Source organism: Archocentrus centrarchus, chromosome 10, assembly GCF_007364275.1.
Source record: "Archocentrus centrarchus isolate MPI-CPG fArcCen1 chromosome 10, fArcCen1, whole genome shotgun sequence".
Taxonomy (NCBI): domain Eukaryota; kingdom Metazoa; phylum Chordata; class Actinopteri; order Cichliformes; family Cichlidae; genus Archocentrus; species Archocentrus centrarchus.
This window is the reverse complement of record NC_044355.1, coordinates 3,649,679-3,710,626: the sequence shown is the minus strand read 5'-3', so window position 1 is coordinate 3,710,626 and position 60,948 is coordinate 3,649,679. Positions and strand designations below refer to the sequence as shown.

At 39.9% G+C, this 60,948-nt stretch overlaps 6 protein-coding genes across 7 annotated transcripts in view; 2 read left to right on the top strand and 4 right to left on the bottom strand.

Moving 5' to 3' along the window:
• The first annotated feature begins 2,127 nt into the window (after positions 1-2,127).
• On the top strand, positions 2,128-3,491 carry fgfbp2a (fibroblast growth factor binding protein 2a). Its single transcript, XM_030739849.1, has 2 exons — positions 2,128-2,978; positions 3,157-3,491. Exon 1 carries the CDS (start codon positions 2,329-2,331, stop codon positions 2,974-2,976), a length of 648 nt encoding a protein of 215 aa, XP_030595709.1. The 5' UTR covers positions 2,128-2,328; the 3' UTR covers positions 2,977-2,978; positions 3,157-3,491.
• An 870-nt stretch (positions 3,492-4,361) lies between these two features.
• On the top strand, positions 4,362-6,130 carry fgfbp1a (fibroblast growth factor binding protein 1a). Its single transcript, XM_030740081.1, has 2 exons — positions 4,362-4,407; positions 4,958-6,130. Exon 2 carries the CDS (start codon positions 4,977-4,979, stop codon positions 5,610-5,612), a length of 636 nt encoding a protein of 211 aa, XP_030595941.1. The 5' UTR covers positions 4,362-4,407; positions 4,958-4,976; the 3' UTR covers positions 5,613-6,130.
• A 9,579-nt stretch (positions 6,131-15,709) lies between these two features.
• On the bottom strand, positions 15,710-34,295 carry anxa5a (annexin A5a). Its single transcript, XM_030739674.1, has 12 exons — positions 34,272-34,295; positions 34,081-34,165; positions 31,407-31,501; positions 28,359-28,472; positions 25,332-25,422; positions 23,497-23,576; positions 23,104-23,154; positions 21,396-21,489; positions 18,305-18,400; positions 18,040-18,098; positions 17,101-17,223; positions 15,710-15,822 (listed from the first exon to the last, which is right to left on the bottom strand). Exons 1-12 carry the CDS (start codon positions 34,293-34,295, stop codon positions 15,763-15,765), a joined length of 972 nt encoding a protein of 323 aa, XP_030595534.1. The 3' UTR covers positions 15,710-15,762.
• Positions 34,296-45,119: 10,824 nt separating this feature from the next.
• Positions 45,120-48,547, bottom strand: ccna2 (cyclin A2). Of its 2 annotated transcripts, XM_030739702.1 has the most exons (9): positions 48,410-48,547; positions 47,880-48,296; positions 47,178-47,436; positions 46,979-47,085; positions 46,586-46,809; positions 46,302-46,506; positions 46,073-46,186; positions 45,771-45,904; positions 45,120-45,668 (listed from the first exon to the last, which is right to left on the bottom strand). In XM_030739702.1, exons 2-9 carry the CDS (start codon positions 48,090-48,092, stop codon positions 45,617-45,619), a joined length of 1,308 nt encoding a protein of 435 aa, XP_030595562.1. In that variant the 5' UTR covers positions 48,093-48,296; positions 48,410-48,547; the 3' UTR covers positions 45,120-45,616. The 2 variants fall into 2 exon arrangements, with proteins under 2 accessions (XP_030595562.1, XP_030595563.1); XM_030739703.1 differs by having other exon boundaries at positions 47,880-48,449.
• An 863-nt stretch (positions 48,548-49,410) lies between these two features.
• bbs7 (Bardet-Biedl syndrome 7) lies at positions 49,411-56,283 on the bottom strand. Its single transcript, XM_030739701.1, has 19 exons — positions 55,839-56,283; positions 55,680-55,745; positions 54,880-54,942; positions 54,624-54,799; positions 54,348-54,534; positions 54,178-54,247; positions 53,972-54,079; positions 53,452-53,582; positions 53,181-53,265; positions 52,910-53,012; positions 52,616-52,808; positions 52,414-52,488; positions 52,238-52,306; positions 51,977-52,116; positions 51,032-51,196; positions 50,759-50,868; positions 50,577-50,680; positions 49,988-50,111; positions 49,411-49,866 (listed from the first exon to the last, which is right to left on the bottom strand). The coding sequence occupies exons 1-19, from the start codon at positions 55,872-55,874 to the stop codon at positions 49,733-49,735; spliced, it is 2,139 nt and encodes a 712-aa protein (XP_030595561.1). The 5' UTR covers positions 55,875-56,283; the 3' UTR covers positions 49,411-49,732.
• A 1,160-nt stretch (positions 56,284-57,443) lies between these two features.
• Positions 57,444-60,948, bottom strand: part of tmem33 (transmembrane protein 33) — a 5,557-nt gene continuing 2,052 nt past the window's right edge. The window contains exons 3-8 of the mRNA XM_030739180.1: positions 60,566-60,660; positions 60,265-60,452; positions 59,831-59,898; positions 59,274-59,407; positions 58,631-58,714; positions 57,444-58,443 (exon numbers count right to left, since the gene is read on the bottom strand). Coding sequence (XP_030595040.1) covers positions 58,314-58,443; positions 58,631-58,714; positions 59,274-59,407; positions 59,831-59,898; positions 60,265-60,452; positions 60,566-60,660 — 699 coding nt within the window. The 3' untranslated portion in view covers positions 57,444-58,313. The remainder of the gene's footprint in view (positions 58,444-58,630; positions 58,715-59,273; positions 59,408-59,830; positions 59,899-60,264; positions 60,453-60,565; positions 60,661-60,948) is intronic.

Genomic DNA, 60,948 nt, shown 5'->3' with positions numbered 1-60,948 from the left:
CTCAGCAGTTATCTTGAAACCCGTCTGGTTATTTTTTTAGGCAGTTATATTTAAACCCTGGAAGTTTGGCTGCCTGTAGAGACTTCAATTCAGGAATCTTTGAGTGCCATGTCTCTCTCTTATAATGTCACTGACTCACAATATAGATGGACCCTGAAAATAAAGCCTCTTAAAGTCAACACGCTTTCTGAGCAGTCGAACTTTTTCCTTAGTCTTCTATTAGCCCTTCAACTTCTTTTTTTAATTGGCACAGCAAATACTCCTGTCTGAGCTGACCGTAGTCTGCCGTGTGTGAGTGACTTCTCATGCTTCTCTGTATACTGTGGGCTATGATTATGTTTATTTTGTAGGGAAAAAATAAGCAGCGCCACGACTGTCATCTAAAGCAAGCAAGACTGTGCCATTTTAAGACTGCATGCTATGGTAAGAACCAGGGGCGGAGCTTCTGGAGGGGCTGGGAGGGCGGCACGACCCCGGCCCGGGGCTAGAGGGGGCCCGGATGGGAGAGAGGAGGGGAGAATAAGATTTCAGGTAGCCAGGCCTCTGTCACGTCCGAGGCGAGGTGGAGAAGGAGGGCCCTGTCTTGATTATATCGCAATATGCATGGCACAATGTGCACAGTATACAACCCACTATACATCACCCATCATTCATGTTTTACACGGGGGTTTTAAAGGTTGCCACAGTCAGGACTGAGTCATGGTTGCTCAAAACTTTACAAGACCGACTGACTTTAGTGATGTAGTAGGTGTAAAATATTGAATAAGATGTTGGACTGCATGACTGGCTTTATTTTCACTCTAAAGGCCGTTTCACACCGGACGCGCTGCATTTTTGCGAATAAATCGCCCTCATAAAACGCACTGTGAAAGAAAGGAAGTCGACATCAAACGATGATGTAATGAGGTTGTGAAGTTTTTAAACAAGAGAAGGAAGAAACAGATTCTGGGTTCATCCAGCTCATAAGAAAGCAGCAGCAGGGACAGTTTCATGGTTTGATCCAGGAGTTGAAGCTGCATCGCGGCCGCTTTGGCGCATACTTCAGGATGTCAGTGGGCAGTTGTTATTGGCAGAGTTGGGATCACATGTGAGGAGGCAGAGAATAATTTCAGAAAGCCGACTGACTCAGAACAGCGTGTAGCTGTGTGTCTGAGGTAAAATTGTATGAGTTTACTGTTCCCAGCTGTATATTCAGTACATTGGTGCGCGTTTTGAGCTATGAACTCGCATGTTGCTAAATGCAGCGCTCTGATTGGTCAGATCTGTTTGTGCGTCTGGTGTGTAAAGGACCGGACGCGTAAATTCCGTGCGAATGTTTCGTGCGTTAAAAACATTCTTCGGACTCGCCTGTTCTTAATGCAGCCGTTCACACCAACCTCGTCATTTCACAGGACGAATTTGCAGCATTTATTTTTCGGTTCAAGGTCGATTTTTCTGAACAAACAGGTCTGACCAATCAGAGCGCTGCATTTAGCAGCATGTGAGGTCATAGCTCAAAACGCGCACCAATGTACTGAATATACAGTGATATGGGACAATAAAATCATAATAGTTTCCCTCAGACACACAGCTACATGCTGCTCCGGGTCAGTCGGCTTTCTGATATTATCCTCTGCCTCCTCACATGTGATCCCAACTCTGCCAACAAGAGCTCAAACTGTCCCACTGACATCCTGAAATATGCGCGAAAGCATCCGTGATGCAGCTTCAGCTCCGGGATCAAACCATGGAACTCTCCCTGCTGTTGCTTTCTTATGAGCTGGATGAACCCATAAACTCTCTTTCTTCCTTCTCTTGTTTAGAAACATCAGGGCCTCATTACATCATTGCTTGATGTCGACTTCCTTTCTTTCCCAGTGCGTTTTATGAGGGCGATTTATTCGCAAAAACAGCGCGTCCGGTGTGTATGTAGGTTACACGACAAGTTCACATCCGAAAGATTCGGAATTTCATGTCGTTTTTACGCAACGCATCCGGTGTGAAACGGCCTTAAAGGCCTTAAGTGGAGCATTTTTTCGGACTAAGCTAAGATGAGTGGCATTTCATAACATACACATTCCCGCTGTTCTGGGCATGTGTATGTTGTAAAATGATGTTTATTATTTGGGTATAAAGGGCCCGGTCATTTGCCCCGCCCCCGGCCCGGCTCTGATTTGTTCCGCTAGTGGTAAGAACTGTTATGCATTAAGCTCAACATCTCGGCTGATTTTGCATGCAGCCCTTCCCTTTTCCTGACAGCTGTAAATCCTTCTTTGCTTGGCCAATAAAAAGCAGGAGGGACTCTCAGCAGTCCCACTTTCGTCTCACATTCAGCATCCTTCTGAAGACATGTGGGTACAGGCCACCGCTCTGCTGTTCTGCTGCTGCCTCTGGCCAGCTCAGGCTCAGAGAGACAGGGGTCAAAGCAACTGGGACCCACCCATCACATTCAGCACCAAGGCAAAGGACTCGTGTACCATGCTTGTCACCGGTCAAGGGGAATACACAAGGCTGAGGCTGTCATGCCGGGGCAACAAGCAAGCTTACTGGTGCGAGTACAGGGGCAAACCTCAGACCTGCACCGCTTACAACAAACATCCTCGACACTATTTTGTTCAGATGATGTGGAACCTGAGAAAGCTGGACAATGCCTGCCAGGCACCAAGAGAGATTAAACCTCACATGTGCAGGAAGGCAACTGATGAATCTCAGATGGTCTTCTCATCCTCCTCTTTCTCCCAGTCACGAGCAGAGGGTTCTTCCAGGAGACCAGCAAATATGCAGCCTCAACCTAGACCGCCAAGGCCAGCTCCTACAAGACAAGCTGTCGCAAAATCCATTCGAGAGCCACAAAGAGTAAAGACCACTCAGGAAACCAGTACTCAAGCACCAACAACACCTCCCGTTGAGAGCAATGCTAAGAGGATGGCTCGGCAGCACTGCTGGAGATCGCTGCAAGGCATCTGCTCGTTCTTTATTGGTTTGTTTCGTAATTAAAGGTGAGCAGCAGTGCTGAGCCTGGTAACATGCAACACTTGTTATATTGTTTTATGACTAATCCAAGAGAACTGTGGTAGAGTGAAGCTGTTTAACCATTTTTTTGTTGTTGTTGTTCTTTAAGATATTTCTGATGCACCTAATTTTCAATTTGCATATTCTCATGTGTTATATTCACAGCTTTACAACTCTAATGAAGACGACTTGATGTCTGGCTCAATCAGGTTGGACATTCTAAACAAGGAGTTTTTTGGTGTGTTGTGAAAGAACTGTAGCACCCTCTGCAGGGTAAGCTGTGCTATTACAGTGACTTTCAAGTACTTCTCACTGAAACCATTAAGAACCAAGCTGGAAGAGCTTAAAGGTCTGACTTTATTACATAATAACAAATGCTTTGCATGAACAGCCTGTACTGAGTGGTTCTGCTTTAACATGTAATGTATTTATGTTTGTAACTTCAATATAATCTGCTTGCATCAGTAAATATTACCTTGAAAAATGTTGGGGTAGAGTTTTATTTTGCTCTGGCCTCCATGCTGGTGTATTTGTCAGAAATGTATAATGAATGTGAAAATGTTTTGTTAAATAAATAAACATTTTCAATCTTTGTGTTGGTTAGTTTCGTTTTACTGACACCTTCTGGATTCAAAATATTATTTAAATAAAATGCAAACAGCAGCATTATTGCAAATGGTTTCTCTACATACATATACAGTATCATATTTTTAAGCTATAAGAATAATCTGCTGTATATATATATGTATGTGACCATTAGGTGTCGGGCACTTTGAGACCAAGTTCAATCAGTCAGTGATCATCTGGCTCCTTTCAAGATATTTCAGGTCATTTTATCTTTGGCGTTGTGAACTCACAGATGGTCTTCTGAAGGTCTTAAAAGACTCGAGGTCATTTGCATATGCTTAAAATATGAATTTTAATCATTCTAAAGTAGGTGGGACTTGATGAAGCAGGCAATCTGGTGCAACAGATAACCTTTAGTCCTGATATCTCAACATAAGTCTTGTGAGTGCTTACAGTTATTCAGATTCATAGACGCTGCCAGCAAGCTTAACACTTATGTCAGCTGTGGTTTAACAAAGTCTTGGCAAAGTGTTTATAAAAGCCTTTTCTTGTATATATTTTAAGGTGATTTCATTTTCTATCAGGCATGTCATTTTAAACCCCCATCTTTTTCTTTTTTTTGGTAGTTTGATGATACAAGTGCCAGGTTCAAAGTATTCCTAATCTATTCTACAACTCAAGAAATGTTATAAGCTCTTCAGTCATGCTGTGTGTGTGTGTGTGTGTTTGAGTGTGTGAGTGTGAAGGGGAGGGCTGATTATGCGGCTGCATATTGGAATCTGCACATAAAGGCAGCACCCGGTTCTCATGTGTAACGACTGCAAACCAAAGTTTCTGTAAAGGCTTCAGGTAAGGGAAGGCACCACAACTTCAGCTGCACTTTGCTGATAACTAATCTGCCAATATTGTATTACTATATTTGGGATATGCTACTACCTTTATGTTTTTATGACGTGCATCCTGTGGAATCCTTGCATATAATTATTGTATTTCTGCTATAGGCTATGTATTTTACTAGATTTATATCATCATTATTGTAATTTTTCCATCTTTGGATTTTAATTTTTTAAATCAATGTTTAAAACAGTTTACCTCTGCCTTTTAAATTTTAAAGTTTATATGCTCCACACTTCTTCAATATTATATTTAAGCAACCATTTTTATATTGTTTGATGCATTTTTCATAATTTTCCTAATGCCTCACTTGAAACTGTCTTGAATATACTGTACAAAAACCCCTGCATGTCATTTCGTGGTGTCTGCATCCAAAAATATTCCCACAACAGTCAGCTTTCATTTGAAATGTTGGTTTAATGAAGGATTAAAATGTGTCTTTGTGCAAAGGGAAATGAAAGGGTTTTAAGGTCAAATATCTAAATCTGACTTAATCCTTTGGCAGGTCGTGTTCTACTGGTTTCATGGCTCTCCTCACCAACGTCACCATTCTCCTGGTCCTGGCTTGTATTTCCCATCAGGTGATGCTGGGTAGCTGCCAGAAAAGCCATGGACGGAAGGGACGAGGCATGGACAAAGGACAACGCAAGGAAAGGTCAGAACCAAAGGTGGGTCGCCAAACTAAGTCTGTCTCTGCACAGCTCATTAAGGGCAAACTGGTCACCAGAGACAAGTCAAAGTGCAACTGGGCTGCAACAGGTGAGGACCTCTTCATCCTCAGCATCACCTGCAAGAAGGAGGACAGGAGCTTCAGCTGCGAGTATATAGCGAGACCAGCTGCTTGTCCCCAGTACGTCTCCAATGTTAGACTTTACTGGAAGCAGATTGGCAGGGCGCTGAAGAAGCAAAACGATCTCTGCCAGGACAGCAGCGCTTTGGTCAGGGCGGGCATGTGCAGAAGAGCTGCCAGAAATGCTCATTTTAGACTGCATGCTACACAGAGGATGAAGACTTCCCCACTGTACATTCCACCTTCTCCAATCAAAGCTGTCAAATCCTGTCAGCCTGGTAACAGGAAGCGAGCAGAGGAGTTCTGCAGCGACTCCTGGTCAAGTTTTTGCACTTTCCTTTTTACCATGGTGCAGGATTATGATTGCTGAGACAAGAACTGAAATAGTTCACACGTGTCCGTTATAGATGCTTCCTGCTTAACAAAAACATTCTCAGTGGATAGTTTTGATTTATCTGTTGGTGAGAAATTTGTTCAAACCAATTTAGACATTAATGTAAAGATAATATGCAGAATATTAGTTTCCCCCTTTCCATTTCCAATTCTGTAACTTGTAATTGCACTTGGGTATGTTTTTCTATTGTAGCCATATTAAAATGACCTCTCCTCCTCAATATAAAATGCCTGTCTTTGTAAAATAATGCCACACATTTTCTGTCTTTTCCAAATGTGCACAGTCCTGATGAAGGCTTTTCATGGGAGGTTAAATGTTTGAGAATATCTGGTAACAGACAGTAATTTGAGCCAGAGGGAGTGTGATTTCTACAAACCTCAGCCTGCATACTTAGACTCTGAGAGGCCTCTGAATCCGCACTCACTGTGTGAAGCCATAAAAACCTCACACGCTGAGCTTGCATTATCGAAGGTTTCCCGTGTCTAAATAGACAAGATCAAACTAACAACAAAAATATTTAACAGGTTGAGCTGAAGAGTTCGGGATTATTTTTGGCACTTATGATCAGTGGATGTTCCCACACTTCAGATTCAGTCCATTCATGCTGTACAATAACAGCAGCTTGAACTAAGTTTACATATTTGTACGTATTGTAAGATTGTCACTGTTTGCTTTGGCAACGCTGTACTGGAATATGACATTGCAATTAAATTTATGAGATAATGAGCAGCATAAACTAACTAATGAACATTCCTGAGCAATTTGTTTCCTTTTCTTTTTTTTTACTATCAGATTGACTTGGAAACAAAAGGGTTACCAATTAAAATCAGTATAATAAAACCTTCCGCAGAACAATTTAAGTTGTACTGCAAAAAAAGTCAATTCTGTTACACTGACACCTAAAACAGAATGCATGATTCCAAGTTTATCCTGTTTGGTATTCCTGAGGTTAACAAGCCAGGCTCTTAGTAATTTATTCCACTTGATTTAATTTAAATGATGCCAAGCTGTTTTAGATAGCAAGACAAAGACACATGGTATTAGAACAGCAAGAATCTGATGTTTCCATATGAGCAAGCACTTGGTGACAGTGGGAAGGAAGAACCTCCAGCAGCACCAGGCTCAGGGTTGGGCAGCCATGTGCAACAACTGGTTGGGAGGTGACAGAAAAGAGCAGTAGAGAGAAAAAAGTTTGTAGTGCAGTAAAAACACATTTTGGACTCAACTTGAAAGAAGTGATGTAAGCTATAATGTTAATGATATTTAGAATCCCCATATACCAGCATCATTTCCTAAATGTTGCCAATACAAACAAAGGCAGGAGAATTTTAAGCAGTTTTAAAGACTAAAGACATTTCATGAAAGTTTGAACTACCTAAAGTTTGACCTTATTTGACCTTGAAGACAAGGTCAGAAGTCCAAAGAAATATGATATTCAGAGTTCCCATATATCATTCCCTATATGCCTATAAGTTATCAATACAAGCAATGGCAGTAATAGTTCTATATAGCATTATTATAACGTTGACCTTCAGCCCAATCTATGACCTTGAAACTGATTGACCAGAGGTCAGTCGTGACATGATAGTTTAAATCTTTATACAGTTCATTCTATGTGTTGACAATACACACCACACTAGTACAAATCATAGTTTCTAAGTTATAAGGCTTTTTAAAATTTTGGACCAGTAAATCATGAAGTTGACCTTGAAGACCTCGGTAGATGTAAGCCAAATTTTAAACGATTATTAACACGATCCCGCTCTACACCTCTGCAAAGCTTTATCAGCTGTAAACGTTTGGAGCTGTTTACAGACAGAATGACACTAACAAAAACAACCTCCTTGGTGGAGGTAACAAACTATGGGAGAGAGCAGACAAAACATAACGGCAATGCAACTATGGCATATATATATATATATATATATATATATATATACACACATGGTTAATATTTTAGGCATACCTAAAAGTTCCAGCCAAAGGTTCCAGTATCAATATTTTCCAGTCATACACAGCTCTGTGAACAACAGAAGATTCTTCAGCCACAGCTGCTCCAAAACACCAGAACACAGCAGCTGGAAGACGTGCTGTAATTTTAGGCAGTGGAACGACGTTCCGTGATGACTTAGTCTGCGTCTCCTGCTGAAACATAATGGTTTGCCCACAGCTCAAACCCATCAAGTTCAGAGTCTCAGCAAGTTGCATTCTGGGCTTTGTAGGAAATCTTTTGCTAGTAGATCAGACACACCAAAATAGTTTGGCTGGATGTAAGCCTATCTAAATTAAAAAGCAGCCACAACATCACTGCTGGAATGTAGTGAATACAGAAGTATAAGGATTAGCTTTCCTTGAAGCAGGACTTTAAAAACATTCTTGAAAACTGGACTGAAATTCTGATGAGCAGCTTTGAAATGTATTAAAATGCCAGAAAAATGGCTCTTTAAGTTATAAGCCATTCTTCTGGCAGCTTTGTACAGTAAATTAAATCATTTGATTAAAAAAATTCCAAATGCAGTATTTGAAGCTGATGAAATGGGTCTTACATAGGTACCAACTGTCATTTTAAATGCAATCAAGCTGTGAAAAATAATACTGGGAACACAGTAATGCTGCACAATTGCGTATAATTTCATTATACGCCAATAAGCAATCATTTTCCTGACCGACGATGTGTCTGCTTTAACCCAGACCCTTTTCAGAAAGCACACACAGCCTGTTCTAGTTCTGCACTTTCACTATTGTGACAGCATCCAAAGAAAAGACACAAAATGAAATCTTTTCCAGCAGTGCTGATTTATTTTTTTTATCTCTGTGAGTGAACAAACAGGGGTTACACATTTGCATAAAAGCTTCCAATAGCAGTGTTTTTTATATGTTTGCTGCACTGTGATTTCTCTTGCCTGTGGTATTTCAGAAGCACGGCATGCAGCTCAGTTGTGTATCTTGATCCTGTGGCGTAGGTGCAGTAATTACAGGAAATGAAGATGCACGTTTTCAGAGGAAAATTAGAGCTAAAGACATTGTGTTTTTCAGGTACCATTTTATACCTTGTAAATATAATTTTATTATTCCTCATTCATTCAATTAACTTCGTGTTATAGCAAAATAATAAGATCATAAAGTAATGATAAAATTAAATAATAGTAATAATAAAATTATATTTACAAGGTATAATGTGATACCTGGAAAAAAAAAAATCAGAAAGACATATTTGAGAAGTCCTGTTGAGTGATTCCAATTATCAGAAGTGAGGCCTTGCAAAAGTTATCAGCACCCACCTTTAATTTAAAACAGCTGCATCATAAAATAATGTGCACAGCACTGTGCAGAAGGGAAGAACTTATGGGTGATGCTGTATGTAACGTGTTTATACTCACAGACCTCTATTTATTCCTTTAAAATTATTTGACCAGTGTTTATGTTCCATCCATCCATCCATTTTCTTCCGCTTATCCGGGGCCGGGTCGCGGGGACAGAAGCCTAAGCAGAGAAGCCCAAGCTTCCCTCTCCCCAGCCACCTCCTCCAGCCCATCCGGAGGGACCCCAAGGCGTTCCCAGGCCAGCCGAGATACACAATCTCTCCAGCGTGTCCTGGGTCTACCACGGGGCCTCCTCCCGGTGGGACATGCCCGGAACACCTCACCCAGGAGGTGGCCAGGAGGCATCCTAATCAGATGCCCGAGCCACCTCAACTGGCTCCTTTCGATGTGGAGGAGCAGCGGCTCTACTCCGAGCCCCTCCCGGATGGCCGCACTCCTCACCTTATCTCTAAGGGAGAGGCCAGCCACCCTTCGAAGGAAACTCATTTCTGCCGCTTGTATTCGCGATCTTATTCTTTCGGTCACTACCCAAAGCTCGTGACCATAGGTGAGGGTAGGAACGTAGATCGACCGGTAAATCAGGAGCCTCGCTTTTACGTTAAGCTCCCTCTTCACCACGACGGACCGTTGCAGCGTCCGCATCACTGCAGAAGCAGCCCCGATCCGCCTGTCGATCTCCCGTTCCCTTCTCCCATCACTCGTGAACAAGACCCCGAGATACTTAAACTCCTCCACTTGAGGCAAGAACTCGTTCCTGAGCCGGAGATGGCACTCCACCCTTTTCCGGCTGAGGACCATGGCCTCAGACTTAGAGGTGCTGATTCTCATGCCAGCCGCTTCACACTCGGCTGCGAACCGTTCCACTGCGAGCTGGAGGCCCCCCCGTGATGAAGCCAACAGAACCGCATCATCTGCAAAAAGCAGAGATGTGACTCTGAGGCCACCAAGGAAGAAGCCTTCCGCCACCTGGCTACGCCTAGAAATTCTGTCCATAAAAATTATGAACAGAATCGGTGACAAAGGGCAGCCCTGACGGAGTCCAACACCCACAGGAAACAAATCCGACTTATTACCGGCTATACGGACCAAGCTCTCACTGTGGTTGTACAAGGACTGAATGGCCCGCAACAATGGGCCAGACACCCCATACTCCCGCAGAACCTCCCAAAGAACACCCCGAGGAACACGGTCGAATGCCTTCTCCAAGTCCACAAAGCACATGTAGACTGGTTGGGCAAACTCCCACGCACACTCGAATATCCTTGAGAGGATAAAGAGCTGGTCCAGCGTTCCACGACCAGGACGAAAACCGCATTGTTCCTCCTGAATCCGAGGTTCGACTAACGGACGCACCCTCCTTTCCAGCACCCTGGCATAGACCTTACCGGGGAGGCTGAGGAGTGTGATCCCCCGAAAGTTGGAGCACACCCTCCGGTCTCCCTTCTTAAAGATGGGGACCACCACCCTGGTCTGCCAATCCAATGGCACTGCCCCAGATCTCCACGCGATGTTGCAGAGGCGTGTCAACCAAGACAGCCCTACAACATCCAGAGCCTTCAGGAACTCAGGGCGAATCTCGTCCACCCCAGGGGCTCTGCCACCAAGGAGTTGTTTAACTACCTCAGTGACCTCACCCCCAGTGATGGTCAAGTCATCCCCCTCATCCCCAGACTCTGCTTCCACTACAGAAGGCGTGTCAGTGGGATTCAGAAGGTCCTCGAAGTATTCCTTTTTGTGTTTATGTTCACAATTAATTATTCCTACTGTTTTTTTTTAAACCTTTGAGGTTCTAAATGTCTTTTCTGTATTAGTGTAAGAGCGTCAACAGTGAACAGTTAGTTATTAAAGTTTATGAAGACCAAAACAGCTGGTAAGATAAATCAGGTGCCTTGTAACACAACTCCTAACAAATGTTTGGAGTGTCTGCTATTAATTTGATATGTGAATGGTTATGCAGCCAAAAGCATTCCCTACTAAGTGAACCCTGTGTAGTGTGGGCTTACAGGTGGTCTGACTGCCTGTACCTGCTCCTGATTGGCTGAGGGACGTAAGCCTTGGTCAAACTGAAAGTATTCAAAACACACTTCAGTACTACTGCCACAAAGGGGATTTGGCACTGTGTGTGTGTGTGAGTCCAGCTTACAGGCTCATATGAATGCCTTTGTATATGTGTGTGTGCGCATTTGGGTTATAAAGAGCTTTAGGGTCAATGGAGCCAAGATTGCAAAGAATTGAAGGGAATTCAAATAAATACCAAAAAATGGCACTGAAATGAGACTGATGAGTGAGGGGAGAAATTTTTTACATGTAGCTGGAATTACATAAACTAATCTCAGGAGCATAAGCTACATAAAATATGTAATTATTATCAGCCCAGATTGGAAAGCCGTGTCATTGATTTACAGTAAATTATCAAAAAATGACTGATTATTTCTTTAAAATGTAAGAATTAAAAAAAAAAAGTAATAACCAATGTGATTTAGTAAATACAGGCAGGACATATGCACACGAGTACTGTTTTTGTAAGGGTAATTTGATTTTGCATAAAGACTCTATGCAAAATATTTTTGCATCAAAACAGGAGAGAAAACGTTAAATTAGTGAAATATTCAAAATACTGTGATTGTGTTAATAAAAATTAAAAGCCTTGAATGTTTGAGTTGATTATTAACTATTCAGAATAGTTTTTTGATGCAATTCCAAATAAACTCCATGTAATTTTATTCAGGATCTCCCTGCATTTTAAAGTGATCTGACTCAGAGCAGAGTAGAGATTTGCCAGAAATAATAAAACTTACAGCCACACCACACAGTGACTAGAGCAGTGTCACTTCACTATTTTTTGAGCTTGAGAATGAAATGCAGCACCAGAGGCTTGCTTACAGCATCTTCCTGCAGTGGAAATGACCATCGAGCATAACTGATTTGTGACAGTCAGGCACTGGCAAAGCAAGAACTTTGTTGACTGTATCAAACACCAAGCTGTGGAGCGTTACAGTGATTAAAACAAAGGCCTTAAATTGCACAGTTCAAAGATGTGACATACAAAAAATTGGTGTAGGGTTTACATTGCACATGGGTACCTATTTTCTTCCTTTTAGTATACTAAAGAATTTATACAATACCCATCAAAATTTTGGACGTGTGTCCTAACCTTTGACTGGTACTGTACACTGCTTCAAAAACCTTAAATAAAGGAACACTTTTTAATCAGAGTACAGCATCAAGTCCTCCATCTCCCCCAGGATGGCACATCAATACGTGCCATTATCAGAAGGCTTGCTGTGTCTCCCAGCACAGCCTCAAGCGCATGGAGAAGATTCCAGGAGACAAGCATTACTCTAGGAGAGCTGGGCAGGGGTGTAGAAGGTCCTTGACCAATCAGAACGACCGGTGTCTGCTCCTTTGTGCAAGGAGGACTGAGAGCACTGAGCACCGCCAGAGCTACAAAATGATCTCCAGTCGGCCAGCTGACCAAACAATGAGGGAAAAAAAAGACTTCATGAAGGTGCCCTGAGGGCCCGATGGCCTCGAGTAAATGGTAAATGGACTGGTTCTTATATAACGCTTTTCTACTCTGCCTGCGCACTCAAACTTATACAACACGTTTACATTTACCCCATTCACACAAGCACTTCCATGATTGATTAAGATAAGTGCTTTTTATTATCTAACATTCACACTCCAGTGCTTGTGTCAGAGAGCAACTTGGGGTTAAGTATCTTGCCCAAGGATACAGTGGCATGCAGCCTGGGGTAGCCAGGAATCGAACCTCCGACCTTCCGATCAGACCTGCTCTACCTCCTGAGGTAAGAGCAGGTTCACCCTGAGCACATGTGACAAACATTAAAGGCTATGGAGACTGCCATCAACAGCCAGCAGTGCTAAATACTTATTATATAACTGAATGATTTTTGCAGTGAACAGAGTCTGCAGCGAGAACAGGAGCCTCTCATAACTGGACTAGTTCTTATATATTTTCTACTCTAGCTGAGCACTCAACACATTTGCATTCACCCATTCACAGGGGCGGACTGGGGAGAAAAAGTGGCCCGGGAGTTCCTGACAGACTGGCCCACTATATATATATATATCTGTATGTGTGTGTGTGTATACTGTATATGAATCTATACATGGCATGTAGTGTATATGACTTTTATTGTCATATGGACAATATTACTTCCAGCAATAATATGATTACAATAATACAATAATATGGCATAACAAAATAACTAACAAACTTAACAACTTGACCCTGACAAAATACAGGGGAAAAACAACTGGAAAGCTACTGAAACCTACATTGTTCACTCAGTGAGTAACCTCTGCAGCAACCGACTCTTTTCTGCTACACCATCTATAATTTTATCACTCTCCAGCATCTTTAGGACATCTGTCTGAGTAGCCATGAGCATGAAAGCCTCAAGGTGCTGTTGTGAAAGAGAAAAAGGTCTAATGTCTCTGGTTTGGGTCTGGTGAAATACTCAATCTCTGATTGATGGGCATCTAGGTCTTCCTCTTGAGTCACATCTCTCTCTGTAGAATCATCAGATTCACTTTCAGCCTATAAATAATTAGTAATTGTTAATTGAATTAATAGGCCTAAAGAACAACTACACAATCAGTAATAATACTAATACAAAAGCAATAATTAATGATATTAGTAGCTGGTATTAGTGCATCTTTATGGCAATGCGGACTTATTTTTTCACGTTTCAGTAGTGTCAACAGTGTCGCGGAGGGATCACATGATGAGTTAGACCCCCTCAGCAGTGTCAGTGTGCAACTGTCGTCTCTCTCTTGACTTGTCACTCATGGGATACAAACAGGGAGATGTAATTAATGTGGCATTAGTATGGACAAGGCTTTTCCAGTTCGTGACTACTTGTATTAATAAGTGAAACAGCTGCTGTATGTTTTCGTAGTCCGGCCCGGATTTTCTGGGACAAGATTTTTTTTTTCTGATCTCCGCTGCATGCCGTCAGCCCGCATCAGCTGGCCGGCATGCTCGTTCATGTGTTTACAGGCTCATTCCGCGACCGCGCGCTAAGCAGGTTTGCCTGACTGGAGCGGGGGAGAGGTAATAGGCACCGTTAAACAGCAGCGTGACTATGGGCCGGGGCCGCAGTGCGCGGCAATGGCTCCTCCACGGACTGAGTTAAACAGCCGGCGGCCCGGCGGCCCACTAACCCATCAGCCCACCGGGGAAATCCCCGGTAGTAATGTATGCCAGTCCGCCCCTGCCCATTCATATAAGCACTTCCTAGCTAGTATTCACACTCTGACAGTTGCATCAGAAAGCAACTTGTGGTTCAGTATCTTGCCCAAGGATACTTGGGCATGCAGACTGGAGAAGCCAAGAATTGAACCACCAACCTTCCAATCAGTAGATGACCTGCTCTACCTCCTGAGCCACAGCCACCCTGAAAGCATGCTTACACACGAAAGCAGCTTTAACCCTGAGCTGATTTCAGTGTATCTAACATGGTGCATATGTTTAAAAAAAAGTATAGAAGGTTTCTGAGCCATATTTAGAAATGACAAGCACATTTGTGCAGGGATATTTTAATGACTTTATACTTTTATAGAGTCATGTAAATGTTTATAGGAAAACATTAGGTAAGCAAGTTTGCTGCATATACTTGTGTGCTTGCTGCCTAAATTTAGTCAATAACAACCATAAATACTGATAAAGTTTATGCATTTCACTAGAATGAAAAGAAAATGATCCAAGCAATCACTGATCAACTCACAAATCAAGAACTTTATTTTAAACCTCTTCATATTTTAATGTTCCAGAAGATCTGAAGTTATTAAATATGTGAAGCTGAATTATAGGAATTCCATTCAGTTTTATTTATATAATGCCAAATCACAGACTCTTCAATAATACATAAGATTATATATATATGTTCCTTAAGATATGCAGTGATAAAATTGGAGGATTCATTCATATGAATGGGTGAGTGTGTCCAAACTGGTACTGTAGCTTACATAAGAATTTGTTAATTTGTGAAAAGAAATTTAATTTTAAAGTAAAATATGTTGATGCTGTCTCATCAGTCACTGTAATGAGAAACATTATGAAGACATTGTGCTCATTTCAAACTCTGCTGCCACCCTGTGGTTCAGTTCCAACAAAACAAAGTCTTCTCTCACCTGCTGACCCCGGGACCCCATCTGGCCTCGTCATGCAGAAAGACATGGAGGCAACAGATGTTATTATATGCATCAACAAACGTGTAATAGCATCCCATTACTTATTGATTACTGACAGCCGCATTGCACATCGAGTCTGGATCAGAGTCTCATTTGTTATTAATGGGAGCAGCAGGGTTGTTGACATGTAGGGTTTAATAATTGAGCAGCAGTGTTGTATTTTCAAACTTGCATTTAACACATGCTGTGAGAAGTAACCTCAAATAAGGTAAACAGCTGCTAACATTGTGTGTCTGTTTGACAAGAGAAAGAGGTGCATAAAGATCCATATCAAATTAATTAAACATTTTATTTATATATTTTTGCAAGCATTATTCTCTATATTAAAATCAAAACTGCTTGCATACCACCAAAAAGACAAACAAAACAAAACAAAAAATAAACAGTGCTGTGTAAATGATATTCATACTATAGTATTTCCATAAGTCAAAATGACACTCAGGTAATTCACACTACTTCAATAAATGCACACTAATGTCAGAAAGAAGACCTACAGATCAATATCCTCATCTTATGTGAAGCTTTGTCTTGCAGCAAAACGGTGGCTCATCATTCATCGCTGCTAAATGTGTCATAAAGTTGCATTAGTCATTCCCACCACACAGGTAGAGTAAAGCCTTCTGGTAGTCTCCAGCTGTGTCCTCCTGTTTAAAAAAATAATAAAAATATCAAGAAGAGTCTCATTTAATTTTGGGTGTGAGGTCAAACCTCGGTGGCGCAGTGGTTAGCACTGCTGCCTCACAGTTAGAATACCATCTGGGTTAGGGTTATTTTATCCATTTATTCTGAATAGATCCATTTTTTTAACTGCTTTTCCAACTTTTGAATGTTTTTGAAAGTTTACTCTTGATGACTCTCTCTTTGCAGTCTTTGCCCTTTTCCCATTTTGCTGGGGAAAGTTTCCACAGATACTCGAGTTTTCCTACCATCAGTCATTTTCTATACTGAGGGGAAGGCTAGAGACAGTAACCATAAGTGCTTCCTGCACAACTGAGAGCTCATTTTCATGAGATTTAATACTCCAGCCTAATTACTCACGGTTCATTATTCAGTATCTATTAGACGATACCATGTTTACATCATATTGATAAGCTAAAGCAAAGAATTTGTTTAATATCACTTTAAAATCATTCATCGTTGAATCTTTAACTTCACCCTTTTGTCCTTCAAAAGGAAAATAAGTAAAATAAGAACAATGACTTAGATGTTGACATTAACATTATTTATAAGTTAGATATAATTTAATTATGGCAGCTACTGTAGGACATAAACATCTTATTATAATAGCAAGAAAAACACAGGTGTAATTAATGCAATTAGCTAAATTTATATGTACCTCTGGTCTGTTTGGAAGGCAAAGCGAATACTGCAAAGTATGAGGACTGAGCACGCAGGATGAAATATAAATTATTTAAAAAGTGGGGACATTTGTAGAATAACTGCTTTAATTAAGGAAAGATTAACTCTACTAAAAGTGTAAAAAGAAGTTATTATATATTTATTCAAAGATTATTTCATAATGTGTTATCTATTCAGTATCGTCCATTTAGTTTTACAGGAGGATCGTAATAACTCTTCAATGCAGGAACATCTGGCATTAGGAGAATAGATTATTCACTTCATCTTGTGTGAAAAGAAGGGAAGCACACTGAAAAAGACATTTAAAGTAAATCACTAATCCCCACTCCATCACTGCACTGACGTGAGTAGTGCATAAGCAGCATATCCATAGTAAACCCAGCTGGTGCTCTAAAGTCATGCGGAGGGACAGATGAGTATATTTAGCAGAACATGAAGAAAAGTTTAGAAAATGACATTTTACAGCAATGTTTTATTCTTCTGAAGGAAAAGACTGTTCAGCGTGTATCACAAAGAACAGCACAGGGGAATGAGCAGAAACCTCGAGGAGGCTGAAGCCGTACCTGGATGGTGGTGTAGAGAGATTGTCCATACATCTTCTTGAAGCTGGCTCTGATGTCCAACATGTCCACCTCACTCCTCGACACCATTATCCTCATCAGGGTGCCATCATCGGTTCCAGCTCGCTAACCACACGCATGCACGCACGTTCAGTGGTTAATGCATAGAATTCAGTCCAGTTGTAGTCACACAAACACACAAAGCATCATCATTCAAATTTTCTGTCACAGTCAGATCAAACCACATCACTTTGGGCACTAGAGTAAAATACAGTGCACTTATTAAAAAGATTAATCCAAGTGTGGTGATCTGCCATAAATAATGACACTTTAATAAGCAGGAAAAAAAATTGTAGGCTGTGTAGTTTGTGGATTCATGAACATCTATTTCACACCATTCCAGTAATCTCTGCAAAATGAAAAAGCCTTTGACAGAGTTACTGTTTGAGTCCACTGGAGGCTGAGCTCCTGGGTTTTTGTAATTTCTCTGAGCAGCGAATGGTCTGACCTTGGGATGAATTTGCTGGGATGCCCACGCTTGGGAAGATTGGCTAACACATGTGTTGTGCCAAGGTCCTTAAAACATTTGAACGGAAGGTCTACATTTTTTTATTCCATAACTGTAAATTTAGTACAGAGTGAACCTTGAATTTGCACTTCAGATAGCAAGTCAACATTTTGAAAGAATGTTTATTCACTTTGCAAACAGTTTAAAAGATTTGGCAGGAGGATCCAGGCTAGTTAAGCTTATCAAACTGCATCCTCAGACACGACTGTGTTTACCGAACAATAACCACACAGTCACTGTCCCTTCATTTGACTTCACTTTTGATGTAATTCATTCTAATGCAGCTTGTATTCATATTGCTCTACTGGATTGAGTCAGAGTGAAGTTCAAAAATTACTTTTAGCATCAAGGGATGTGATGATAATAATACATACCCTCATAGATTTATACAGGCTCTCAGCAAAAAAGTTTGGGATGCTCCTGGCACATTTCACTGTGGAGTATAAAGACAAAAACTGATGAGGCTATGTGCAAGACTACATTTTATTGTCACGTTAAGCTGACACTTTATGACATTTATTTTTACTATCAAGTGTCAAGTATGAAGTTTCTTGACAGAAGAAACCCCGAGAGAGATCCTGATTCCTTGTGACAGTATGTGACGCCTAAATTATCACCCAGATAAATTGTGGCTCTTACCAACAGCCAGCAGCAAATTCTCCAAATTCCCAGTGGTCTCGCCTTTAATGCTGTCCTCTATGTCAGAGCCAGAGAGCTTCTTGTAGGCATCAAATACTGCAAAAAACAAAACAGTGATAGATACTCATACATCTTCTTATAAGAGTGAAATAAATCCTCTTCAGCATGAAAAGCATCGAGCCATTTTCAACATGAGTTGTTTTTAACTTCAGGGCAAAAATATGTCAGTTTCCTTCCTTAGATGATCTCTTTGTAGACAAGATGAATGTGTTTGGTGAGTTCAATGCATTATAGTTCGTATGATCTATAGTGTACCAAAAGGCAGTCTTGGCAACCAGGGATTGGACTGCTGGGGCCTCCATCCCAACTGATGTCCAGTCCACATTGCATCAAACTGCCTCCTGTGGGTGGTGGTCCCCAAGAGAGCACCATGGGTCTGGCCACCAGGTGCTTTCCCTCAAGTCAGAACTCTTCCTGGTGGATGTTGGTGGCTTCAGAATCCAGTCTCTGCCTTTTGTGGATGATGCAGTCCTGTTGGCTTCAGGTGGTGGCCTCCAGCTCGCAGTGGAACAGTTCGCAGCAGAGTGTGAAACACTAGGCATGAGAATGAGGTCTTCTGGGCATGTCCTACCAGGAGGAGGCCCCGGGGCAGACCCAGGACATGCTGGAGAGATTTTATCTCTCAGCTAGCCTGGTAATACCCTGGGGCCTCCTCCCTGATGAGCTGGAGGAGGTGGCTGGGGAGAGGGAAGTCTGGGCTGCTCTGCTTAGGCTGCTGCCCCTGCAACCTGGCCAGGGAAGTGGAAGTGGATGGATGGATGGATGGATGGATGGATGGTAGTGTTAAACCCAACAGACTTGCCATACTGTGTCTCATGCTAAAAGCCACACAAGAATTAATCAATCATTTTTCCTTAAACAGGAATAAGCCTGTCCTGGTATATTTTAAACAAACAGAATAGATTGGCACAGATACAGAGGCATTAGTGTAAACTGAGGCAACCGACATGTTCCTGGCATTGCTCACAACCACATCACTCAACGGCTGAATGTTGGAGCAAATGCAAAAAGACGGTCCACAAAAAGATGGTCTGCTGTTTACTTGAACTGACACGGCTTGGACTCTTTCCTGACAAATGAAATGTTACAGTTGTGGAGAAGATCAGCTGAGGGCCTTCATCTTAGGAGACAAGGAGGAGCTGCAGAGAGTACAGAGAATCTGGAGCGGTGCCTAGAGAGGAACAACGTCCGAAAATGTAAATGGTAAAATGGTAAATGGACTAGCTCTTATATAGCGCTTTTCTACTCAGTATGAGCACTCAAAGCGCTATTACAACATGTTTACATTCACCCATACACTCCCATTCATACAAGCACTTCCATGTTTTGCTAAGCTAAGTGCTTTTTTTTAATTAACTATCATTCACACACATTCATACTCCAACGGGACGGTCGGAGAGCAACTTGGGGTTAAGTATCTTGCCCAAGGATACATTGACATGTAGCCTGGAGTAGCCAGGAATCGAACCGCTGACCTTCTGATCAGTAGGTGACCTGCTCTACCTACTGAGCTACAGCCACCCCATGATGTGCGGAGAGGTCTGAACCGTATCTCAAGCCGTGGCAAAAGTGGTGATGTCCTCTCCAGGCCAGTTGTCTCCTCTCAACTGCAGCCCTTCACACCTCAGCTCGCCACAGATTACTCTGCCCCAACTCCTACTGTCATCAAGGGTAAATGGACTAGTGCTTTTCTACTCTGAGCACTCAAAGCAACACTCAAATACAACACATTTACATTTATCCCATTCACACCCATTCATACAAGCACTTCCATTATTAACTAAGCTAAGTGCTTTTATTATCTAACATTCACACACATATTCACACGCCAATGCTTGCGTCGGAGAGCGACTTGGGGTTAAGTATCTTGCCCAAGGATACAGTGGCATGCAGCCTGGAGTAGCCAGGAATCAAACCGCCGACCTTCCGATCAATAGGTGACCTGCTCTACCTCCTGAGCTACACCCACCACCATCACCTGCAGCTCTAGATTACCCCCTTCCTCAAGTCACCACCCTCCCACCCTCCAGCAGGTGAGGAGGGGGAGGGAGGACGAAGGAGGAGGTGGTGAACAGAAGGATGCTAGCCAAGGCGGCATCCATCATGGTCAATCCCCCCCCACCCCCTGCACCACACTGAAGTCCCTGAGCAGCTCCTTCAGCACAAGGCTAAGAGGAAGGAGCACTACTGCAGATCATTCCTGCCCACAGCCATCAGATTATATAATCTAACACAGTAATGTTCACAGAAATGCAAGAAACCACATCATATGTCACTGTACAGTATTTTTGTTCTATTTTTGCTTGTTGCCCTTGTTTTTTTCTTGCACCTTCTCTTACTGCTTCAGTAACAGATGAATTTTCCCACTGTGGGACTAATAAAGTTTTATCATATCTTAGCTAATGATTTTTACAGTTCAGAGAATTGGTCAGGATAGCTCTTTGGGCAGGTTTATTATTATGTTTCGTTTATTTGTTTTACTGGTGTTATGTTATTTTACCAAATATTTGTCTCCAAATTTAAGTTACCAGATCAGAACATACATGTTAGTTTTAGAGCACTGATATGAATAATTTGGTAGAAACTGGCTAACAAGTGATATTTTTTTGGTGTGGTTTGAATAACTGCTCATACCAAAGTACTGTACCACATGCAGCCATGCAGTTCTCATTGCTTTTTATGATCACTCTCCCACCTGAGATTTATTTCACTGGTGGTTCACGTGATTGATTCCTGCTCTTCAAGTGCATCCATTTTTGGTATCTATTTCACTACCTCATCCTCTCTGACCCGTCTTTCACGAGTGCTGTTTGTTCACATCTGACTAAAACTCTTGCACTTTCCACGCTCCCACTTTATGTCTCCAAGTTCTGTGCTGTTTAAACATGCTTCAGTGGCATTTCCTGCACAGTGCATTTCTTGGAGTTTGACTTTTTTGTTTGAATTTTATGTTATTTCAGTGTTTGTCACACACACCATGTGCATATCACAACCCCCAAATGCACTGGCACAAACAAACTGGCAAGCTCACCTTTTCTGAGATGCTCTGTGCTCCTGTTGCCCAGAATTGTGATAAATTTTTCCTCATCTGTGCCAAACTTTCCCTCACCAGCCGTGTACAACTCCTGTAATGGAAGACCACACAAACACATCAACCTTGGGTTGACGTGATTTATTGAAACACATGTTCAGAAATGACAGCCTTGTACTCTGCCAAATAAACAATGTTTTTTTCTTTTTTTTTCAATTATAAAGAAAAATCTGGATTTTTTGTCCTTTTCTCTGTATGTCAAGAGTAGTTTATTAATCCCTGTTCAGAAATATTTTCATCATATGATCAGATTCCATAATAATAATAATAATATGATTCATTTACCTTTTTTTTTTATGAATTATGTATTGTTTATTTCTCTCAATTTGATCGCAGAGAGCAGCTCAGCACTGCCGTGGTGGCGTCATGAGTCAAGAAGGGCTGCTGTTCATGATAATGTGGTGTGCATTTAGATAATGTTACTGAATATTCATATCTGCTGGATCCAATTCTCAGCTCAGTATCGGTTCAGTATGACGAATGTTGTTTTAAACAAGATGTCGTATTACTGACGGTTAATTTCCTGCAATGATTTTATTCTTTTACTGTTCTCGGGGGAAAAAAACAACCCAAAAACAAAAAGGGCTCTGCCAGCATGTTACATATTTACATATATTCCCTTATAAAGCTGGTGGATGTTGCATTTTCACAAATTCAATAAATTAATACATTACGGTAGTTATTAAAAAATAACCAAACTGTCTTTTTTTTTTTTTTTAATTAAGCCACCAAAAAATTAGCTTTGACCACATTATGCTGTTAAAGTTTATAATTTCTAGCATATAGGTCTTTATTAAAGTTTAAGTAGCTTTTATTGTTAGCACAAATATGTACAATGACCAGCTTGGTGTTGATCTGGATTATATTTCTGTTGGTTTATTACACACCTCTGTATGTCTAATGTCAACTTTTGGTACCAATAAAGAAAGCAGTACAAATTATATCAAGGTGTAAAACACCCCTTGAGGCACAGACCTGCCATAGATGTCCCTGTCTTTAAACTTATTTCATATTTGGAGAAATATGCCCATTTATCATTGGTGTGTAGACTAAGATAAGAATATTTGGATCCTAATGTCTACCTATTAAACACCACGCAGTGAGGTTGGCACATGTGCAGGAAATGTGGGAAGAGTTGGACTGCGTCTCTCCAATGGTAACAAAATCTCCCTCCTGACACCTCAGCGGCTCACACATGATTTATTCAGTACAAAGATTGAAGTGCATACATGACAGTTCACTTTACTGCAGAGGACATGTGCAGGACGGGTTTTTGGCAGAGAACTGTAACTTCTTGGAGTTCTCTTTATTATTATTGATTTTTTTTTTCCCCTCACATAGTCACAGTCCTCCTCTAAACCATCCTACACTATAAATGTCATGTTCAAAAAGCACAAATTTTTAAAGGGGACCAATTTTTGTAGTTTCCAACTCTTTATTTTTATAATTTATAATATAATTAATTATTCTACTATAGTAGCTTTGTGTGACTCACGGTTCAAAATAATCCCTATTTAGGAGTTGATAAAGGGATTCTTTGCTAATGTAGTGTTGAAGTTGCTTGAACTCATTGGTCAAACCCACAAAGCTGCAAGCAGAAAGCCAGCTCTTGACATGTGTATTTTTGTCTCATGTTCTTCCGTCTTACCTCAGCGTCTTTTTCGATCTTTTCCTCGTCTACTCCCTCCTCCCTGCTCCCCTTTGCAGCCAGACAAAAACAGAAAGATAGGATACCAGACAGGTACAAAGACAGGTGGATAAACAGAAAGCAAAAGTAGGTCAGAGTGGATGGAAAGACTGAGCTTAGACCTCTCAGCCCAGGTAACATCTGATCACCTAATTAAATTATCCCTCCCGAGTTTACCAGAACCATGAAGATTACTTTTCTGCCTGTAAACTAAAACAGATTACAGAAACCAAATGTACTGCCATCACCCTCCCCCTTTCCAGCCTATACCTCTCATGACTTTCTAATGGCACCAACAGTGGATCTCATTATCAGGAAAGAAACATAAGTCTTTTCAGCAGTGCCCCTGTCTACCTGCAGCAGGATCACCAGCAGTCTCTGATAGTGCCCTGAGGTGTCACCGCAGATATCCTTCTCCAGCTTTCCGCCGAACTCTGGAGGAAAGAAGAGAAGAGGTGCAGACGACTGCTTACAGTTCCTGCTCGTGACAGATGCTAATGATTTCAGTCGACCTTAGTGGGCCGTCCTCTGTTTTGCAGGATGAGCCATGAAAGGAGAGATTTGATATATGCCTATGCTGTTGTCCAGATCAGATAAACTGCATTCTCTGCCTTTGGCCCTTTGAGCCTTTGTTGCCACATATTTTTCATTGTGGTTCGTCACAGCTACGATGTTAGACTTTTCATTAAAGTGTGACAGGTGTTACAGAGGTGCAGTGTGTTTATTACTCTGATGACAGAAGATATTACACTTGAAGCAAAAGGGATCAGCACCACACTGTGTGCTTAAATAAGCATGGTGCTCTAGAGAAAAGAGCAGATATGAGAAATCCATGAATTAAACTATATATACTGAATACTCCGACTGTCATTTCTGTGGTACACTTTAAACTGACAATCACAACTTATGGTGATAAATTTATGAAAAAGAATATAATGAGACAAAAGATCCTCTTATTTGACACTTTTTTGTGTGGTTTAACGTAATAAAAAACAAAAACATTTGAACTTTTATTTGATAGCCAATAGTGGCGAGGTGACAGGAAATGAGGGGGCAGAGATGGTTGTGCAACACGTCCAGTCCTTGCAGATGGCTAAGCAGTAGCCAACTGGAAGAACCAAAAACTGCATTTCCTGACACAACCACTGGAGGCTGCCTCCAGAAGCGAGTCAATCTCCATAGACGCCCATGATAAAATCCCTACTTAGCAGTATTATTGCTGTATGATTACAGCATGGTAATCTTTAGATAGTTCCCCCCTTTTTTTTTTAACTGTGTGGAGCGTGAATTTATTAATAACTCATGCATTTAGGTACTGGTAAGACTTACAGTTATGGATTTGGCCTCTCTGAGTGACACTGGTGGGTTTTTCAGATATTTTAATGGAACTATCTGACAAATAATTTGTCTTGCTGCGACAAGACTCATTCATGCAGTCACACATATTTGCTTAATTTTATGCCTAAGTGTCTTGTCTTACATTCACACATACACTAACACTCCAACAGATGCTTTGGGAACAATTTAGGGTTCCACCAACTGTCCAATTAGTAGACAGCAGGTAGGCTCTACCTCTTCAGCCCCACCGCTCCAATTCTGGTGAGTGAAATTCTCCACTTATAACATGCTGGTATATTCCTGGTGCTGGCTGCAAGATTGGATAAATTGGGGATCCATGTGCTGTGGTGACCCCTTGGGATTAAGGGAAGTCCTTTATTCTACTAGTTTCATTATTCTGTAACTTCATTCAGCAGATGTGTCTCAGTACTGTTATAACCTGGTGAGTCATCTTCAGCCACCAAAGAACGCCTTGCATGTAACTTAGGATTTTTCAGTTCTCATTTGCTACCAATAATCAATACTGGATTCCTGTAACTATGACTGATTGTTTCCTGGTGGTTATAATTTTAACTATGGCAACAATAACCTTGCCCATGCAATGCAGCTTTAATCATCTTTAATGATCTTCAACATAATCAATGCGGTTTTGTGCCAAAAACGTAATGAGAGCACTGTAAAACCAAAACATTTTACTTTGCAAACGTAAACTGTAAAGCTCTAATTTTTAGATATCTCCTGCCAATGAGGCATCAGGTAAAACATCTTCATGTGGTTTTCTAGATGTGTCGTTATTTGTAGTAGTCACAGTAACCGTATTTGTCTGTGTCTTCATCAGTGGAGTGCGTCACCTTTTTTGTACACTTTGGTGATTTCTTTAATCTGCTCGCCAGTCCTGGAGGCCAGGATCTCAATTAGCACTTCATCTTCAGTCCCGGCACCCTGGGAACCAAACACAGTATTATACTATATCATGGATTAGTAATTTAAAAACAAAATCTAAACACGAATAAAGAAAATTATAGAAATAGCTGAAGATAATAAGAGAACACCAACTTGAGAGCACAGCACACTTAAAAGGTTTGCAATTAGAGAACGAATAGGTTCAGCACTAAAGAGAATTATCTTTGACGTTCACTTCCCTGTGCTGCAATTAACCTTACAGCAAAGAATGTCTGACAAACCAAACTAATGGAGGAGTAGGTGTGATAGGAATGTTGAGGCCAAGTCCTAAATGCTTTGCTTTCACTTTGACTAAACACTTCATTTGCACTTGGGTAATGCGAATGTAAATGTGTCTGAAGAATAATGAGAAAAAAAAATTCTCATGTGTACCTCGTATGAGGATCCAAGCATTTGCTGAATGCGTTTCCTTCAGGCAACTCCCTTCAAACTTTATGAGCCTTGTGTGACGTGAAAAGGAGCAGACATAAAATGCCTGAAACATCTAAGCTACCAAAATACATCCAGTTTGAGCTGACATGTTTTTCATTTGGGCTGCTCTGAAGGTGCAAAAGATAGATCTAATGACTACAATGCTGAGATACTCCAAGACAAAATATGAGGAAAAGCAGTGCCATTAACTGAGCATGGACTTTGCTGTGGCTGCAACTAAATAGACAGTTTGGAGAAAGAGAGGAATACATTGTCCAAAGTGCAAACAATGAGCTATGGTCTGATAACAATTTAGCTATTAATCAGCTTTTTAAAAAAAAAAAAAAAAAGATGATCTATCTTCATAATAAAGGCTAAATACATCCGTGCAGTACCTTTTGTGCATCAAACTGCTTTTTTTTTTTTTCCTTGGTTCTCAGTTTTAAACATGTTTTAGCCATGAGCACATTGTCTGAAGTCTAAAGGAAACGAAATAATCAGAAAGAGGAGAGCTCTGCAACAAGAATACGACCTGACAGCCATCACAGCCGTTACTGCTGTCAGACAACGTGGAAGCTCGCCCCCCCCGAACAAAAAAAAACTCCTCTTTTTGCCATCCATAAGTCATAGCTTCAGGTTATCATCTACCAAATAAGATATCTCAAAATGTTAACTTACTAATGCAGACGTCTGAGGAAAAAACTCGAGATTGACAAAATAACTTGAAATTTCCAGTTATTAAGTTCTAAATTTTGAGTTAGCTCTGCCAGTCAGGGGCTGTTTTCTTTTAGTGGAGGAAATAAGCTTCCATACAAACAGAGCTAAATTACACATCCTGCAGACTTCTGACAAACAGGTTGTCCACTAAATCCAGATAATGGATAATGTTATAATTTAACAATAATCTAATTTAATCTAGCTGTTAGATAAAGAAATGATCATTTATCCACCAGCTTTTTGCTGCAGGACATCAGAGGAATGTGGATGTGCCAGGCCTGCAAAAGCTGCTCCTCTCATGTCCTGCAGCAAGTAGCTGGTGGATAAATGATCATTTCTTTATCTATCAGCTGCAATATCCAATGCAATGAGCCTGCAGTACTTCAGCTGTAGTTACCTTTATGCAAAATCATGTTAATTACAATGTAGTTTCTTAATAAAGGAAGCCTAAAGAGGGGAATTAGAGATAACAAATTTGATCAAAAAAAAAAATAAAAAATTACTACAAAGTTTGCATGCATGATATGGTATGTCTCTTTGGTTGCTAGAAATGTTAAAGTCTTCCAAAGACTTATCTTTGTGATACTTTGTTACACACATAAAAATGTCTATTTGCGTGCAATGGCTGTTTGATCCGGTTAAAAGAATCCATAGATCTACCAAAACTGAGTGAGTAATCAGATAATAAGAAGTCTGAGTAATCCCTTTTTAATGGATGACGATCACTTTTAGCTGTCAGCACAAGTGCACTCCCACTAATTTCAGATGCACCCTGAGCAATTATGTTCTGGAACCGAGCCCTGGCTTTTGGCTGAAAACAGCTGCTGGAAATGAGCTTGATCACAGCACTGTAACATATCAGTAAATGTTCTGTAAGGACATAAAAGTAACTAAAAAGAAGCATGAATGTGCAGCAGAGTTCTGGATAAATGTGGGTTTGTGAAGCAGCCTTGGTCACATTTTTTGTTGATTTACTATAAAATGAAATGTTTGAATGCCATTTTATAAAATAGAAAGTCTGTTAGCCTAAAGATCTATAATAAATCTGAGCTGAGTTAAAAGACTAGAAGTAACAGTGGCAGGAATTCTTTTTCTACTACATAGAAAAAGAATTCATGTTAGTTAAAAAGGCAAAATAGGAAAAGGTCTTTCTGGTGGTCACATTTTACCTTTCCAACCAGCCTTTTCAGTACCTTACTGTCTGAGTTCCATTTATGTGGGCTAAAGAGAGGGAGGGAGCTGGTAGTGTGCATGATGTATTAGTAGCAATGATTAAATGTGCTCTATGCATTAGATGCTTTTTTGGAATTCATTGTAATGTAGATAAAATAAATTAAACCTTCTCCACTCTCATGCTGCCTGTGGACTGGCTTCTTTGTGAAGATGGGTACGTAGACAGTATAAAAGGTAGATCTAATTATGGTGATGTCACCTATTGGCTTGTGAAGTCATTGTATACCTGAACATCATTATCAGCTTTGTTGCCTGATATCAACAGGAAAATTACTGAATATTAAAAAATAGTGTGTTTTATTTTGTTTCTATGTACAAAGTAGAGAATACAAAACAAAACACACACAAAATCAGCCCAACATCAGTACTGGCATCAGCCCAACATTTCTAAAGTTGGTGGTCCCTGTTTGACCATCTGCTGTGAGAAAGGTTGTTGCTCAGTTGAGTGTTTCCCAATCAAACATTATTCAAACAACATCAAACAAGTGAATGAGCTGTATTATCTATAGGCTTCACTTACATTTACATGAGAAATTAAGTAGAGCATTTGTTACCTTGAGAGCCTTATGCAGTTGAGAAGCATCATATAAGACAGATGGAGTCATCAAGGCCACAATCAGACTCTCAAACAGCCCACCGAGCTCAGATTTCAGTGCACTGACCAAGTCCTGCAGTCAAATAATGATTGATTGGTTTCATGATGAGAGGGGCAAAACAGTAATAACTGTATTATTAACAGTAAAGGTTATATAACCCACATTAGATCCCAACACTGAACCAGTTATAGCAGAATAAATAAGTTCAAAAACACAAAGTGGGCATTAAGATTCTTGATGTGAAAAAGATGAGGGCAAGAATTACATGTCACTGCATCAACGTGACCTGCAGGAAAGGAAAATATATTTACTTTGCAAATTACTCACAGCTAGCTTTGTCTAAATTCTTTTCTCTATTTGTGCATCACAGGACCAAAATGGCAACAGCATATACCATTGTTATTTGAATATGAGGCTGTATTTGTGTTTACAAAAACACCCACAGCGCTGTGCTCAGCCAAGTGCTCTTCGGAGAAGTCCAGCAATCACAGTTCTAGATGATTACATTAGACATTAACCAGAAAAGCCCCATATTTCTGGATAACACAGTCCATCTTTTTTCTTATAAGAAATCAGTTTCATTTTTCAGGGCTCAGTCAAATCAAATACAGAGAGAGAATGTGTAAAAAGGAAAATGATAGAGCAAAAAGGATGTCCTCCAAGTTATAGAGATTAAAAAAAAATAGACTCAAGGACCATTGTGCTGCCTTCAGTTGTTTTTGCACCTGAGCACAGTTGTTTAAGGCAGTCATTACATTTTAAAGTATCTAATAAAGGTTTTCTGGAATGGTAAGCAAAGCAAATGGTTTCATGTTCTGGATCATTTTGATAAAACACTGTAATATTCAGAGATCTCCCAGGAGCTACTTTGTGATATGCCTGTGCTCTCTCGAACTCCTCCATCTATTTATACTTGGGGCAGAAAGCAAATTAGCTTGCTGCTTTCAATCCACAGGAGGGGAAAAAAAAAATGTTCACAGTGTGATAGAACAGTGAGTGAATGAAAGCTTAAAATGGCCATATTCTGTCTAACTAGCTGCAGTGCAGGGCATCCACAGGGACTGCAGAGGACTTCCTGCCACTTATTTGAGGACTTGTTCCCTGGAGAAATTTGAACATTGGTCCAAAATCTTTCCTTTTGAATCACAAAACTTTTCTGACCACCTTTTTGCCATTAAAACATTGAATTGGAATCAGCCAGTGGTGAGAAACCAGCAAGATTTCTGACTTAATATAACAATGTGAATACATTACAAGCAAAGGTCCTGCATGCAAATTCCGGCTGTTTAGATACAGTTGGGAAGTAATATTTCCACCTGAAATGTTGTTGGTTATAAGGATGTATCCATCCATCAGGTGCACCTGGTATATAATTGATGAAGTCACCCTGGAGAGCTCGTTCAAGGAAAATATGAAGCTCAAAATTGTATTCAAGTGCAATATTGAGTTTTTAACTTAAGCACATTAAGTAAAAATGTCTATTTTTTATCATAGTGGATTCATCCTGTAATAATTTTACATTGTGAGTGTGGCATGGTGGTGCAGTGCTTAGGACTGTTACCTCACAACAAAAAGGTCCTGGGCTCAAATCCAGGCTGTGGCCTCTCAGTGTGAAGTTTACACGTTTTCTGTCACAGTCCAAAGACCCGCTTGTTAGTTTAAAAAAAGTATTCTAAATTGGCCATGAGTGTGATAGATTAGCACCTGTCCCGAGTGTAACCTGCCCCTTGCCCCATGATAGCTGGAAGCTCGAGAGGCTCCAGTCCTATTTGCAATTTTTTTGAATTGTTTTTTCCCTCTTATCTCATAATATTCTTTATGTTTGCAAGCTGAAGATGGATGAATGGATGGAACTATTAAACTTGGGCCTGTTATGGTAAATGGACTAGTTCTTATATAGCGCTTTTCTACTCAGAGTCAGAGCACTCAAAGCGCTTATACAACATGTTTTACATTCACCCATGCACTCCCATTCATACAAGCACTTCCATGTTTACTAAGCTAAGTGCTTTTTATTAGCTAACATTCACACACATTCACACTCCGACAGGACGGTCAGAGAGCAACTTGGGGTTAAGTATCTTGCCCAAGGATACATTGGCATGTAGCCTGGAGTAGCCAGGAATTGAACCGCTGACCTTCCAATCAGTAGGTGACCTGCTCTTCCTACTGAGCTACAGCCAGTAGGTAGATTTTTTTTTTTTTTTTTTTTTTTTTTCTTACTTTCTGTCCACTGCAAGTCTCTCCTCTAAGCCAAAAGTTCGGGGTTCAAAGTGCTCACTGCCACCATTTTTGTTGTAATCTTAGCTCTGTATGATGTCAGTGCTGACAGAAGCCCCAGCCACCTGCTGTTCAAACCTTCAGTTTGCATAGGCCAACCAATCAGAAGAAAGCTACCTTAAAGAGAGAGCAGCTAAATCATCTTCTTTGAGACAGAGGAAGAAGTGAGGGGTTGCACCAAGGCCCAGCATGACATAGGACAAAGGATTATTTTGAGATGTGAAACATGCAAAGGTACTCTACTAGAGTTGAAGACTGAAAATATGGAGCTGGAATACATTGGCTTTTAATACACATCAATAAATCACACTGTTACACAAACAGGCTCCTATTACTGTAGATAGGTATTCATTATTGGCCTTATTACGAGTGAGCCCCATAAAAGCTTTTACAACAGATGTGATGGTGCAGGAAGGTGGGGAAGCACATAACGGCTGACAGTGGGCAAGAGCTAATACGTCCCACGGCGAGCGCACAAAGGTAGACAACTGTTCACTCTCATGGAAACATCTATGGCATATTTAGAATCACCAGTTAACCCAAAATTTGGAATACCTGGAACCCCCCCCCGCAAGATTTGAACTGAGAATCATGCTATGAGGTGACAGCGCCTGGGGTGAAGTTGACCATCAACCAGGTTGATTTTGTTAAGTGAAGAATACACAGTAGCTGACACCATCTGTAATTGTCTATTAGTTCTGTTTCATTCCCAGTGGCTCTTCTCACCTTTCCGTAGGCCTTTTTGTATGCTGCCTTAATTTGCTGGCGTTGATCGTTGCTGCGGGCTGTCAGGAGCATGAGGATGGCATCTTCATCCGTACCTGCACCAGAAATCAAATAAACTTTAAATAATGTGTGGAAAATTACATAAACAAGCCTGCAGAAATCATCTGGAATGTGAATAAAGACAAACCAGCTTTTCATTTCTTTTCCAACAGAAAAATCCATTATTATGTTTGCCAACATCTAGCCCTCCTTAGCAAAACCTGGTTGAGAATAAATTAGAGTTCACAGTATATTCCTAACCTAAATGGGTCCCATTAAAGCGTGAGATCAGCATTCAAAAAGGACTTGCACAGTTGATGATCTAACAATCAGTGTGAAAGTCACCAAAACCTTAGAGAAAAAGGCTCAGAGAGGCAAACAGGTTGAAGCAGCATGTGGCGTTTTCACTCAGGGATCAAATGTTAAATTAGTGAAGGGTAATTATGGCACAAAGCCCAGCTGATCTGCAGTGACAGCACTGACTGAAGAACTGCACTGAAGCAGTGTGCAAGTCTCCTATCTCATGTTTGAGTCTACAGTGGTTTGCAGACAGGGAAACCATTAATTAGATATAATAGTTCTGCGCACACTGGCCATAAAGTGTCGGGGAAAATAATTTAGTGCTATCACACAACACATACACACAGTCCAGTGCTTATCCAACACTGCACAGCACTTTAAACCTATGACGCAGGATTTTTGCTCTCTGAAATGTCTCATTTTTTTCCTCTCTTGACAGTCTCTGTCGGTTCAGTTACACAAATAACAAAGTGTTTAGCGTTGTTGTTGTTGTTGTTGTTGTTAATTGTGTGCTAAAACACCAGCTCAACCAAAAAAAAGAAAATGTCCAAATCGCTTAGGAGGTGCAAGGGATGTATTCTGGTGATGTACAGGTATGAGTGATAGATCTAAAAGCTGCTTGGCACCAGTAACTATCCAATTCACTCACCTTACCTTTACAAATGTGGTGTTGAACCAGATACTTACTCTGGATGGCATTACTTTGGCCTCCAGTTACACAGTGAGGAATCTTGGAGTCATTTTTGACCAGGATATGTCCTTCAATGCACATATTAAACAAACATGTAGGACCGCTTTTTTGCATTTGCGCAATATTTCTAAAATTAGAAACATCCTTTCTCAGAGTGATGCTGAAAAACGAATTCACGCATTTATTACTTCTAGTCTGGACTATTGTAATTCATTATTATCAGGCTGTCCTAAAAGCTCCCTGAAAAGCCTTCAGCTGATCCAAAATGCTGCAGCTAGAGTACTGACAGGGACTAGAAAGAGAGAGCAGATTTCTCCCATATTGGCTTCTCTTCATTGGCTCCCTGTTAAATCTAGAATAGAATTTAAAATCCTTCTCCTCACATACAAGGTCTTGAATAATCAGGCACCATCTTATCATGCAAGTCACTTTGGACTTATTTATGAAACCAAACTAATAACTTTAAACCTGAGGTATAGTACATAAAATGCTTTAGTTGCTGCAAGATGATAGTGTCCAACATCATCATTTTGGCATTAAAAAAGAAATTCAGTGAACATTTTACTGATACGTGAGGTCATAGACACACTTTGACATTAAAAAGGACCAAAATATAATTTCTTGAAGACTTCTTAAAAATCAGCATTATTAAAATCACAGTAAAAATTATATTATGGGAACTGAAAAATTGTTGGATTAGTAACCTTTTGTGTAACCCTGACATATACAATAATTGTTGAAAAAACATTTAAGATGATATTCATAAAGCTTGGATTTTTTTTCAAACTTTTTTTTTGCTCCATACCATTAATAAGCTTATTTAAAATTATCCATTTAATGTTTATTATTCCACTCTGAACATCATATTATAGAACTACCTGTCAGTACATTTAATGGTGGTGAAGCAGGTTCTCATTACTGCGGTGTTTGTATGTTGCACTTTGTGCAAATGAGCGTGACGTCTCATTGGAGATTTGTGGTAAAGTTTCAGCTTTAAAGTTGGCGATTCTGTAACTGCTACAAATCTACTGGAAAAATAAAATGATTTTCCATCTTCCAGATGATTGCACCACTTACGATCCTCTGACAGCTGTTTCAGTGAGTTTAGAGAGATGCAGGATAAACTCATTATCTGCTTTAACAACTTCTCCTGTATTTACAAACACTACTGGCACATAAACAAAATAAATAGATAACTTTCACTTGAAATTAATATGGGATAAAATGACTGATCGTGCTACAACTACAGCTAGGTGCATAATCTGTTAGACATCAACACATTTTTGGAGCTTTGCTTCTGTGCACCACCACAGTGGACTTTCAATCAAGCAATCAGCATGTGATTAAGTGCAGCTTTTCAGCTTTTATTCAAGGGGTTTTACAAAAATTGTGCACTGGCTGTTAAGGAATCACAGCCATTTTATTCTTAGCCCCTCATTTTCAGAGGTACAGATTTTTAATTGAATGACCCAGACAGCTGCCAGACAAATAAACACACCCAAGCACCTAAAAAGACTTTCCACTGTGCATGAGATTAATGTTTTGGAGATCTGTTCATCTTTCCTGTGTGAAATATTGTATACCAGAGTCAGTTAATGTGATATGACATGCTAGTGTCAGTGGGAAAATGTGAGGAAAACTGACCAATTCCTTTCATGGCCTTATGGAGAATTTCAGCATCGTGTTTGGCGTTGAAGTTGACGTAAGGTCTGACGCTGCCTCGGTACGCCTGTAGGAAGAAACCGTATGTGAGTAATAAAAATATCTGTAACAAACACCTTCACCTTTCTTTTATATTGACAACAGTTAGTTTGTGAGCAAACTGTTTTATATACCCAGTGCCCATGGTACTTTGACATGTAGGTTGTTACCAGTGCTGACCAGAATTACACATGACAAGAAATAATAACGCAATTTATTATTTCCCTGATGCACTTAAAATTAAATCCTTCACAGTTCAGCAGTGGAAGTGCAGTAGTAGTAAATCAGTAGCAAGACTCAAGAGTTCAGGACCATTTCAGCTTGTAGGACATGGTGCTTCTTGCAGTGCCCTTCTCTGCCAGCAGAAATATTTCATTCCACAGGCATAAAAATTTAAAGATACTGAAAATTGTGTGTTGGCAGCAACAAACCCCCACATGGCTATAACTGTTGCTTATCCCAATAGTGAGGCAATATTTTAAGTAGAACCTAAGTCAGGTCTGACTGCTTTTTGTCAGCAGGTAATTTAAAAAAAAAAAAAAATGTTTTCATCTCACTTGGATGTGCTCACATTCTCAGAGGAAAAGACCATTTGTAGAAGAAGCAATAAGACATTTGCCTCAGCTGCAGTAAACTGTGCAGGTGGGAAAAGTGAACAAATATCTTCTCCTACACCTCTTAGTCAATGTTTCTATTATTTCTCTTGTTCTTCATTTCTGTGTGCTATTCTCTATTTTCAAATCCAGAACAAATGGCTAAAACAAATGGCTTATGAATGCTGCTTTGTGCTCAACCTCCTCCTGCAACCTGGCAGTGCTTACCTTGAAGTGTCAGTGCCATTGCCACAGTGTTTATTCTGTGTGCATCGTCAACCAGTTCAATTTGGCACCACGAGCTCTTAAAAACAACGCATATTTTTGATGGTAAGATCACACATCACGAAGTTTTTAGCATTATTGTTCATTCTGCATTTTACAACAAATTTTAGCATTCAGGTTTTCTACTAAGACACACAATAGCTTTTTTTTTTTTTACCCCTGTCACAGGGGGTCACCACAGCGGGTGGCTCTGCATGTTTGGATCTACCAGATGCCCTTCCTATTGCAACCCCAAAGGGAATTTGTGTCTCTGGCTGGAATTGAACCAGCATGTGTAAATCACTACACCAGTGGTTCCCAAAGTTAAGAGTGCTGCGGCCCCCTTAAAAACCAGAAAAATCCCATGTTACATATTTATATAAACACATTTATATAAATATGTAACTATTTATACTTGTGAGTAATTTCAAACTGAATTTCTGGTATTACTGCAGCCTCCTCTGCACTACACTATGAAGTCACCTTTCTACTGAGACACACTGTATATAAAAGATGGCAATTCACTTTGACATCACCATCTGGGTGGGCGTTTTTACTGTGCCAATCTTGGTGTTTTAAAACAACAGACTTGAGTTTAGAGCAGAAACTCATGTTTACTGAGGTCATAGATAACTTCTATAACACCTGTTATTATAAACCAGAAGAGTTTCCCCCAGCTATTAAAAAATACAAATATTAAGTGGTTTTTTTAATCCCCGTCATATGGCACCTATAAGATGGACTGTCCTGAAATGCAAACAGTCACCATTTACAGATCAGCCGTATGAAAGAGATGTGATGAGAAACCATGTACAAAAACGTCCTGTATAAACTTTTACTGTGACATGAGAATGATCTTTTCTCCAGATGACACTGGACATTGGGGTCAAGAGCAGATCTAAGGGGTAATTAATTTGACATGAAATGACATGCAAAAACCAAAAAGTGTGTTGTGGCAACAGTCAAAATGACTGAATGATTGTTCCATGTCAGTTTAGCAACTGCCTCCCAGCTGACCAACCTGGATTTGCCTGAAAAAAATTCCAGGAGGAAGATAGCACTTGAGTGCACGCATCCTCTCTTTTTGGGCAGGAAAAAAAAAAAAAAAAAACTTCTTACTGGTCAGTGAGCGTGCATAAATTGACTTAAAATATTTTGTTCTGCTTCTGAAACAGTCTTTGGCTGCTGTAAACAAATTACTATTTAAAAAATTCACATGGCAGAGAACCATCAGAAATTTTGGATGTAATATTAACAGAAATTTGCTTTTTCCAAAGAAGTTCATTTGTATTTACTACGTACGCCTTGACACGACCGTTTGTTGTGATTTGGAGCTATATAAGTAAAATTGAATTGAATAGTGTCATCCCTTAGAAACATCAAACTGAAGTTGGATGAAATTGTGCTTTTATTTTATAATAATTATTATTTTATAATAATTATTTTATATAATTAATATCCTGTGAAGCCTTTCACATGATTTGGACTGTTTGAAAGATTATTATGTTTTTTGCACATGAAAAGCTGTAAATAAAATACATCAGGATGTTTGATAATGAGTGTGTCAATTTGGAAAGAAGTTTCGTATTCTGTACATTAATGGGAGATGTTCCATCCATTCATCCATCCATTCATTCGCTTCCGCTCATCCTGTTCAGGGTCGCGGGGGGGCTGGAGCCTATCCCAGCTGTCATAGGGCAAGAGGCAGGGCACACCCTGAACAGGTCGCCAGCCTGCTGCAGGGCCATCACAGAGAGACAAACAACCTTTCACACTCACATTCACATCCACACCTATGGGCAATTTAGAGCAGCCAATTAACCTAATCCCAGTAAGTGCATGTTTTTGGGATGTGGGAGGAAACCGGAGTACCCAGAGGGAACCCACGCAAGCACGGAGAGAACATGCAAACTTCACACAGAGAGAGGGAGAGGCCTGGGCCAATGTGGAATCGAACCCAAACCTTTCAGATGTTGTTCTAACTGTGTGGCAGCAGTGCTAACCACTGTGCCACCGCGCTGCCCTAACAGTGTTGCCCAACTTGAGTCTCCACCATCATCACCAAGATCTCATATTCCAAAATATTTTTCTTTTCTCTTTTGGTTAAGGGCTGAAGAATCATTTTTTCCCTACATTGTGCATCATTATTTCTGTGTTTCTGTAGTGACAGCGGTTTTTTAATACACCTCAATCACAACTAGACTATATAGTAGAACAGAAAAATGATTTTGATTAAAGTTCAATAAGAAGTAACACTAAACCTCTAAATGTGGTTGTTTTATTCACTTATTTTACTTTTTAAATAAAGGAGGAGTAGCCGCCTTTTCCAGCCATCTCCCAACTGTCCTTTGATGAAATTGTAAGCCAGCGGGGATACAATAGACACAGTTGTCTGCAGTTTCCATGTACATGGTAATACAATATGGCACAAGCTAGACCACCGTCATCAGCTGAAACTGAGTTCTTTCTTTACGTATCCTCATTAGACAGTCTGAGGTGTCTCAGCACAGTGTTGGGGATAAAATCAAATCAAGGATATCAAATGAAGCTGCTGCTTCTCTTTTTGTGCCCATGTAAGTATACGGCGCAAGGCATGCTAATGTTTTTCTAATGAGCGCATCTTCACGGAAAGCCCTTTCAGTGAAATGAAGCTCATCAAAAAGTCAGTGTATCTGCACACACACTGAGTCTTCATGGAAAGAGGAAATTGGAAAAATGAGGATTCAGTTAAATATATGGAAGGAAAAAATAATTTAGGGCTGCATGCAAGCCAGTTGATTGAGTGATTTGTGATGGGCATCGTTTCAGAGCAAGTATCACAGTGGCTTGAAAAGGCAATGATCTTTCAAGAGTCAAGACACTTCATTGCACAAACAAAGCCCTGGAGCTGCAGCTTAAACTCACTGCTCTTACCAGGAAGGATTCTTGGCACTTTATATAACCTCATTTCACAGAACACAAAATAATGGCAGGACACACTTACCATGCTTTTTTTTTTTTATTGCTGATGGAAGATAATTGCTGTCAACTGAAAGGAAAAGATTAAAAAAATGATTAAAATAGGCTTCATCAGCATGAAACTGTCAAAAGCAGCATTAATCCAGTGGAATCACTCCACAATAACAAGTTTTTGTTCTTACCAACAGGTGTGTCTTCTGCTCCACACAGATGATCTGCAGTCAGGTAAGCTCTTTATTTTCTGCCCCCTAAAACTCCTCCTCACAAAGGAAAGCTGACAAGATGCACTGCCTCATCTGCAGGCAGTGTTGGCTTTCACTCGCTGTCAAACACAAGATAGTTAGCTCATGCTTCAAGTCACATGTGTGACTTTCATAAAGCGATTAAAGGTTCCTCCAAATTTCACAGCCAGTGGATTTTATTTCTGAGAATGTCTTATCCTGTTCAGCTGCCTTGGTCACATTTTTAATTGAAGTGAACATTAAAAAAAAGTATTCCCAGTATGTTCTGCTTTACTGTACCTTACTGAAGGTCCAAATCAAGTTTTTCTTACAGGGTTTTATTTGTAGTTCTTCATACAAATGCTTGCCATTAAAATCTGAGTAATGGCCCCGGATCCACTGCAAAAACTGAATCCTGCAAATATGTTCCTCGTGCATCCGAGCAGGCTTACTCACATAGAATAATGTAAAAATACTAGCAGTAAAAGTGTTGTTTAAACACTTATTACTTGTAAATGTATTTGAGACATCAGTGTACTTGTAAAGTTAGGTGCATGAAACTGACTCCTTTGAATCTCACAGTTAAATTAATTGTATTATATTTGCAGAACCAATAATCTTGGTTGAGGTGGGGATAATTTTGTAAATTTTAGACACAGCTGGGTAGCTTATAAACATGCATACATAAGCTTATATATATATATTCTGTGTGAAATCCTAATTAGCAATTAGTTGGAGTGTAAAGTTAGTCAAATGGAAATGCCTCAAGCTTTAAGATGTGTATTGATTATTTTGTTTGTTATTTTCACCTTGCCTCCAGACTGCACTTCCCTCTGGTTTGGGTCCAGGAACTGTAAAACCCCAGTCTGTGCCCTGTTTGACTCCTTTTATGGTCAGCTTCCTGGTAGGAATGTGCCAAGTGTGGTATGAAGGAGGGGGAATTTTGGGTGGTGTTGGGTGATGTAGGATGTGCTGAGTTTAGGAAGTCAGATTCCCAGTTAATTTTCCCTTTTTGTTCTAATTTGATTTGCTTGACCTTTTCTTCAGTTTTTGGCCAAACTGCCCTGCACTGTAATTGTAATATTGCATCGATCCACTGCAGAGAGGGAAAAAAAGTTTGAATTGATGAACAGTTTAAAGGCACCTCATTTCTACCGCACCACTCAGCCATGCCTCACATATATTACTTGTAAAAGTACTTTGTTGCCTTCCACCCAGAAACCAGAATGGCATATAAGAAAATGTCTTCAGGTGATTAATAGCACGGGCCCATAATTACTCCAATGTCTCGAATCAATGCCTGAGAGACGCAGTGTTCTGTTAAATAATAAATCTGTATATTAATGTGCAGTCTTAATTCAGTGCAGTTTCTCATATGCTGCCTCTGTCTCTGTTTAGTTTTTTGTTTGTTTGTTTGTTTGTTTCATGCTCTACATTAACATGTTTTCAAGCATGGCTACTCAGAGGTTAATGTGCAAACAGGACACAAACAGGAGATGTTTGATGGCTGATAGGAGGGAAGGGATCAGCAGAGCGAAGCAGCACTGTGCAACTCACATATCATTATTGTTGTCTCCCTCGCAGCAAACCTTAATTAAAGTGAGCACCTGTGAGAAGATGAGAGTGTGAACACCATCTCGGAGGTGATCCAGTTACGGAAGCTCACAGTTTCATTTCACAGTCTCCCAGGCTGACATGGAGCCAATTTCCTTGATTCCCAAATAAACAAGTGTATAGCAGCTAATAACAAACATATCAGATTGAATGGAGATATTTCTCACATAATTGAGATATTGTCTAGTCACCAGAGTCAGACCTGCACAAACTGAATGGATTATGTGCTTCCTTTTACTTTTTTTTAGTGTTTAATATCTCAGAATCTGATCATTTTTGCGGTTCATATGAAGTGTTTGGATAATGTGTGCAATTCTTTCATTCAAGAAAGTTCTGACTCCTTCTGTCATGTGGTATTTACATGTAGATAATGACTGTTAAAAAGCCATACACTTCTGATAGAATTTCAGAACAGTGAGAAAATGTAATTATTGATTCATGTTTTTAATAAAATTTTTATACATCGCACCAATCCTAATTACTGAACTAGCCTAAAATAGATTTTCGCTGAACATCTTTCTCACAAAAATAAACAGTTTTTCTTAAGTAACAGTTTCATATATATACTGATTGGTAATTGTTTAGATCATTAACTATATATAAAAGATACATGTAACTTCCAGGTCTGAAAAGTAAAGGAAGTGTGGAAATGTATTACACCTGCATACCATCTAATCGCCAGCAGGAGGCGACATTTCGCCTTTAAAAAAAATTAAATTAAATTAATCTAATCGTATAAATTCTTTGGACGATGGCCCTAGATGTTCTTGTATTTTGTGTACCAGTGCACACAATTTTATTCAATAAAAAAAATATGGAAGAGGGAACGTTAAGCTCTCTGTGGACATCATTAATGGTCAGTCACCACACTCATTAGCTCAGACGCCAACACAGTCACAATTCATTCAAAAATCATTTTGCTCCTGTCTCATAAGGAACAAGCTACTGCTCCTTTCACTGGGCAGTAAACAGTGCAACACAGCAGCCAACTGCCGGATGTCCGTACCCTCGAAGATCAACAGTGCAAAGACAGCTTCCTCTTGATCAATAGCATAACTTTATTCACCAACTGATCAATTTTGCCCCATGGAATGAATCTTCTGATTGATTTTATTAGGATGAAAATAAAAAAAAAAACACATTAAATCCTAGTCTCCAGGCCATTTTCCTCTAATTTCCTATGAATGACAATTTGATGGATGAGTTTGGCTGTCTTAAAAAAATTCATTGACGTCATTAGCTTTGTGGAGCCACTATAATTAATCTACTGCCCAAATGAGACGGGCCACAACTTTTTCCTTTGCAAAGTGTTCAAATTTGCAGTGACACAAAACCTGTTCAGATGTCATATGATGGAGGTGTTTTTGCTGCCTGTAAATGAACTGATTTCCTGTATTTAAAAGATTAATATAAAAACAATCAAAATTAGTCAAGTCATACTTTGTCATATTGTCTATAAATAAAAGACCATAGCAATAAAACCTCACATCTACCATTTGTGTGACAGGAAAATCATGTGAGAGATTCAAAACCTTCCAATCAATTACCAAATTGACCTTGAGTTGAGATCATTTTGTCAACTGTGCTTTCAAAGATCATAAATTAAATATGGATTTCAAAATCAATTTAGTTATATATGAGGAAACATCTATTGAGTTATTTATCATCCAAGTCAGTGATCCTGCAAACTGCTGACTTCTGGTTTCACTTCCCACTACCCTCTCCGAGGTGTCAGCTTTAAAACCAAATCACTGTGAGGTTTTCATTCATGAGCGGCGCGCCCTGCGACAGCTGCGTTACAGAGCTGTGCGTCTACAGCTCAATATGTCGAGCGCTGAATGACAGACAATAAGGTCTATCATCAATCAAAGGTCCGGCACTGATTCACTTCTGTTTACTACTTTCCACTTTGCTGAGGCCAGGCTCAAAGAATACATCATCTTGTGTCTTACACCATTTTAGGCATGTACATCATAAAATGTTAGAAAAGCAGATAAACTGTCTTTCTTAATAGGGTAACCATCTATAGCTCTAGTTTAAGGCACAATGGAGGGAAGGAGTTAGAGCCTGCATTTTCAATTAGGAACAAAAACACTGCCGTTATGTTTGAGAGCAGACTTGTCTTACACAAATCTATTTCCTTTTTTAGTGAGTCAATGGTGTGTGTGTGTGTGTGTGTGTGTGTGTGTGTGTGTCCTGAAATTAAGCTACCCTATCAAAATTAAACACCAGCATAAAACTATGTAGGCACGCCACATTGAAAACACTTTAGAATATACTATACAAAATACTAATGTAGCCACTTCACAGGTAATCAATTTTCATGAATTATTTATATTTTCTTTTCCAAATGTTGAAAACAGCAACAAAAAGAACAAGATCTGTGCTATAAAATGGTATTTTCTTCTTTTGATCTTCTTTTAATTTATATTTTATTATCTTCGAGCAGGTGTTTTGAACACCTCTCCCTAAAAAGTGTATCTACAGTCTCAGAAGATGAGTCAGATTCAACATTTTTGTTGCTCTTTTTAGCAGAATTCTTTCTCATCAGATCAGGTTTGATTATTTCTTGACCAAAGTCTACCTCTCTGTTGTCTGCAGGGTGGACCCAGCAGGAACCTACAGCACAGAAGATGCTCCTTTAGACTTTTTCCCTATCTAGATTGATTTATGCTAGGAGTTTTTAGCACAATGTTGCATTTAAATACATTATATTATTGCTGCGAAAGGAGAATTTTAAGCTCAAAAACACATGTGCAAAATAACTCTGAGCTGCCAGAGCTCTGACTTACAGCTGAAGGGAGCAGATAAACAAACTGTCATTAGTTTGAAACAGCCTGTATCTGAATCTGTCAAAGAGGAATCCCTTAAGATTCACTGGTGTGAAATTAGCTGAGAGATGCTGAAGTGTTTTCAAACATGTCTCAGAGAAAGTATTTACAGAAATAGCTTGACACCTTGGAACAATATGCCCCCCCCCCCCCTTTTTTTTTTTTTTTTTTTTTTTGCAGAGAGCTACATTAGAAAATTTTTACGTCCAGTATGTCTGCATAGGCGACCTTTAGAGGTTTTGGTAGCTGGATTAGCTGGATAACAAAGCCATACTACCACCTTCTATTTATTTCTACTCAAAAAGGTACGAACAAGAAAACCTCCAAATTAATTGACTTGCATTTTAAAATTTAAAGGTGATGTAGACGTATGCTGTGTTTACACATCTTTTGAAATCTTAACAATGTTAAGGCATCAAACAGAGACACCATGGGAGTGTGCTGCTGTATGAGGAGATCAGCTGTCACTGTGTTATGAACATGCTCTCCTCTGGGTTAACAGGATATTGATCCTTTTGAGACTGTTCAATCATTCAAAGGCTGCGTGACCTCCCCTGACTAATGACCGAAGAGCAATAAAAATAAAGCACATTAAAAGCTGTATTTTCTTGGCACTTATTCTTTATGTCCCTGGAACTCTGCTGAAGTGATGAACATCATTCCTCCAAAATATATTCATGCATTTGCTGATTTCATGTTAGTACTGGATCTATCAAGTGTTCTGCTGGTGTGAGACACCCAGACCCCCTCACATGTCGGGTATATTAGTCACTTTTAAATCCCTGAGAAATGTTAAAAGGCATTGCGTCTAGCTTTTTGCCTCAAGTCTCATGCTACTTTGCCCCTTGATATGTACACTATTTAAAAACACAGTAACACAGCACCTTTTTTTAATATTTCATTAGCAGAAATTCTTAATATCCCTCCTGCCAATCCACCAAAATGAGATGACAGGAGTGCAAATTGGCCTAGTGAATGCACCGATTTAATCAGCATGAATCAGGATGCAGATTTAATCTTGGCTTCTGCTTTTACTCAGCAGTTTAGATGTTTGAGCTATGCCTGTGTAAATACACTTAATAGCTGTTGCATAAAATTAGCTGTATTTTTAATTACTTAGAGAGAACACAGATAAGCCCCCCTGCTTCACGCTTCTCTGAGAATAAGCAACAAAAAGCTGATAAAGGAACAAACAGTGGTTTCTATAAATAAGATCATGAGCTTTTATTTTGTGAGGCAGATTCAGCATTTGAGTCCAAAACAGATCATTTTTAAAGTCATTTTCTTACATGATTCTACAAAGGCACATTCAAGCACGCCAACAAGCCTCAGTCCTGGCAGTCTTAGCAGATTTATCCCATTTTTCACAACACACGCTCCAACCTCTGCTCAAAGCAAGGCTGCCTAAAAGAGCGAACAGGCTGCAGTATCGATTTTGCCACTGAGTTCCTGAGCTGTTTGAGAAGCATCCAGAGGAGAAGCATCATGAGCATCATGAGACCGAGAAGCATCCCCACGTACAAGCCCAAGTTCCAGCCCCAGCCCAGCGCCAGGGGCAGCGACGTGGACGCCACCAGAAATCTTCTGGGGGCAGGCATGGGGTTAGCAAGCCACCCTTCACACTTCCGCTCTTTAACAAAGTTAGATCTTCTCGGGAGTTAAAAAAGATGCTGTGCTGTAGAGGCAGAAGTAATTATTCAGCCAGGTATCCAACTGTTCAGGCTATGTTATAGAATTCCCATCTGTTTCCATGGCTAAATCCTCCTGTTAGTCACAAGTGTGTGCTGTCAGTGATAAAGGAAACCTGCTGAGTGCACACATGCTCTTTGAGCTGCCCATGCTTCTGAGATGAAGTGATGAAAATCCTTTCTGCAGCTGTGCTCTGCTTCCCCTCTCCTGTCATACTCCTCGCACAAAGCCAGCCTCCCAATTTATCATAAGAGGGAGAACGCAATGCCTTCAATGCTATTGGCTGACTTTGGCTCATGTTCAGATAATCATCAAGTATGATGAATGACAACTGGAAAACAATTTTTAGCCTGTGTAACCAAAAAAGGAAAACTCATGGTCACCATCCACCTGTACAATTAGTGGATTGTAGCATTACTGAAAGAGCCACTGCCGAACAAATTTTCTTGCCCCTTTAATTCCTTGAGGTACTTCTGGCCTCTGATATTTCCATTTCTTTTAACTTCATGCATTTCCAAACCAAATACTTCTTGTTCCTCTATAATTACTAATTCAAATACATAGAATTTAATGCATTAGTGGTAGAAGTATAGATACTTGAATAAAACTGATTAAAGCCCTTATCTTGGGGCAAAAGCTGAACCTAACCTTGCTCAATCTTCTATAGTTTAATTCATACTTAATACAAACACTCCAACCCTGTTTCATTTAGAACAATGTAACCAGGGTCCACGTTCCTAGTTTGATGCAAGACCATAACTTGTCCTCTGGTGCCCCCTTGAGTACAGTGTGTTGATAAAGAGTCAGAGAAATCTTATTTAAAAGAATTTTATTTACAAGAGCCACACTTTACTAGTGCAGAAGATGTCCCAAAGTGTGTTCAACTTCAAAGACACCAGCGTAATCACGACTCCATGACAGACAAACTTTAATCTGCATCCATGAGGCCAAACGGTTCAAGGTTACACCTCAAAAAAAAACAGGGTAAACCTGCAACTGCTTAGGAATCTAAGCCAGAAAAATTTGAAAAAAGGCCACAGTTAGTTCTGAGTTTAAGTTTACAGATCAACTAGAGACACTGAAGATCCAAGTAGCACACTGAGTGCTATAAGACCTTTAGTTTGTCTGATTAAAACTGCTTGATTTGCCAATAATTGTAGTGTGGCATGAATCTTGGGCTTAATATAAAAATATATAAAAAAAACAAACATCTAAAATACCTAGCACTACTCCAAAAAGAGCAGGGCATATCTGACACACATCTTTAAGTGACAGGGGTATGACAACATGGATACAGGGGGATGAGGAATCAGTTCAGCTGCAATTTAGTTGGTGCGTTGATGGTTGAGGCCTCAGAGTACCTGAAAATTGGAAAAAAAGAAAAAAAAAAAAAGAAAAGAAAAGGCATGAGTGCTCACTTCTTTGTGTAAAAGTATCTTAGAGCAAGTCTGCTGCCAACTTACTTTGAGCCCTTGTACTTTTCCCGGACAGACTGCTGCGCATGCTGGGGGGCACTGAGGTATGTTTGGTGAAGATCCTCAACACATGGCATCAGATCTTCCAGTGAGTAGCCAGTCATCTCCTTCAAGGACTTGGGCTAAGGAGCACAAACGCAAGTCAATTTGTGTGTTCAAACACACACATCGGTTTCCCACAACTGGGAAACCGAAGCTTAATGGTCAAAATATTTTAAACCCAAATTACAGGAGTAGATTGAAGTTATGCAGTTTTTAACAAAACTGCACACTGGCTACAGGGAGCTTACCCATGAGCCACCAGTCACTGTGTTGTTGGCCAGGACGTAGGCTGCAGCTGCTGTCTGTGACGGCAGGTATTTCAGGAAAGGATCTGAATCAACCAGACTGAGCTCCCCAAGGTACTTGGGGGAGAGAGGACAAGGGAACAAAAGACAACAAAAAAAAAAAAAAAAAAAAAACAGTTTAGACAGTGCATTGAATAGACCATTTAAGATTTTATAGAAACTACATGCTCACCATTGCCAAGCTCTCTACTTGTTTGGTAATGGAGTGCTGGAGGAAATACTGAGTGAGAAACTGGTTTATTGTTGGTGCTGCCATGTCAAATGAGAGCACTTTAAGCACCAGATGCTCCATTCTTAACACTTGCTTCTTTGTGTAGGTGTCATCTGTGATGTAAACAAACTCTGCCACCTCTGGGGGGTAGATCTCTTCAAATTTCCTGCATGTTAATGGAACAGGCTCAATATTTACAAAGTGCTAGGCTTGAAACATTTTGTAGAAGTGCAAATGGTACATACGAAGCTAGCAGCATAGCAGCGGTCCCAACCAGCTGAAGTTTGCCCCTTAGCACAGACATTGATGAAAGGAAGCGATCAATGTAGTTAACGGCCAAATAAAGAGTCTCATTCTGGAGCTTGTACTCTTCTCCAACCTCTACCAGCCAGTCCACCAGAATGGCCCTCATGCTGTTTGTGATGTCAGGCTGCTTCTTCATGTAGCCAGCTTTAGGCCTGGTTTTCACCTGTGGGGTGACAATACCTTTATAAAGAACCCATTTGCAAACAGAATCAGATAACCATCTTTAAAGGTCAAGTTAGGAACCTGTTGCCAGGGGATACATTACGACAGCACTGCCAGCAAATTCTGTTACTGCTAAAGCAGTAAACAGTATTAATATGCAAATTTCTCACCTCCATTTCCCTCAGGTAGGTGTGGATTTCAGCTGCATATTCTGGGGCCTCATTTACATTGGCTGTTTTTTCCTCCCCCTCAATCACAGACATGTCCATCGGAGAATCTGATCAGAGTTTCACATTAGTACAGTGAAAAGCCACAGCCTTTTTTTGTGTAACTGAAAGTTAATTATTTCCTTTAAAAAATTAAACCCACCAAAGCTGACATCCATCGCTGATGGCAAGTCAATGGTGGCAAGGGGCTGCCGAAGCCGTGCCACAGTACTGATTGCCAGTGGGGATTCATCAACTGTGGGCTTTACTTTGATACTCTCAGCTGCCTGCTGGGATTTCTTGACACAGGCTCCATCAGGCTCGTCGACATGGATCTGGAAAGCGGGTTGCTTGGCCGGTGGCTTATCAAGGCAGCTTTTGCCAAAGTCTTCAGTTTTACAAGACAAAGACTTTGTCGACTCCTAGAAGCAAAGAAAACTTTAGACACATGGTTCGTGGTGGTGGGGACTGCTGCATAAGGACAGAATACAAAAATACTACAAGTCTGTATTCTATAGAGTATAAGTAGTATGAAATTAGTGGTTAGATGTAGTTACTGGATGGCCAGAGGGAAACGTTCATAAAGTACCCTCAAGAACACAAATCTGTTGTCTGAAGCAGCTAAATGCATAACTGACCAAGTTAATGTTGTTAAAATGGCGGACAGCTGGTGGGAAAAAAAAAGAAAAAAAAATCAGGAGCATGCAAGCCTACATTTGCGAGTTTATTAAAAATGAAAACCTTCAGGAAAGCAGTGGGTATTATTAGCAGTCAGTGGGATGCTAAACTTTGTTAGCTCCAAAACCTGTGGCTATCACTAGCCAACAGCAGCTCTCGCTAAGCAGACACCAGTTAGCATTGTTACCTGCTTTCCGCCTAGCTGGGTTATGTTCCTCTGGTTGTTCTGCAGGGCTCCCAGCACGGTCCTGTTGTTGGCAGTTTGCTTCGGGGGCAGGTTTTCTTGGTTTTCACTAGCCACAGGACGGGCTTTGATAGAGCCTCTGAGTCTTTGCAGCACATTTTCCTGGTTGTGGTAGTCATTAGCCGCGCTTCCCTCTGTTCTGTTAGCGCCTGACATGTTGCCCTCCAAGAAGCTTAACTACAACTGCTGTGCGCTTGTCTTCTTGGGAAACGAGCACTCAAAAACTGTGGCTGGGTAAAAAGATCAGGTATGGACACTTGTATCGCGGCTATTATTAGCTACCTTGCCGTGGAAGCTTAAGGAATTGTTCACAATCAAAACTAAGCTGTTGAGATGGCAACGACACTTGGAACCTCCGTACTAAAACAAAACAGACAGAAAACAAGGCATGCACAATTGGCGGTAGGATAGCTGCAATCTGAAAACATGAATTTAAGCCGCCATAAGGCGCCGGTTTCAAAATGACGACTAACCTGCAAACAAGAGCGCTAACCCCGGTCCATTTACACAAAAACCTGCAGAGGTTGCTGCGTTCTCTCAGTTCAAGTAGCCCGCGAGGATTGAAACGGACCAATCAGAGACCGCGTAGGCAGTGACGTGTTGGTTGTACGGGAGCTCGAAGAGTACAATACCCCTCTAATTACAAATTCAAAACCCCACGTTTGAACGTAAAATCGCGTTTTAAAGGAGTCAGCTGTGCCAGTTCAGCCAATACAAACATAATTGATTCATATTTTTTTTTGCTATCGCCTGTCAACCTGGACAGGTTGACAGTCCATCACAGGACCAAAAACGTCAATAACTATAGTAAAAGGAGCCATACCCTTGAGTGTATTATTGCAAGTAAAAGTTCGATATTCTGAATTGTACTTCAGTGAATCAAAAAATATTATCAGCAAAATATACTTACAATATTACAGAAGAAAGTCCTCTGTATGCAGCATGTTTGTGTATTATATATATTTGCTTGTCTGATTGTTTAACATTTATATGACTATAAAAAATATGAATGACTATGAATACTGGTAATTTTTTACCTCTGCCTCATATTCCATAAAGTACTTGTATGTCAAATTTAAAGGTGCAAGGAAACTGAATACCAAATAAATGGTAACACAAAGTAAAGTACGGGTGCAAAGTAGCAAAAAATACAAATTCTGTGGGGGGGAAAGTATTCTGGAATCATCAGTCCTTGAAATTAAATGGATTAAGTTGATGTGACTCGGTATGGCTTTGCAGCACCTTATCTCTGGTACTCGGCGTATCAGATAACAGAAAAAAATAAGCAAGGTAACATGTATAACTTTTCTAGCCATGGTAGAGTAGATGTAACAGTTTATTGAATGAGACTTCAGTGGTTGGTGTGAGAAAAATTACAAAATATTTGTTACTCAGAGTTCACTGTATTCTTCCTTCTATACAAGTTGATTTTTGTAGTAGCATCAGTCGTCTGAATGATGAATCCTTACAGCAGTTCTCATTTCATTTTTATTTTAAGAGATGAACATCACAGTCCTATGAAAATCGTAACATAAAAATATACATTACATGTGACTTTAACAGCCTCATATTTGGTCACTTCAAATGTCAGCTGTCAGCTATTCACTGGCAACTTTATAGCAGTTGCTTTCAGACATAAATATTTAAATATTGTGCTCGGTAGTTATGACAAACAGTAACTAAATATACATAATTAACACAGATATTACCATGAAACAAACATGTTAACATACAAAAATATCACAAACCCTCACAGACAAGTAAATGAACACCCTCTGATCTATCCTATCTGAAGCTTATGCCTCGTTAAAAAAATCTAAAAGCAAATTTAAGTCATAGTTATCAAGTATCTCCAGCAATGAGGACACCTTGGTTTTTACATTCTGGCCCTTGAACTTGAATTTGTCGATGAAGAGGTCTGTGATCATTCCTACGGGAAAGAGAGTGAACAATATTAATGATCATGAACCAACAATCTTAATACTGTAAGGATCACGATAAGAATGCCAATAAAGTGCAGTGATGATGACGAACAGTCAGATGAATCGCACCGTAAAGCCTTTCAAGGTGTGCTGGCTGTTTCTTGTACTCATCGAGGAGATTAGCCGATTCATCCAAGATGTTGCGATACTCTGGAATGAGGAAATCGGCGTTCCCCTCATGAACCTGAAGCTCCTGATGATCACAGAGAAAGTGGAGGTGATGCATGTTGGGATGGGAAGCAAAGATTGCTAGCTACATTACATGACACTCAGAGAAACATATGTGCCGATTGTGCTGTTGCACAGGAGAGGTTTGCAACAGTTTCAGTGCATTGGTACAGCTATAATGGAAATAATTGTGAAACTTTGGCCTGTGTAATAGAAGTATAATCTGTGGGAATTACAGCTTTTTAAACCTCATTTTAGGTTTAAAAAGCTTACCAAACTTTTGAAGCCGTTTTTAATCAGAGTTAACCACTGATTCTATGTGTGCAATTTATGCTAGTTTAGAGTTATGGCTCTTTACCTTTCATTTAGATAATAATCCAAAATAAGTGCCTGAGGCATTAGCAAGATGGCTGCAAGAAGAAGTTCTTTCTGCCTTTCTGTTTTTTTTTCCTCTAAGGTGTTCCTCCTTTTTTTAAAAACTAACACTTACTTTAAGAGCGTCGATGAGCTGAACTTTTCTAGCCAACAACAGCTGGTACTCCAGCTTTGGATGGATCATCTTAAGGGTATGGCTCACAGAGTCATCATTGATATCTGGAAGATTAACACACATTATTTTATTTCTTCTATGAAGAAACAGTGAACATTAAAATAGAGCAATAACACACCTACCATATGAAATGTTGAGATTGATTTTCTTCTTGGTAGCTTCTTTAGACAGAACATCACTCAGTATGGAGATGGTAGAGATGTTGTCAGACTTGAAGTGACCTTCCCCTTTGCTGTGAATACAAGAAGGTTCAATATATTATACTATGTACATATTTAACATTTAAAACTTTTTCCAAGAAGCATAATTAATTTACACTTCATGTGCCCATTAAACTTGTCATAAACTTACAGTGTATTAAGTTTAAGGCCTTTTTACTGTGTGCCTGCATTTACCAGTAGGTGGCTTCAAGCTGTGTGCCGAGGAACGTGTTGTGGAAATAAAACGTGATGCTCTCTCCCGCTGGTGTTTTCTCAGGCACCTCTGGCAAACAGAAAACCACCCAGGAGTGGATCTCTGCAAAACTGAACTGCCCCACCAGACTCAGCCTGTTCATGGGCCTTAAATCAGGCGAGGAAGGAAAAGAGACAAGAGAACAAATGATGTTATGACAAAAAAGGGGAAAACCTGATTAATGAAAAGTGTTACAATATTTCTACATTGCTGCAATTAACAGCGCACCACAGCATCTTGATGACACATACTTCAAACTCAACCAAGGACATTATGTGACTGCTTTACCACTGTGAAAAATCTGGAAGCAAGGCTGGAAATTCCACAGCGTATCACCACAAACACATAATAAAGTGAAAAAATAAAAAACTGGGAGACATCATAGTCTCTACTAATCTCCAGATGTCCTTCTGGATCCAGGAAATCATGCATAGTGTGGGAGGAACTGTCAGCTTGTAGGTGTGCACTCACTGTAGCTCAAAAAGTTATAGATGGATTTGCATGTAAATTTCACCAGAGGTGGGCTTAGCCTGACTTAAAGTGATTTACTTTTGTTGTGAATTCAGATCTGGATCCAGGATTTTTTTTTTAATTCAGGATTCTTTAGCACAGTAAGGCACGACAAATTACACACTTGGTGTCTTATATTGCACTCATATTTTAGTTATGACCCATAGATCTAAAAATAGGAAGAATTCACAAAGCTAATAATAAGTTTTTACCATCAAAACTATCATTTGTGTTCAGTTTCAAAACAGAATTAGATTACCAAACTTCAATTCCCATCTCTAGAACTTTAATATACTTTAGGTCATCTGGAAAATACTATTTTCAAAATTCAAACCAATCCAAAATTCCTTTCATTCTTTTTTCATTACTCACATTACCTGTCTTGGTCTATGCTGTGAGTCCGCTGGTGGAGGGACAGAGGTTTGATCTGGTACTGGCGGACCTGGCAGGTCTTAGGTTGTAGTCTTGGGGTAATATACGCCTGCAGGGTCCCATACTGTCCCTCAATGGACCTCACCTAGGGAACAGTTTGCTATGTATCAAACATCTTATTTCTTCTGCAACACACACCACAAATAGTTGAGGCAAGTGGGTTGTGTAGCCATTTGTAAAATGTCACAGTTTCATGTGCTACTTACCTTGAGCTCAATTCGGGTAGTGTTGGCCTGACATCTGTAAGTGGCCAGGAGGAAGTTCCCATTGGGCTGCTAAACAAATAAAATGAGAGTGTGAGGAGGTCTTTGAGAGCAGCAGCAGCAGCTTTATGGCTTTGTTTGTAAAGTTTGTTGTGTGCACAACAGTTTACGGAGCTCACCTCTGAGTCGCATTCACTAAAACTGACAACAGCCGAGTTCTTATCCACATCCAGCAGGTCTATGGGGACATCGCTCTGTGTAGAAGATTAAACTTATAGTGATATTTTGCTGGCTTATGTCTGCAACACGGAATCAAAGGTGTACTTTTCTTTAGGTTTCTCAACTTCTCTTGTAACAGTGCGGTATAATAGCCGAATGTACCTGCAGCAGCAGGTTGTCGATGGCAGTCTGCACCTCTAGGGTGAGACTGTAGCTGGCATCGTCCTGGCAGAGAGTGAACTTGTCATTGATGCTGAAGACTGGGACAGCAGAGACAGCCGTGCTTGACTGAGAGGTCTGCTGGTATTGCTCACGTCCCTGCAGGACTTTGACCTGCAGCTGCTCCAGCTCTGCCCTAAAAGGCAACAATATTACTAACACATTTGTTTTGAAATTATACTTCACAGTAAATCAAAGTCACAAGAACAAGAGAAACAAACATGATTTTGCTGATACCTGAGTGCTTCTACTTTAGACTGTGTCTCCTTACTCATCCTGACCTCATCGCCAGGGCCGGCCTCTGCCTTCTGGGGCTCGGTGGTCAAACCAGTCACCCATCCTGTAAGAGGTGAGGAAAACAGTGCATTTCAGGCAGCCTAGTACTACTGCTCCTCCTCTTTTAAACAGTGACAAAATACAAATCAAAGCTGAGCAGGGCAAGCATTGTGTCTCCAATGAAAAGAAATACAGGAGCTGTACTGTTAAGTGAAAGAAATTCTCATCTAACCTGTGTAGGTGGCAGTCAAAACCTCATCATAAGACTCCTTCCCTACACAACCACCCTGGATGGAGGTCACGCTCTCTGACAATACCTGGAAAGATAGAAGGGGAAAATTTGGCAGTTAAGAAGTGAGTCAATCATTCAATACTAAAATAGATTATTATTGGAAAATCAAGCAACAATTATTTGAATGGTGACTAGGTTTATGAAGAAGTGATAAGGCAGACTGTTTTCTATACACAGTAATTCTATGGAGAGTGAGTTTTTGAATGCTCACATGCTCAAAGCGTAATGTGGGTTCATTGGAGCTGTCAAAACCATAGACCTCAACGGTCCCATCATCCCTGCCCACCAGGATATCATTCACTCCGTCACCAATAATGTCGTAGGTGTCAATGCAAAGAATTCCTGATGGGAGACAGAAATAATAATTGTTTTGCCAGAGGTTAAGTCATCACCTGGTATGCATGAGTGTCAGTTTAGACACTGGAAACATAAACTCTGTATAAAGTGTTTTAGCCATTATCATGTTGGAATTTTTAGGCTGGGACTCATAAATGAGGGGCACTGCACACTCATACAGTAGACTTTTTATCCACTATGATAGGGACCTTATTAGTGCTGTTTTCACAAAGACTTTTATAGAGGACATTTTGAAACCAAAGGAGCCCCCTGGTGGCCAGTGCAAATATTGCAGTTTGAAGCCACCTCTGCACTGGCTTCATGTTTCAGATCTGGAAGCTATGGCCATCTTTTATTAGGGTGTGCATGTGGTAACAATGCATTTCTGTACATACCTCCTTTCTTCTTGTCATTGTCAATCTCCCATTTGGTTGCAGCTGAACGCTCACCTATCTCAACCAATCCTATTTTTCCATCTGTGGTTCCATAGAGAATTTCCTCTCCTAAATAAAAATAAAATAAATTAAGTTCAAAATGGTATGTATAAGGGAGTTTAATGTTTTATAGTTAAAGTATGCAGCAGACAAAGAAACAAACTTGCCATTGTCTTTATACAGCTCCAAGACAGAAGGAGGGCCAGGAATTTCAATGTCATAGGCAAGTTCAGATCTCTACATATAAAAATTGGAAAAAATTGGAAAAATATCTCTCATCTGACCACTGGAGGAAGAACATCTCAAAATCAGAACAGTAAATGTGAGCTTAGTCTACCTGCAAGACTCTGAGAACTCGATCTTGGCATGCCAGGACTGGGATGAGGTGAGTGAGGTTTTCTGAGGACAAACATGTGATGTCATTGATCTTGTCTCCAGAGAGGTAGTAGTCCTGATCTTTGCAGTCACAGTAGTGGTTGTAGATGTAACTTGCACACACAAAAAGGTCAGCGCCTGAGACATGCCTGGAAAAGACCCAGTGGGGTAAAGATCACACAACTATGCACAGATCAATTGAGCAGTGAAAATCAGAATGAAAAGTCATGTTTCCTACATGGCGTTAATGCTCTCGGTTAGGTTGGCTTCAAAAGTGAGGAACTGTTTGCCTTTCTTAGTGAATCCTCGGACCTGAGAACCAGAGCAGACAAAGATCTTCTCTTGGGGAGTTCCCACAGCGCCTCCAAGATCCATTCTGGCTATCTTCTGCCCGGGAAGTGTTTTAAACACAGGCTTAAACACAGAATCAAGAGTCTTGGTTTTAGAAGCTGTTCATTTTTATTCTCAGCAATGACAGAAAAATCTTAACTCACCACTGCTTCCCCTTTCTTGATGCCAAAACATGTGAGTATGCCGTCATGATCGGCAATAGCAACCTGAAACATGAGGAGACGCCAATCAAACACCATAATATTTATTAGATTAAATTTTTAGTCTGGTTTAGTGGGTGATTTCAGCAAAGGCAGAGAGACAGAGAAGGAATCACAGCTGGAAGATGAGCCCAATATCAACATATAAAGGGGATCTTGACCAAGCACCTATCCCACATGGTGATACGACCCTTGACAGTATACCCAAAAAACACTTTTTTAAGTTTTCTCCAGTAAATTAATAGAAAACAAATCAAACATGCATGTCATGTATAAACAACCTGCTGGAAAAATACTTCTTAAATAAATAAATTTTTTGAAGCAAAGCCAGCAAATGTTTGAGGTGTTTTGATTATATCTGACTGACTATAATGCAGTTTTTTCCATTAGAATTGAAGGTATAGATGTCTCCTTGTTCAATTAAACTGAGACTTCAAAACAACTGCCCAGCTTTTTACCAAGATGTGTTGTTGTCTGGCACGACTTGCTTCTTGAAGGGCTCTTCTAAAACAATCACTGTGTTTCATTATTTAACAGAAATCGATGCTTGTCCTTGTGAATTTCGACCATATAATAAACAAAATATATATTACAGTTAAATCAAGAAAACCTAAATAATAAAACTAGTAATTTTTAAACCTTTACAGGCTGCAGCAAAAACAGGACAGCCTCTGGATTTAGTCATCAAAACATACTACCACAAATTTGAATTAGTTTAGGTTGCTATGGCACATAAACCATACCTTTTGGGTTGCCTTTTTTCCCAGTGCAGGAAGCAGCCTCATAGTTTTCTGAGATGTCACACCAACCTGAGCGGCAGAATGAAGGGATTCTTTTAAACCTTAAAATCAATATAAAAGACAACATAAGCCCGACACACTACCGGCTCTACTTCGTGTTACCTGAATATAATCAACTCGATTGAGGCGCAGATCCATCTTCTTTCTCTACTGTGGTTTAACTTAAGGGGAGGAAAAAGTGCTGCAAATAGTCCAAACAGGTTATCCAGACATTAGTCTCGGTCCATAGGCGTCTTTTACCATTAACACTTTGCTAGAAAAACGTCCAACCGACTTCCAATATGATAACGATGCTAGTTGAGACTGGGATTATCTAAAGCAAGGAGATTAGCTGGACGTGCTAACGTTAGCTATCAGAGCTAACTGGGTATCACGATTTAGTGGCACGCGGTCTTCGATGGCCGAAAATCATCTTTAGCAAAGGACACGAAGCGAGTCGTTGTGTGTGTCGATGTTTCAGAACGCGGATAAATTCTCTTTTATAAACGCTGATATCAGGTATAAACGCTCTCTGCAGCACTCGGGGACTTAACGTAGGCAGCTGCCGTTGCTAATGGCAACGTTGCAGGTTTTTACAAAGCTGCAATTCCACTGGTTGAGAGCGAATCGCGGGAATTGAAGCTGGATTCTGATTGGCTTGCTCACTCCGACGAACTCCATCCACGATTCAAGTTATTTCTGGAGCTGGTAGAAAAATATTGATGTAGAAAAAACTTAAAGCAAAATGCAACATACAGCAGCAAATTACGTTATTTGGTAAAAACTAAATAAATAGCGCAGCAGATACTTAATACTTAAAATAATATTTTAAAAGTGGACACAAGTGCGCCCAAGTCCGCCACTAATGTGAAAACTCCCACCAGCCACCTGGAAACAACCATTTAGTATTTATTCAAGGATTTCAACGTCTGTACCAGTTTCTGGGGATTTTATCTTTAATTCTGATTTTGGGAAACATATTTCCCGTGAAAGGCAAAATTTACTGTTTATCCAGAGCCTCTTTGTTCCACTTTTAAACATAAAACACCAGATAATCACAGTCACACATTTATTATGCCAACCCTGAAGGGCCTTCAGTTATTGCCACATTTTTATGCACATATATTTTTTATTTTGGCACATACTTCAGAGAAACTGAAATATATCCCAACTTTCGTGCCAGAATTGCCTTGAAAGTTGTTTTTCTTTCAAGAGTAGTCATGTCTGAACCTAAATGGACAGAACAAGCTCTTGACTGTAAACTATAGATTTCTGTTTTTATTCTTTCACAAACGCGTTGGCTCGCAAAACCAAAGAACTCTCATTTAAAATTATACATATCACAAATTAAATTGTCCTTTGGTAAATACACCCTTGATATATATGACACGGTGGAAACCCTAGAACATTTAATCAATATGTGCATGACACTGTTTTAAAGTGATTTCATATTAGACCTAAAAACAATGTGCTCAAAGAACAAGACTATCCACTGATCCCTATTTCTCCAGTGATGAATATACAATAACAAGTGTGAAATAATCTGTGAACAATAGCATTAGATGGAGCTGAAAGCCAGTAATTCACCCTGAGTTAATACTAAATCAAATTTAGGAATGAATTTCTATGCATATGAATAAAATCTTTACATTAGGATTTGTTCACACTGAACTATTATAATAGTAACCAAACTCAATTAACATTCTTTGATACTGTATTTTTTCAGGAGATAACTTTATTTTCATTATAAAAAAATGTAGTTTGTCTTTATAGGCAAATAAACACAATTAACAGGGCAGGAAAAACATAGCAGGACATGCATTAAGCAAGAAACCTACAGCCTACTATGAAATGAACAACTCAAAATCAAAACAGCTTTTAAACTGAGAAATGAGGTCAGGGTGCACTCACAAGCATGGCATGCTTTGTGAAAATTATTTCATTTGTGAATCATACAGCAGAACATCCGGTACCTTAAAATCTTGTATAAAATACAGCAGAGTAAGTTCTCAGTTTAACACCCATTTTGACATCATAGCTACATCGGATTTTGCATGTTGCTGAAAGGTGAGTTGATGGCATTGATAGAATATATTTAATAATTAGGCTTTTAGACAAATCAGAGCATTGTTCCATTTACAAATCAGACAAAAGGTGAAAACTGAAAAAGTACAATGATTAAAGAAATGACCATAATCAATTGTGTATAAACACGTGTTCATTAATTTACTAATCTAAGAATATTAATGTTTCATAGTAGAATAAGCCATTTTAATGAATAAATAAGACGTAAAAGGAAAGAACAGCTGATAAACAGGGAACACAGCTGATGCCAATCTATTGTGCTCCATTCAGTGAAGGTAACAGCGACAGGGTGTCCACCGCTTCAATTAAGTCACATTAAGAGGATGGGAAAACCATGAGACTTCAGTGCATTACCGGCTGGTCTTCAACTGTACTCAGATATACAGAAAAGTTGGAGCACAGACTAAAGTTGACATTCAAAAAACAGCTCCTTCCATTGATGGCAAAGTGTTCCCCCATCAAAGTCACATCTTACTGAAAAACATAACATGACGAAAACAAAACGTAGTGTAATCAGACTCCCGTGGGGGCGAGGCGGCTGATAAAGGCGATACTGCTGAGGCACATCCTCCTGAAGAAGGCGGGGCAGGCAGGCTTCATGATGAAATGCTCCAGAAGAATTCGCAGCTCGGTGAACAAGGTGCTGAGGTGGAAAGAAAAGTACTTAACTCAGATGATCTCAGAAGTAAATCCCTAACACTGTAATTTCTGAATAGCAGAGCAGGCAAACTCCAGACTCCACACTTGGACTCTCTTGCTGTGAGGCAACAGCACTAAACACTGAGCCAAAATGTGACTATGAGACAATAATGCATAATCCCAAATCTTACCGGCAGTATGGATTTCTTCTGGAGGTGTAGCGAAGAGTGAGGAATCGGTAGTAAATAAAAGGCAGCAATAGGCTCCCCTGGCCGCTGTTGACAAAATATTACTGACATGAATATATGAAAACTGACAATACACAAATGGAGGCTGTTGAAAATATTTGCTCATTGTTCCTATAAATTTAATCTGCAAAAAAAGGCAAATTTTTGCAGTGGTTCTGAAATTGCAGGTCAGGCACGGTGCCTAACATGGATGATCAGGGGAAAATTACAGAGTGAAACTAACATCAATTCATTTATTGACTTATTTTTAGGAGAAAGAGATTTTTCTGATTCCCAGATTAGTTCTTTAAAATTAAACATTAATCCTTTTTATTGCTGATGAGTGACACAAACTGCTTAAACTTTTTCCCCCAGCTTCTGAATTAGTTTAATGTAAAGCAATCAAAGAGTGGCTATCTGGCCTCTCTGTATTAAGAGTAAAAAGAATGGCCTGCATTTTATAAGATCTAAATTAGTGAGACAATTTTAAGAGATTAAAACAACAACAAAACAATCAATGCCTCAAATCAAGGTTCACATATGACTAAATTCGGGATCCGCAATGGGTCTTCACAAAAGACATCCTTGACTTCAGACATGAGCACACCTGAAGAGCATGAAAACCGTGGCTGGCATCAAGAAGATCTCATTGCAGGCGATAAACTTCAGGATGTTCTGCTGATTGGATGTCAGTTTGTCCAACAGGCCCCGAATGAACATCATGCTGTTTGGGCCCATGGTCTAAAAAACAAAACAAAGAGTCACCAAGTGAAATCAAAGATTTGGCAAATCAAAAATTTCAAAGATGCAGAATTTACAAGAAGTAAAAGCTAAAGGAAAACATTTTTGCAGTCATTAACTTTGACATTTTTAAGTTGCATTTTAATGGTAAACTGCACTTTCATAGCGCCACAGTAGCAGTTTATAAAGTTCTTAACAGTGCATTTCTCATTTACCTAACCACTCTCTCTCACACACAGGGGAGCAGAGCAGCTATGTAAAAGGTGCTGCTCTGTCACCACTGTGAGAATCAAACCACAAACCTGCGCTACTGCCTCAGCCATGGCAGTTTTGTTGGTACTAATATCCCTACTTATGGCTAAATAATGATAAAATTGCTTTCAGAGTAATTTTTAATCAGTCATGGCAGTGAGTAATACTTACATCAAGTACTTTTTTTGTGTATGTAGTTGCGTGAAGCAAGGAAAAGAGAAAAACTGGAAAGATGCTCACTGGACATGAAGGTCAAGGATTAACAAAAAGGGGCAAATCCCTCCCAAAATAATATAGCAGTAAGGGAAAATTATTGTGACTAAGAAAAACTAAATCTTGTACTGCTAAGACTTAAGTGATTTGTAATATTTCCATGTTTGAATCCTTTTGGATATCTTTAAAAAGGTCCCTTGAGGAATCCTAATAAACTATCATTAAACAACAAGTAAATAAATCATTAGTAAACTGTAGCAATGAAGCAGTGTTTCTTTATGATTTAAACCCAAAAAAGACACAATTTATGTGGCAATGCTATCTCCATTTTAACTTGTTGTAAAGACTTGTTGTATCCATTTGTTTTCTCTGTATGCAGTGTGAAAGGATACTTGTGATGGGGTAGGAGTTGACCAGGATGAGTGAGTACAGCAGGTAATGGCAGCTGTCCTCCTGCAGAGCCTGGGCCAGAAAAGCTCTGCTCAGCTGAAAGTGTGGGAGCCTCTGGTGTAAGCGAAGAGCACTGGTGAGGGCATTCGCTAACAAGGCTCTCTGATAGAAGTTAGCTGCTGCATAGGGTCTGAAATATACAAGCAGTGACAAATACTCAAATATTTTCTTAGGCTGGATTGTAATTACTTTTCAAGCTAAACAACATTTATAGAGTTAGATGGATTTCCACAGTGAACTCACCCCAAAACTGGTAGAATGAACATTACAGAGCAGTAGACGGTGAAAAGTCGTGACAGCCACATTGCAGTTTCCAGCTTGTTGCTCATTAGAAATTGCTAAAGAGAAAATGTGTATTTGTGAGTTTTAAACACAAATATATTCACCATTAAATCTGATCAATCTCTTGTTGTCAACAGCATAGTTGAAGGCTATCCTCAGTTTTTCTCATGAATCCTGGTAATAATTTATTGACCTTAAACCATCAGTCAGATTGTCTCAGCAGCCAGCATAATCCAGCCAGACCAGAAAACAACTTAATGCAATTTACAAGTTAATTTTACCACCCTGCCTTCAAAAGTCAGGAGGCAGCTGGAATTTATTCTGCTCATCCTCATTCAGCTTTC

Coding starts and splice junctions, on each gene's coding strand:
- fgfbp2a (XM_030739849.1), top strand. CDS start 2,329: ATGTGGGTACAGGCCACCGCTCTGCTGTTCTGCTGCTGCCTCTGGCCA.
- fgfbp1a (XM_030740081.1), top strand. CDS start 4,977: ATGGCTCTCCTCACCAACGTCACCATTCTCCTGGTCCTGGCTTGTATT.
- anxa5a (XM_030739674.1), bottom strand. CDS start 34,295: ATGTCAAAGTACCATGGGCACTGG. Junction 34,166..34,271: donor CAAAGTACCATGGGCACTGG/GTATATAAAACA, acceptor TTCTTCCTACAG/GCGTACCGAGGCAGCGTCAG. Junction 15,823..17,100: donor CTCTCTACACCACCATCCAG/GTACGGCTTCAG, acceptor TTTTTTAAACAG/GAGGACACAGCTGGAGACTA.
- ccna2 (XM_030739702.1), bottom strand. CDS start 48,092: ATGTCAGGCGCTAACAGAACAGAGGGAAGCGCGGCTAATGACTACCAC. Junction 46,507..46,585: donor GCTGCTATGCTGCTAGCTTC/GTATGTACCATT, acceptor ATTAACATGCAG/GAAATTTGAAGAGATCTACC. Junction 45,905..46,072: donor CAGTGACTGGTGGCTCATGG/GTAAGCTCCCTG, acceptor TGTGCTCCTTAG/CCCAAGTCCTTGAAGGAGAT.
- bbs7 (XM_030739701.1), bottom strand. CDS start 55,874: ATGGATCTGCGCCTCAATCGAGTTGATTATATTCAG. Junction 53,266..53,451: donor CCACATTACGCTTTGAGCAT/GTGAGCATTCAA, acceptor CTATCTTTCCAG/GTATTGTCAGAGAGCGTGAC. Junction 50,681..50,758: donor CAATCTCAACATTTCATATG/GTAGGTGTGTTA, acceptor TTAATCTTCCAG/ATATCAATGATGACTCTGTG.